Source organism: Rhea pennata, chromosome 31 (genome assembly GCF_028389875.1).
Source record: "Rhea pennata isolate bPtePen1 chromosome 31, bPtePen1.pri, whole genome shotgun sequence".
Classification (NCBI taxonomy): Eukaryota; Metazoa; Chordata; class Aves; order Rheiformes; family Rheidae; genus Rhea; species Rhea pennata.
This window is the reverse complement of record NC_084693.1, coordinates 1,199,029-1,257,602: the sequence shown is the minus strand read 5'-3', so window position 1 is coordinate 1,257,602 and position 58,574 is coordinate 1,199,029. Positions and strand designations below refer to the sequence as shown.

Sequence of the window (58,574 nt, the reverse complement as noted above, 5' to 3'; positions counted from 1 at the left end):
CGGTGTCTGCAGGCGCCCGGCCGCGTGCAGGAAGGAGCCGCGAGCGGGCGCTGGGGGCTGCCCGGTGCTTTGCTGCACCCCCGAGCCCCCCGCGCCTCTGCCCGCCGTACCTTTGAGCCCCTGCCCCATGCCCAGGGCCAGCCCGTCTTTGGTCCATTGCACGATCCCCGAATAATTTAGCACCACGCAGGAGAGGACGATCCGCTGGCCGGCCACGACGGTCTGGTCCTCCGGCTCCTCCACGAAGCGGGTCTGGGCGACTGGGCGCAGAGGGAGGGCGTGAGCGAGGGCGCGGGGCGCCGCGCACGCCGGTGCCCGGTGCTCCGTCATGCCGGCGGCGCGGCCGGCTGCAGCCGAGCGGGCGCCGCGGCCGGCCGAGCGGGGCTGCCCCCCGCCAGCGCGGCCCCGGCCCCGGCCCCGGCCCCGCGCGCGCTGCAGGCGGCATCGATCGCGGCGTCACGCGGCGGCCGTATCGACCCTGGGCGGTGGAGGGGGGGGCGCGGGGTGAGCCCACGTGTGCACACGCGTGTGCAGAGCCTGCAAACCGGGCCAGGACTCCTGGGCCCCCTGCGCGGCGCGGGGGGGGGGGGGCCCCGGGCGCGGTCGTCCTTTCCCCCCTTGGCAGCCTTTTCCCGAAGCACCACGGCGATTTCCGCCGCGGCGGGGGCCCGGGGGCCGGGGGAGGCGAAATCCCTTCTGGGGAGCGTGAGCTCCACCAGCCGCGGCTCGGGGCCCCGCCGCCGCCGCCGCCTTTGATCCTCCCAGCACAGCCGCCGGCGGCTCCCGCGGTCCCCGGCCCCGGGCTGCCGCCTGCCTTCCCGGGAGCCCCCGCCGGAGCGCTCCTGTCCCCCCGGCGCGGGGCTGAGCTGCCGGCGCTGCCCCCCGCCGCTCCCCGGCACGGCGACGGGGACGGAAACTCGCGGGGACCCGGGACGGGAGGCGGCAGCCGCGCAGGCAGGGCTGCGCCGACGCTCCCTGCGGCACGGGCGCCTGCGGAGCCCTGATCGGACACCCCGGGAGCCTGGGATCGGTACCGCAGGAACCCCGGGATCAGGTACCCCGGGAGCCTGGGATTGGATACCTCGGGAACCCCAGGATCAGTACCCTGGGAGCCCCGGGATCAGGTATCCCAGGAGCCCTGGGATCGGTACCCTGGGAGCCCCGGGATCGGATACCTCGGGAACCCTGGAATTGGTGCCCCGGGAGCCCTGGGATTGGTACCCTGGGAGCCCCGAGATCAGTACCCTGGGAGCCCCGGGATCGGATACCCCGGGAGCCCTGGGATCAGTACCCTGGGAGCCCCGAGATCGGTACCCTGGGAGCCCCGGGATCAGATACCCCGGGAGCCCTGGGATTGGTACCCTGGGAGCCCCGAGATCGCTACCCTGGGAGCCCCGGGATCAGATACCCCAGGAGCCCTGAGATCGGTACCCTGGGAGCCCCGGGATCGGTACCCTGGGAGCCCCGGGATCGGATACCCCGGGAGCCCTGGGATCAGGTATCCCAGGAGCCCCGAGATCGGTACCCTGGGAGCCCCGGGATCGGTACCCTGGGAGCCCCGGGATTGGATACCCCGGGAACCCTGGGATCGGTACCCTGGGAGCCCCGGGATCGGATACCCCGGGAGCCCTGGGATCAGGTATCCCAGGAGCCCCGGGATCGGATACCCTGGGAGCCCCAGGATCGGTACCCTGGGAGCCCCGGGATCGGATACCCTGGGGGCCCAAATCGGTAGCCCGGGATGGGGATGCCGGAGCCCCAGCGCAGGCCCCGAGCGGCGGGGGCGGCCGGGCCGCTTTGACGTGCGGGCGCCCGCGCAGCCCCTCGCAGACCTGCAGCGGAGGAGGGCGAAGGAGCGGGGAGGGCGGCGAGAGGGAAAGGGAAGGAGAGAGAGAGGGAAGGGGGGAGGAGGGGCCGCACGGAGAAGGAGCTGGCGGGGGCGAGGGGGGGGACGCGGAGACACGGGGAGATCAAAGAGGAAGGTGCCTGGAGAGAGGTGGGCGTGCGGCAAGATCAGAGCCGGGGAAGGGAAGGGGGGAGCGGGACGGGCAGGAGGAGGAGCGCGGGCACGGCGGGCGCCGCGGCGCGCCGAAAGCCGGGCGCTGCCCAGCGCCGAGCGCGTGCAGCCGCGGCATGCACGTGTGCGCCCGCGGGTGCCTGCACAGGTGCGCGTGTGCGAGCGGGTGCCCGCGGGGGCGCGTGCGCACACGCGCGTGCAAGGCCCTGCGCCGTGCGCGCGCCGGAGCGGCACGAGCGCGCGCCGGGGCCGTTCTCGGCACACGGCAGCGCCAAAGCCCGTGGCGGCGGCGGGCGGCGGGCGGGTGGCTTAGGGCGGCGGCGGCGGCTCCGTGCGGGTCCCCCCGAGCAGGCGCACGCGCGTCGAGCGCCTCCGCTCGCTCCGGCCCGGGCGACCCCGCCACGGGGCCCGCAGCCGGCGGGCAGCGGCGGGCACCTGCAAGGCACAAAGCTCTGCGCCCGCCCGCGTGTCCGTCCGTCCGTCCGTCCGCACCGTGCTGGCGGCTCTGCCCTGGGCAGCTGCTGCCCGCCCCGCTCCCGGGCGGCTCCGACCCGGCTGCTCCCGGCGCCGGGGCGCGATGCGCCCGGGATGTTTAGTCTGCAGGAGGGCGATAGGGACCCGGCCGGCGGCCGGGGCGGGGGGAGGCGGCGTTCCCGCGGCGTTCCCGTGGCGTTCCCGCAGCATTCCCGCGGCGTTCCCGCAGCCCGGCCGGGCGGCCGCACGCGCAGCAGGGACCCGGCGGGAGCCGCGCTCCCGGCCCTGTCTCCCTCTATTTATCCAGCGCCGGTCTGATTAAGCCCTGGGGCTGGTGCTCCAATCTCCCTCTCTCTCCTCTCGCTATTAAACTCAGGGTTCAAAGAAAAGCTTTTTATTCGCGCTGACAGCTTTCAGATGGAGCTAAATCTCTCCGCGCTAGACTTTTTTTTATATATATTATTTTATCTCCCTCCCTCCTCCCCTTCCTCTTCTCACTGCTTTTAAATTTAAGCCTTTCCCTCTTCCACTTCCCGAGTTGTTCGCTTCTAATATTGGAAAAAAAAAAAAAGGCACGGGGAGGGGGAAAATATATATATAAAAAGCCCTCCACTAGTTTTATTCCGTGGAGGAGAAAAGAGGATTTGGGCTCGGTGCGGCCGTGCCGGGCAGAGCCGGCAGGGGAGGGCGGCCGCGTGGGGCCGCGGAGGCGCCGGGGCTGCGGGAGCCTCCGCCGGAGCCGGCCGCACCGCGCTGACCTCGGCCCTGGCGCCCCCCCCTCCCGGCTGAGGCTATTTTCAACTCCGGCAATTTGGGTTTCCGGAGGGAGCAAAGCCGTTTCTGCAGGCGGGGGCGGCCGGGCTCTCGGGATGCCCCTCGGAGGCGGGAGCAATTCCCTGCCAGGGACTTAACGGAGATTTGCTCCAGAGGGTCCCTGTTGCCGTCGGCAATTCCGGAGGCTGCTGCGCGGCGATGAGCCGGGCCGGGAGCCGGCAGAGCCGGGCGCTCCGAAGGCATCCCGTTAAATCCCGGCTAACCGGCGCGCGCCCGGGAGGCTCCCGGCGCTCCCGGGCGGCTCCGGCGCCGCGTGCTCCCCCCCCGCCTCCACGGCCGCTCTTTCCGCTCGGGAAGCCGGCGGTAGCCGAGCTCCCCGGGGAAAGGACGCTCCAGTTACTTTCATTTTTTAAAAGGCAAAATTATAAAAACAAATGAGGAGGAGATGGGTTCCCACGTGCCCGGCGCCACTCCGGCCACCGGGCAGCCCCGGCGCGGAAACGCAGCTGCGGCGCCCGCTGCTCCGCTGCCGGGGGCTGCTGCTGCCGGGCCGGCTGCCCGCTCCCCTCCTCCTCCTCCTCCTCCTCCTCCTCCTCCTCCTCCTCCTCCTCCTCCTCCTTCTCCTCCTCCTCCCCGGCTGCCCCGCTCCCGCCGGCCTCCGCCGCCGCCGCCGGAAGAGCCGTTCCTCGATTGCTTGTGACACCAATCTCCCAACAAATTTAGCAGCTCATTTCCCGGCCGATCAACTATTCCACCTCGATTAGCGCCCGGCCGCGGAGACGCCGCCGGCGCGCAGCCGTGCTCCTCGGCGCCGGGCTAGGGCGCGGAAGCGGCCGTCGGGGCGCCCCGCTCGGCCGCCTCCCCCCGGCCGGCGCGCGGGAGGCCGCGAGTCGCAATTAGGCGCAGGGCGAAAATATGCAACGCGGGCAACATGCAAAGCAATTTCCAATTAAAACCTCGCCGGGAAGAGGCATAAATAGCGGGGGAGATGACACCGTGGAATTGGGTTCTATTTTTCCTTCCTGAGCAGCCTTAAATATTCCCCACCTAATAATAATAATACAAAAAAAATGAACTCCCGACTTGCAAAACAACATATAAATTCCCCTCGTAATTACATTACTTTCAACGCTGCAAAGATGCCAATAAAACACGAACCAGCGTCGGGGAGAGAGCAAGGAGAGAGCAGAGCAGGGGAGCTGCTTCCCCGGGCGAGGGCGCGCGGGGCGGCCGGCCGGGCCGGCGAGGGGACCCGGCCTCGCCAGGGGAAGGACGCGGGGCCGGCGCGAGGCAGACGGCGGCCGCCGCGCACAGGGAGCAGGAGGACAAGCGCGGCGTCCGGACGAGAAGGATGCAAACGAAAAGGCCCCGAACAGGGAGGGGAGAGGGAGGAAAAAGGGCGCCCCGTGGGCAGCGGCTCTTCGCGCAGAGCGCCGAGGCTGCCGGGAGGCGCCTGGGGACGAGCAGAGGTTGCTCCGCTCTCGCCGCCGGCATCGCCCGGAGCCGGAGGCTGCGGCACCCTGCGGGACCCCCCGCGCCAAGGAGAGCGCGCGGCGCGGCGCGGCCTCGCCGGAGGGGCCCGGCCGGGCGCCGGGGCTCTTTGTCTCCCTCCCAGCTGCCCCTTGCCGGCTCCGGGGGAAGCTCCGGCGCAGGCCCAAGTTTGCGAGGAGCCGGGCGCCGTCCTGCTGCCGCTGATCCCTGTGAAAGGGGGCAGCGAGGCAGAAAGACAAAGGGGCCGGGCCGGAGCGGGGGCCGCCGGGGCGGCACGGGCACCGCCGCGCCGGCACGGGGCGCGGGGGCACCAGCTGTGAGCGCGCACGGGGCTGTGTGTGCGTGTGCACCAGCTGTGCGTGCGCACGGGAATGTGTGTGTGCACCAGCTGCATGCACGCACAGGAATGCGTGTGTGCACCAGCTGTGTGCACATGCAGGAATGTGTGTGTGCACCAGCTGTGTGCACGCATGGGAATGTGTGTGTGTGTGTTTGCACCAGCTGCGTGCACGCGCAGGAATGCCTGGAGGAGCACGGAGGGTGCACAGGAGCACAGGCTGCACGTGTGCACAGCTGCACGGGCACCGGGCAAGGTGATCCAAGGGGCTCCGTGCCGGCGGCCCCGCGGGCTGCCCGGCTCCGGGTGCCGCGCGGGGCGGAGGGCGGCAGGGCCGGGGGCACCCGCGGGGTCCCTGGGCCTTTGTTGCCTGCACAATCTCGCCGCTGAGCGAGGGGATTAGCTGGGCCTTTGATGCGCTGCAGCAGGGGAAAGGGCCAGAGAGCGGAGCTGCCTTCACACCCCGGCCCTCCTCCTCCTCCCGCCGCTGCCAGACAAAGGCCAGGGCTGCAGCTGTGCAGGACAGCGCAGAGGTGCAGGGAGCTGCAGCTGTGCGGGGCAGTGCAGCTGTGCAGGGAGCTGCAGCTGTGCGGGACAGCACAGAGGTGCAGGGAGCTGCAGCTGTGCGGGGCAGTGCAGCTGTGCAGGGAGCTGCAGCTGTGCGGGACAGCACAGAGGTGCAGGGAGCTGCAGTTGTGTGGGGCAATGCAGATGTGCAGGGAGCTGCAGCTGTGCGGGACAGCGCAGATGTGCAGGGAGCTGCAGCTGTGCGGGGCAGTGCAGATGTGCAGGGAGCTGCAGCTGTGCAGGACAGCGCAGATGTGCAGGGAGCTGCAGTTGTGTGGGGCAATGCAGATGTGCAGGGAGCTGCAGCTGTGCAGGACAGCGCAGATGTGCAGGGAGCTGCAGCTGTGCGGGGCAGTGCAGTTGTGCAGGGTGCTATGCTGCTGTGCAGGGTGCTGCAGCTGTGCGAGGCGCTGCAGATGTGCAGGGTGCTGCAGCTGTGCGGGGCAATGCAGAGGTGCAGGGTGCTATGCAGCTGTGCAGGGCAGTGCAGATGTGCAGGGTGCTGCAGCTGTGCGGGGCAATGCAGATGTTCAGGGTGCTATGCTGCTGTGCGAGGCGCTGCAGATGTGCAGGGTGCTGCCGCTGTGCGGGGCAGTGCAGATGTGCAGGGTGCTATGCTGCTATGCAGGGTGCTGCAGCTGGGCTCCCCCCGCTCCGGGACACCGCCGGAGCCGGGAGCACCGCCGCCGATCCCCTCCCCGGGGCCGATCCCCCCACCCCGGCGCCGAGCGGGGGCAAAGCCGGGCTCCGGCCCGCGGAAGCGCCAGGCTCGGTTAAACCGGGAGCGCGAGCAGAGAGGAGCCGGCCCGGGGCCACGCGAGGCTCTGCCCTTGCTCGTGCCCGCGGCGGAGGGGCCCAGGAGTCCTGGGCGCCGCGCGGGCGCCGGCCCCTGCAGCCCCCGCTCCTCGCGGGAAGGGGCCGCAGCGGCAGCAGCTGGCGGCGCCTCCATCCTCGTTATTTCCCTTCATTTCTGGGGCCGTCGGAATCGTGGAGCAGTGCTGTTTATTGGCTTGAGTTTAATTAATTTGTGTAATATCCCTGTTAGGAACAATGTCTAATTAAGACTTTTGTTTGTGTGTGTGCAGGGGAGGGGAGGGGTGTTCTTCTTTGGGAAAGGGGGAAAAAAACCCTCTAATCATTAACGGAGGGGGAAAAAATATTTAAACAGCGCTGGCATCCTTCCACGGAGCTGCTGGTGAGCGCTCTCGTTACAGATGTCTTAATGAGACATCTCCTAATAATGGGATTATCATTCACATTGAATCGGGACAAGCAGCTGTGAGCGCCAGGCTCCGATCCGCGGCTCAACGCGCGCGCAGGCCCCGCGCCGCCGAAGCCCGGCCTCGTTAGCGCCCGGGCGCAGCGCCGCGAGGCCGCCGTGCCTCAGTTTCCCCCGTGCATCCCCGCGGGGCGCGGGAACGCCGCCGGCTCCGCGCTCCCTGCCCCCTCCGCCGCCGCCGGGAGAATATGGGCAGGAATTTCGGCGCATTCCTGCCTAACCATGGCCGGCTGCGTGCAGAGGCATCGCCCGCGGGCCCCCCCCCCCCCGGCCCCTTCCCGCGCCCGGCGCGGGAAAGCCGCCGCCGCCACGCTGCCACCGGCCTCCGCTCCCCGCCGCCGCCCCGCTCGGGCTCGCGGGGGGCCGCGGCGGGAGCCGGCGGCGGGGCCGGGCGCTTTCCCGCGCGGAGCGGCGCTCCCTGCCCCCCGGCTCGGGCGGCCCGGCGGCGGGAAGGAGGGAGCCAGCAGCCCTGGCTCCCGCTCCCGCCGCTCCTGCGGTCAGAGCCCAGCGATGATCCTAGGAGCCTGGAATTTGAGGAATTTCCTGCCAAGGCTCTCTGGAAGACGAGGGAGAGAAAGGAAACCCGGCGCTTAACCCTCGGCGTCCCGCGCCCCTCCGCCGGCGCCGGCGGGCAGCCCGGGGCTCGGCTTTCTGCCGCTCCGGAGGCGTCGGGGGCAGCCCCGCGGCGCGGAGCCCGGCGCGCCCCGATTCCCCGCGGGAGCGCGCGACCCCCCCGCCCCGCGCAGAGGCTCAAAGCACCGATTGCAAGAAACCCCCCCAGTTTTAAAGGGGCTCCGGGGAGAGGCAGCCGGGGGAGGCCGCGGCCCTCCTCGCCGCCGGGAGCCGCCGCGCTCGCGCGGAGGCGCCGCTGGAAGCCCGAGCGGGATTTTCCCGTGCCCGGGAGCGGCGCCCGCGGGTGCTGCCTTGCACGCCCGCCCGCCGGCTTGCACGCTCGCCGGCGCACACTTTGCCCGGCTCCTTTTCTCCGCCGTTCCTATGGCAACCCCTGCGAGGCACACAACCGCTCTCTAATTTGAAATAAAAGTTGTTTTTTCCTCCCCTCCTCCTTTGCTCCACTCTCGCGCTTTTCCCCCCTCGTATTTTGATTTCCATTTGGATCATAATCCGCCCGTTGCCATGGCAGCGCTGGCAACCCGCTCCGTTGCAGCCCTGCGAGGAAAGGGCGCTCTCCCCCTTCCCCTTCCCCGCGCCTCCTCGCAGCGCCTCTCGCCCTAAACCCGCCCCGGCCCGCGGCCGCAGCGCCCGTGCCCCCGGCCCCAAACCGGGGCACCCGGCGCCTCCGGCCCGGCTCGGGACGCGGGAAGGATTCTCCGCTTCTCCACCCAAGGGCGCCTGCCGGGGCCCCCGGTGGCATCGCCTGCTCCGTGTCCCCTTAACTCTGCCCCCGCGGCTCCCGGGCGGCACCGGGCGCCCCGCGCCCCTCCGCGCCCCGCTCCCGGCGCGGCCGCGGTGGAGGGCGCTGCTGCCGGCGCTCTGCCCCCCGGATCGGCGCCGCATCCGCGCCCGGCGCTCTCGCCTCGCCCCGGCGCCCGCCTCCCTCGCCGGCTGCGCCCGGAGCGGGAGGTTATGGAGAGGAGCCGCCGGCCCAGGAGACTGTAATTATCTGCTAAGTGCGAAAGCTGGAGTGATTAATTAAGAGATAATAAAAAGAAAAGGAGGCTAGAGAGGGAATAACGGATGCTTTGATGATAAAACCCGAGGTAAGGCGAGCAATTAGGGGAATCTTTATGGAGAGTTAGCTGTAATCCCCGTGTTGCCAGCGGAGCAGAGCCCCCAGAAGCCAGGACGCCTGGGCCCCTCCGCGGCCCCGGCACCGGGCAGCGCCTCGGCCACGCGTGGGAAGAGCGGAGCGGCTCGAGGGCGCCCGGGCCGGAAAGGAGCCGGGGGGGGGCAGCATGGATGCAGCGTTCCCGTGCCCCCCGCCACGGGAGCCACGATTAGGCTCGAGGCTCTTTCCCGGCCTCGGGAGCGGATCCCGTCCCGGCTCGCTCGGGAGCGGGTGATTCAGCCCTGGCGCCCGCCGCCGGGGCAAGTCGCGGCACGGGGGCCCCGAGACGCCGCGCGCGCTGGCTCCGGCCCGGCCAACAGAGCCGGACCCCGCGGCCTCCTCCAGCCCTGCCTCTCCCGCGAGCCGGAGGAGAAGCCCCCGGCCACGGCGCGCCGGGGCCCCGCAGCGGCGCTGCCCCCTCCCTCGGCGCCTGAGCCCCTTCCTCGCCGGCGGGTACCGGGGCGCGCGGGACGCCGGACACCCGCTGCGATCGCCTTCCTCCCGCCGCCGGCGCCTCGCGGGGGCTTTCCTCGCCCTGCGGCAGACGACGGTCGTCGCGCGAGTCACCGCGCCAGCGCGGCTCCGGCGGCAGCCAAACTGCTGGGGGGGCAGCGGGGCGCATCCGCGGCCGGGACGAGGGAGACCCGCGCACGCGGCGCGCCGGGGCGTCCTCCGCGCGGGCTCCCGCCGCCGTCCCTCCCGCCCTCCGGAGCCGGCGCTGCTCCGGGATGCTCCGGGCACCGTCTCCAGCCCGGCAGCCCATAGCGCTTCTCCAGCATCTCCCCGCAAGCGAGGGCAGCTTGAGACCCACTCGCGCTCGCTCCACGTGTGGCTCGTGCCTGCCCTGTGCCCGTCTGTCCATCCATCCGTCCAGGCTGGCGAAAGGAGGTGCCTGGAAAAGCCACCAGCGCCGGGCAGAGGGCCCAGGCGTCCTGGCGCTGACGGGCGACCCCTCGCACGCGGCGCGGAGAGGGACGGCTGCAGACCAGGCCTCGTCTTCGAGGCTCTCCCGCGAGCCGGGACGGAGGCGCCGGAGGACGCCGGAGCCCGGGAGCCCCTCGGCCCTCTCTTCCCACCGCGTCCGTCCCGCTCCTCTAAGACGCCCGTGCCCGGCGGCGACGCCTTCGGCTGACGGGAGCAGGGAGCAGCGGGGCCCACGGCGGCGCGTGCAGCGAGCGCGCCGGGTCTCGGAGCGGCCGGGCGAGCGGCCCGCCGCCGCGCGCTGCCTTTCCGCCGGCACCGAACCCCCTTTTCCTCCCACCCGCCGTCCCCGCTGGCGCCCGGCTGCCGCCGCCGCATCCCCTTCCCACCAGCCGCAGTCGCCACCGCTCCAGTTTGGCTGCTCTTCCTTGAGAGGGAAGAGGGGAGGGGGGAAGGAAGTCACAGGGAGAAAGAGAAAAAGAATCGCCCAGAAAATGAATAAATATTTCAATTTGAGGCACAATCACAGCGAGTGATTGAAACGGGGGGAAGAATAATGGGTTTCATTTAGATAAGATACAGAAAATTATTTAGTGAGAAATGAAGAGTGATGAAACCCATTCAACATCTTTGTGCGAGCGGGAGCGTGCGCCCGTGTGCAACTGCATGAACGGCCCTGGCCGCCTCCCCCACCGCGGCAGGCCGGCGTGCACACGCGTGCACACGCGTGCACACGCAGTCCAGCACGCGTTTCCGCACAGCCCCCGTTGCAAAGCTGGGGGGGGCGGCAGCAGCAGCAGGCAGGACCCCCCCCTCCCCCCCGCCTCCGTCTGGGAAGGGCAGCGAAATTGCTGCTCTCCGACGACCCGGAGAAACTTAGCAGGCCGGCGGCGGGGAGCGCGCGGGGAGCGCGGGCCGGCTCCGAGGCGGGAAGTCGCATCCCCGCCTGGCGCAGGAGCGCGACCCGGGAGCGCCGTCCCGGCAGGCCGCTCAGCCCGGGCCCGGCCGGCTCTTGGCGCTGCTGCTGTTTTCTTCCTCCTGTTCCCCCCTCCCCCCCCCACTCCACCAAGAGTTATTAAATTGGGGAAAAAAAAAAAAAAAAAAAAAAGGCCAAAGCAAGGCAGAAAGCGGAGGCAGGCGACGGCGGAGCTGCGCGCGCCTCGCCGCGAGCCCCGCACGGCCCCGCGCGGGAGAGCAGCGCTTTTGTCCCCGGGAGGGCGGCGGGGGCCCCGGGAGGGCGGCGGGGGCCCCGGGATCTGCCCCCCCCCGGGCGGGCCCGGCCCCCCAGGAGCCTCCGCCGGCTCCTTTTAAACCCCCAGCTCGACTCTTCCTTCTCGCTCGGCATCTTAGCAACGCCGCCCCCTTGATTAAAAACTCGACTGGCTCCTGCAGCAGGGAGGGAGCCGGGGGTGGGGTGGGGGGGCTCCCCGTGCCTCAGTTTCCCCCTCCGCCCGGCAGAGAGGGGCCGGCGCCTTGGGCGGGGGGCGGGGGACCCGGGGATGGGGTCGCGGGCAGCCACCAGCACCTTCCCTTCGCGGACGGACGGACAGGCGGACGGATGGACGGGCGGACGGAGAGCAGCCCCCCCTCTCCCGCACCCCCCCGCCGCGCGTCCCCCCGAGGCGGCGCTGCCGGGACGCGCCGGGGCCGGGGCCGGGGCCGGGGCCGGGGCCGGGGCCGGGACGTACCTTGGCCGCGGGCGCCGGCGAGAGTCAGCAGGCAGAGGAGGAGGATCCGCATGCTCCCGCCGCGGCCGCGCTGCGGGCACCGGGCGGCGGGGGGGGGCCGCCGCTCCGCGCCGCCGCCGCCGCCGCCCCGCTCGCCCCGCTGCCCCGCGCCGCCGCCGCCGCCGCCGCTACACCATGGCCCGGCCGCGACGCCACGGGGACGGGCCCGGGCCGCGGCTCCGCTCGCTGCGCGCCGCTCCGCGCCCCGCCGCGCCGCCGAGTGCGCGCTGCCGCCGGGGGGGCGGGGGGGGGGCGGGCCGGGGCGGGGCGGCCGCGCGGAGCGGGGGGGGGAGGCGGGGAGCGAGTGTCCTGCGCGTCCGTGCGCGTCCGTGCGCGCTGCCGTGTGCGCGGGCGCGCGCGGGCGCGCGTTCGTGTGTGCATGTGCGCGGGTTCGCGTGTGCATGTACGCGGGTTCGCGTGTGCTTGTGCATGTCTGCGCGTGCCCGTGCGCGCTGCTGTGTGCGCGGGCGCGTATGCACGTTCGTGTGTGCTTGTGCACGTTCGTGTGCGCACGTTCGAGTGTGCGTGTTCGTGCGTGTCTGTGTGTGCTGCTGTGTGCGCGGGCACGTGTTTGTGTGTGCATGCTTGCACGTTCGTGTGTGCATATGTGCATGTTCCTGCGTGTTTGTGCATGCTGGTGTGTGCATGTGTGTGTTTGTATGGTGGGGGTGCATGTGTGCATGTTTGTGTGTACATATGTGCATGTTTGAGTGTGTGCATGCTGCTGTGTGTGTTCTTGGTGTGTGCGTGCTAGTGTGTGTTCAATGCATGGTGGGGGTGTGCATGCATATTGGTCTGTGTGAGTGTGCACGTAGGGTGTGTTTGTGTGTTCATGTATGTTGGTGGTTTGCGCATGTGTGTGCATGTTGGTGTATATATTGTGCGTGCTGGTGTGTGTGCACACACGCTGGGGTGCTCTCATGGGTGTGCACGCAGGCCTCCTTGTGCGCATGCGTGTTGGGGTGCTTGTTGGTGTGTGTGCACGTGTGCAAGCATCTCAGGGTGCTCGTGCCTGGGCAAATGTGGGTGCACATGCGAGCGTGCCGGCATGCATATGTGTGTGTGGGTGCGCTGCGTGGTGTGCGTGTGCACGGACGGCTGCGTGTGTGCGTGCGTGTGCGTGCGCTGGGGGTTGTTCGCCGGGTCGTTAGCGCGGGGCGCTGACGGGGGATCCCGGCCGCGGGAAGCGCCGGGCAGGGGCAGCCCCGGCTGCCGCCCGGGGCCCCGGGCCGGAGCGGGGCCGGGGCCGCTCCGCTCGCCTCCGCGCCGCCGGGCAGCTCCTCCTTTCCCCAGCACACAGATACTTTTATCTTTTCCTCCTTCTATTTCTCTTTTGAAAACTTTATAAGCTCTAACTAAAGGCCCTAGATATTAGCGGCTTGGAAAATCCTCTTGCCTGCAGGCTCCGGGGAAGGGAAGCTTTCCAAGTGGAGTGGAGCGGGCTAAGCCCTTGGTGGAAGCAGAAGCTTCAGCTTTCATGGCTTTTTTTTTTTTTTTTTTTTTTTTCTGTTGTTGGGTTTTTTTTTAAATAGAATTTCTAGCCCTGAGGGTTTTAGAGAAAACACTGCGAATGGGAACGCGGGCTCGGCTGCCTGCCTGAGTCAGCAGCAGCTTCCGCACTCGGGAGGCTGCTCCGAGCGCTGCCAAGGGCGTAGGGGAGCCGGAGCCCCCGGCCCGGGGCCGATCTGGAAGGGCTTAAAGCCCCGGTGCCGGCACCTGGGCTGTGGGGAAAGGCCGGTATCGTGGGGCAGCAGCGCTGAGCGGGTCGGGCGCGGGGGACCCGCAGCTCCCGGGGGCCCGCCGGGGCCTTCGCTGCCTCCTCCCTCCTCTTCCTCTCGGCCTTTGCTGCTCCCAGCCAGCGCCGGGGCCGTTCCCATTCCCGGGGCGTGGGGGGTTCGGGGCGGTTTGGGGGCGCGGAGGCCCCGAGGGGGCTGCAGCCGGGCTCGGGCGCCTGTTCGGCGGCTCCGTGCTGCCCTCTGCCGAAGCCGCCTCGGCTCTGCCGCGGACCCCGCGGCTGCTTCCCCGGACCTGCTGCCGCTCGCCCTCCTCATCCTCATCCTCGGCCCGCGCCCCCGCGCCGGGGCCGCCCGCCCCGAGACCGAGGCGGCAATAAAAAGAGCTGCAAAGAAGGGATGTTTTATTAAAAGCAGTAACGCCGCCGCACACGGGGGGCCGGCCGCGTCCGTGCGGAGTTGTCTCCCAGGTGGATGGCAGGGAACCGGGGGAAACTCCCCACTGGGAGCTGGGGGGGGGGACCAAGCTTTCCGCAAACGGGGGCAAAAAGCAACGCGGGGAGCGGGGGAGCGGGTCGGCGAGGAGCTGGGGCTGAGATCGCTGCCAGGGGCACAGCAAAACCTGCTCTGCGCCGCACGGAGGCAGCGTCCGAGCAAGGGCCCATCAACCGCGGCGTCAGGGCAGCGGGAGCAAACGCTGCAGCACGGGCCGGGGCGCGCCGAGCTGGAGCTGGCATCAGCGATTCGTTTTCTCCGCGAAAGCCCAGCTGCACCAGGAATAAGAACGATCGTAACGATATTTATATGGAGCCTGAAGTCTCCGAGCAGCTTCCAGAGCCGGAGCAGGATGGCTAACGAGCCCGCGCGTCAGCCAGCCCCGGCGAGGGTCCCGCCGGCGGCCGCGGGGCCCCTCTGCCGCCGCGAGGAGCCCGGCCGTGGCGGAAGGGATTTCACTTTCTGCTTGCCCAGGGCGGGGGGAAAACAGGGAGCAGAAAAATAATCTGCGAGCTTATGAGAAGCAGCTCGGCGGGGAGAAGCAGGTGAATTTCCTTCGCCAGTTCAATAACCGGGCTGGCTGGAGAACTCCAGCGCAGTGCCCCCGACCCCCGTTAGGGCGCTTTATTATTTTTTTTTCATTTGAAGCAATTATGAGGAAGGCCCCTCGCGCGCTCCTGCTGCAGCGACCTCTGCTCGGCGGTAATTAGCTGCCTTCCGGGGGGGAGGATGCAGCGGGCGCCGCTTGCCCAGATCCCCCCTGCTCGGCGGATGCCGATTTGCACTGAACGGCAGGAAATTTGCTTTCCCAAGGAAACGCGGCTGGTGCGATGCTCGCGCTCGTGTCAGACCCCTTCGCCACGCCGGACTCTTCGGCAGGTTTCAAACGCAAGCGGGTCAAAGCCGCAGGGATAAAGGTGCTGCCGCAGGTGCAGCAGAGCCGGGAGAGCCGGCCTGTGCTCAGCCGCGTATTAGCCATCGGCGACTCCCCACCAGGCGCTGCAGGATGCCGGGTGCCACAGCCTCTTCTCCTCACTGATGCTGCTTTTGTCTAAATCCCCTTTTTGCCCCCGGCGCACACTAATTTCCCCCCGTTTCTGGCGCGTGGTTGCGTCTTCTGCCGAGGGCTCATGCGGGGCGGGCGCCCGCCGCGGCCGAGCCGACCGCAGTCGCGTTCACGTGCTCCTTCCTCTAAACGCACTCTCGTCCCCCAAAACGGCAGTCAGTGACGGAAGCGGCGGCGGCCCCGCGGCCCCGGACCCCCGAGGCGAAGCCCTCGGCGCTCCCGCCGGGGCTCCGCTTCCCGATCGGCCTTATTTGCCCGGGGCTAATTCATAAATCAGCGGGAGCGAGTGATTTCCCCGGGAGAGCGTTTAGATGGGAGATTGAATGAGTAATTTACTGGGAACATTAAGACGGCACCGGATAACTTATTTATGAGAACTTTTTGACGGATCTGCCGCTCAATAATTTATGCCGCGCAGCATTTAGTCGGGGGTCACCAGTAAATAATTCACTTATTATAAACTACGGGATTTTTTTTATGAGACGCTGAAGTATTATCTCGCGCCGGGTCCGGGACCGTAACTCCGCAGGCGGTGCCGTCCCGGAGCGGCTCCGGCGGGGAACGGGGCTCCGGCCGCCCCGGGGGGCCGCGGAGGACGCGCTGCACGAGAACGTCCCCGTGGCCCCTGCAGCGGGGAGCGCCGGGAGCCGCGCTGCTCCTGCCTCCGCCTCCCTCCCGGCCGCCGGGGAACACCGACTCCCAGGCGCGCCCGGGCTGAGTTATTTTCTCCCACGGTATTTCTGTTATCGGGGGCTGATACGAGGAGAATTACATTTTCCAGCGGCAGAAAGGAAACTCTGCGCTGGACCTTGCGCCGAGAGCCAGTTACGGCGTTATGAACAATATTTTTTTTCCAAGCTGCCTGTGCAGCCTTCTCCTGAACGTATATAATACATATCCTCCTCAAAATAACTCCTCCTTAACGGCCTAATTTAAGCGGTAACTCCGGCAGCGAAGCTTTCCGGCCTTCGGCAGGCACGGTTCGCTTTGGGCTTTGGCTGGCTGGGGTTTTTCTTCTCGCGACGAGGCTTTTCCTGGCCCCGCAGCCTGCTGCACGCGCTGGCTCGCACAGGATGCGGTGCCGAGCCAAGTCGAGCCGCACTGCACCGAGCCAAGCCACGCTGAGCCAAGCCATGTCGAGCTGAGCCGACCCGTGCTGAGCCGAGCTGAGCTGAGCTGAGCCGAGTCGCGCGGTGCTGAGTGGAGCGGTGCCAAGCTGCGCCGTGCCGAGCCGAGCTGTGCCGAGCCGAGCTGAGCCGAGCCGAGCTGTGCCGAGCCGCCGCGGCCCCTTTTCTCCGAACCCGGCAGGAAAGGGAACAAGGCGGCACGGAGGCGTGCGCTGCGGTGGGCCGGCCCCTCCGGCCTGCGGCCCGGCCGGGGAGCCCCGGGCCCCAGCTCCCCAATCCCGGTGCCGCGGCGCGGGCAGGGACGCGAGGAGCGCCGGGCGCAGGGAGCTCGGGGCTGCGAGGCGCCGCGTCGCCCCGAGCCTCGCGCCGGGGGCCGCAGGGTTGCTGCCGCAGCTCTTTGCTCCGTTTGCAGGGAGACGCCGCGGCCCCGCCGGCTCGGGAGCCGCTTCCACGTCGGGGCTCTTCGGGAGGCCGCCAAACGCGATGGCGCCGGGGGGCTCCCCTCGGCCCTGAGAGCCGGCTGCAGCCCCGAGAGCCTCGCGCCTCTCCGGAGCTGGAGCCGGAGCCTCCTCCGGAGCCGCGCTGCAAAGGGAAAGCAACCGCCCCCCAGGGCGCGAGCCCCCCCCGGGCGCCCGCTCCGCTGCGCGGAGGATGTTGCGCGCGGGCGAGGGGTGCGCAGAAACCGCAGGAGGCAGCGGAAGCTGCTGACGGACAAGTCGCCGTCTCGGGGGAGCTTCTCCCCTCGCCGCGGGACGCCCGGGCGCTCGCGCACCATGGCCCCGGCGGGCGCCCGGCGGCCGCCGCTGCTGTGCCTGGCGCTGCTCGCCGCCGCCGCCGCAGGTGAGGAAGAGGAGGAGGAGGAGGATGGGGGGCGATGCACGGGGAGGGGGTCGGTCTGCAAAACGGGGGCGGTCTGCAAAACGGGGCTGGCTGCGGCGACCCGAGCTGCCCGGCCCGGCCCGGCGGCCGGCGGGGCTGCGGAGCGGGGCAGCGTGCGGACCGGCGCCGGCGCCGGCGGGGCTCTCGGCCCGGCCCGAAGCAGGTAACGGCGGCCCAGCCCGTCCCCGGTGCCGGTTCCCCTTTGCAGGCAGCTGCCTGCAGGGCGCAGGGCCCCGGGCTCACTCAAAGCAAGTTTCCTTCCTCCTGGAGCAGCGCCCGGGACCGCGGTCCGTCCAGACCTTCCCAGACGCACAGCTTTTCGAGGCCAGTTTTCTCCGCAGCCCCTTTTGCCTGCGATTTCAGCTCAAAGCTGGAGCGACCGAGCCTGCAGCAGCAGCTGCGGAAGCCGCCCGCCGGTGCGGCTGACCCGCGCCGGGCCGGCCCTGGTGCTCGTGCCGGCTGCAGGCAGCGAGCGCTGATCGCACCTTCGGACCACGCGGCAGATGTTGAGTCATTTCTTCCCCGAACCTGCATGCCCACACGCCAGCACCTGCCTCCCCCCTCGCCGCCGGGCTGGCCGGCACCGCCGGCCCAGGTCGCGCTGCAGTTCGCCGCCGCGCTTGGCCCTTTGCAGGGTGCGAGCTCCTACCCGGCGAGCAGCCCCGGGCAGCGCGCGACCGCCTCCGTGCAACGCACCCGGGCCGCTGCCAGGGCGGAGCGGGCGGCCGAGTGCCGCGCAAGGACCGGGGCGCAGCGCGGGGCAAAACGCTGCTCTTTTAACATCTCTGCTATGTCTTTGCTTCCAAATTTCCCTTTGGGTCCTTTTCTTGCAAAGACAGGAAGCAGAGATGAGCAACCCCTGGGGAAGCGAGGATTTGCAAGGGGAAGAAGGAGCAACTAAACAAGTGAGGCTCAACTGGTGCCATCAAGGTGCCTCAATATCATCTCACAGCGCTGAGCAGCCCCGAAGCAGCATTTAGAGTCCCTCTCGCCCCAGGGCGCTTTGGGGCTGGGAGCGATGGGAAGGAGCCGCCTGGGATGGGAATCAGCCCCAGATGCGACCTGCCAGGGCCGGGAGCCGACAGCAGCTCCCGGGGCAGGGCCAGCTCCTTGTTTTCCAGGCCCTGCTCTTCCCCGTGCACAGCTCCAGCTCGCTGCAGGAACCCGGGGCCCAGCAGTGCGCCCGGGGGCTGCGGCTTTCCCGGGGAGGCGGTGCGAGCCGGGGCGGCTGTGCCGGCACTTGCTCAGAGGGGAAAAGCCGCCTGCACCCGGCCCCGGCTGCACCCATCGCCGGTGGCCGCTTGTGTTTGCTTGTTTTAGGGGCTTTTTATCGCGGCTCCGCCAGGGCCCTTGACACCCGGGGCTGGCGTGGAAAGCAGGACAGGGCGGGTGGGGGGCATCAACGCAGCTTCTCGGCCGTGCGGAGGTCCGGCAGGCGAAGGCCCCCCTGCTCCCCGGCAGGGAGGGAGCAGGGCCCAAAGGAGCCGCCCGACGGGGCTATTGCAGGGTCTGCAGGGCGGCAGGGACGGTGCAACGTGGGCAGGCCACGGCCGACCGGCCAGGGCTCCCGGGGGCTCCCGGGTCCCTCCGGAGCGGCGGGTGGCCGGGCGCCCTCCCCGGGTCGCTGCTGCCCCTGCTCAGCTCTCGCTCCTGCGCTTTGCAAACGCCCAGGGTGCGAGGACGTGGCGGTGGCTGTCGGAGCAGCGCTGCGCTTGGTGCCCCAAAACTGGCCACAGCACTGGGAAAGCATCGACTGGCGAGTGAGGCTGGATGCGGGAGAGCAGCTCCGAATCCTGACGGCCCGGAGAGGCAGTGGTGTCGTTGAGCGGCCCCCCGTGAGCCCCTTCAGCCAGCGAACCGATTTCGAGTGGGAGACGCACTCCCTGCGCGTGGACCCCGTCAGCAAGGCCGACGGCGGCGTCTACTCGGTGCATTTCATGGATTCAAAAAGCTCCGAGATTTCCCAGCGCTCCTTCTGCGTGTCGGTGCAGGGTGAGCAGCCGGGCGGCGGCGGCGGCGGCGGCGCAGCCCCGGCCCCGCTCACCGCCCCCGTCCTTCCAGCGCCCGTGTGCCGGCCGGCGCTGGAGGCGCGCGTGGTGCAGCGCGAGCACGGCTGGTGCAACGTCTCGCTGGCCTGCGCCGTCCCCTGCGCCGGCAACGTCACCTACAGCTGGCGGTGGGCCGGAGCGGCCCCCGAAGCCCTGGGCCAGCGGCTCTCCCTGCAGCTGCGGCTCCGCGCGGACGCCAACGGCACCGTCTACCTCTGCAACGCCAGCAACGCCGTGAGCTGGGCCGCGGCCAGCACCGACGTCTCGGCGCTCTGCAGCCCCGCAGGTGACTCGCCGCGGCGCCGGGCGGCCCGGCCCGGGGGCTCGTCCCGCCTGCTGCGCGGCTCGGGCGGGCGCGTGCGCGCGGCGGCTGCGGGACGCGCTTGAGCGCGGGCTCTGCCCCGTGTCCACGGCCGCCCCGTTCCGTCCGCCCTCCATTCTCCCCAGGGTTTTTCCCCCCAGAGCTGTGGTGGACGCTGGCCGTGGCCCTGGGGCTGCTGCTGGCCATCTCCGTGGCCCTCGCGCTCGCCTGGAGGTGCCGGAGGAGGCGAGGTGAGGCGCTGCTGGCGGCGCGGCCCCGCTCGGCGCCGGCCCCGCGGCACCTTGTCCCCCCCGGACCGGCGCGGAGCGTCCCCACGGCGCGGCGAGATCCCTCTTTCCGTCCCGTTCGCTTTGCTCGCGCGCTTCCCGCGGGGGTCTGGATCTCCTAAAATGCCGATCCTCTCGCTCCCGTCGCCTAAGGCCCCGTGGGAAACACCGAGGAGCCGCTGACGGTCTACGAGGAGGTGGGCAGTGCCCGGCACAGCCGCGACCGCGTGAGTGCCCCCACCGCCCCGTAAAGCGTCCCCCCCCCCCCCCCCCCCCCGAGCCGGATCCCCCGGCCGAGCTCGGCGCCCGTTTCTCTCCCCGCCGCAGAACGGCAGCAGCGAGGTCGCCCTGGTGGGAAACACCATCTACACCACGGTCTGCTCCAAGACGCCGGTAAGGTCGGCGCGAGCTGCCGGGCGCCGGGGCCGCGGGACGGGCTCGCGGCGTTAACCGTGCCCACGCTCCCCGCGCCAGGGGCCCGGCTGCCCGCAGAAGCCCGAGAACCACACCATCTACGCCACCGTGCAGCCCAGGAAGGGGGTGAGCGTCTCCCAGCGCCCGTCGCTTCGCCAGGGCTCGGAAACCTCGGTCCCCCCCGTGCCGCGGGGCGCGGGCGCTCAGCGGGCTCCGGGTCTTGCGTCGCGGCCGAGCCGCGGAGACCTCCGCGGCGGCGGCGAGCTGCGGCCTCCCTAAAGGCTTGTCCCGCTCCGCTTTGCAGCCCCCTTCCATCAAGACGAAGAGGATCGAGCCGTCTCTCACCTCCACCGCCTACGCCGAGGTAGCGGACCCCCCCCCCCGGGGCCTCGCTCCGCTCCCCCGCGGCGGCCCCGGCTCCGCTCGCCCCGCGAGCTCGCGCCTCTCGCCCTCGGTCCCGCGCGCAGCTCGGCCGCGTCGGAGCGCCTTGCTCTCCTGGTTTCATCCCCCCCACCCTCCTGGCTCCCCGTCCCCGCTCCGGGCGCGTTTGTCTTAAATTTCTCCTAAGAAAAGCCCCGCGGGCCCACGGAAACGCCGAAAGCCTCGGGGGGCCCCGGAGCGCCACGAGCCCCTCGCGGGCACCCGCTCAGCCTCGCCGGTTCCCTTGCAGCCCGTGGAGGCCTGCAGCCGCTGGCGCGTCCCGCTGCGGCCCCCGCCGCCGGCTCCCGCGGGCCCCCGCCTCGCCTAGCCGCCCCGGCACGCCGCTCCGCGGGCTGCCTCTCCCGGAGCAAGCGCCGCGGGCGCCCCTCCGCCGGGGACGGAGCCGGGGACGGGCACCGGGACAGAGACGGAGACGTCGCCGGCCGGGTCCTTCCGACGGCTGCAAAGCCCGGCTGCACCTTGCCGGAGCCCCGGCGCCCGGCAGCTCCCGCGGGAGGAGCCGGCTTTGGAGCGCGATGGGCGGTGGGCGCGCGCCGGGGCGATCTGCTCCTTTTGTTTCTCTTTTCCTCCAGGTCTCGACAGGCTCAACACGCCTTGGGGCTTTAGTTAGGTGCAAATAAAAGCTCGAGCGCAACGAGGCAGCTGTGGCGCGTGTTTAATCGACCCCGGGAGGGAGCCCGGACCGGTGCCGCCGGGACGCCCGGAGCCGAGGGGACCCCGCGTATCTCTAGCGGGAGCGAGCCTGGGCGGGGGGGAGCGGGAAGAGCTCCGAAGGCCGCTCCGGTTGGGATTGTCAACGGCACGGCAGGGATCGCCGCCGAGGCCGCCGTCTCCGAACGGGCACCGGGAGCGGGGGGCAAGTCCCGGCCCGCAGAGTCGGCACATCTGTCGGCGCGCGCGGCTCCGTGCTGGGACGGTAGTTTGTGCTGCCGGGGGGGGGCTGCTTTGGAGACGATTTGCCGCTAGCGCCGAGGCTGCAGTTCGCTTCCCAGTTTGCGTTCCCGTCTCCGCTGGGCTGACGCCGCCGGCGCTCAGCACCGTTCGCACGACGGCACGAGCCTGGACACGCCTCCGCCGCCGGCTCCTCGCCGGGACGGAGGTGACGCTGGGGTCTCGCCGCGGCCGTGCATGCGCCAAACCGCTGCTCGGGGCAGGGGCCGCGTTTGGCGCGGCCGTAGCAGAGCCGAAACCCGTCGGCTCGGCCGAGCCCTTGCAAGCGAGGGCTAGCGGTGCACGGGTGGGCGCCCGACGGATCCTTCCCGCCCCCTTCCCGTCCCCTTCCCCCCCGCACCCGGGCCGCGTCCGGAGGGTCCCCAAGGGGGGGACCCTAAGGGGGGACCTTTCCCCTGCGCCCCGGGAAAGGTCGGCACGTGGGTGCCCGCGGCAGCGGTGGGAGAGCCTCAACGCTGGGGTGCAGGGAGCCCCGGCACAGCCGCGCGGTGACGCCCCGAGATCCGGCCCAACACCGCGCTCTGCTTCCGGAGGCTAATGAGGAACTGCCGCCGTGCTGCGCCATGCTGTGCCGTGGGGCGCGCCGGGCGGTGGGGGGCTGCCAAGAAAGCCCCACCGCCCTCGGGGCAGGGGGCTCGCCGCCCCGGCGCTGCCGGGTGGAGACGGTGGCGGGGGTAGCAATGGCGCTTCTCGTCCTCCTGCCGCAAGGTAGGGCGGCCGGGGCGCCGCAGCCGGCGACGGGGGCGCTTTCCTGGTGGGGCGAGGACGGAGAGCGGCGGCAGAGCCGTGCCGGGGGGCTGCGCGGGGAGCCGGGCCACGGCTCGGGGAGCTGTGCCGGGGGGCTGCGCGGGGAGCCGGGCCGCGGCTCGGGGAGCTGTGCCGGGGGGCCGTGCGGGGAGCCGGGCTGCGGCTCGGGGAGCTGTGCCGGGGGGCTGCGCGGGGAGCCGGGCTGCGGCTCGGGGAGCTGTGCCGGGGGGCTGCGCGGGGAGCCGGGCTGCGGCTCGGGGAGCTGTGCCGGGGGGGCTGCGCGGGGAGCCGGGCTGCGGCTCGGGGAGCTGTGCCGGGGGGCCGTGCGGGGAGCCGGGCCGCGGCTCGGGGAGCTGTGCCGGGGGGCTGCGCAGGGAGCTGGGCTGGAGGGCTGTGCGAGGAGCTGGGCCAGGGGGCTGCGTGGGGAGCTGTGCTGGGGGGGGCTGCATGGGGAGCTGGGCCGTGGCATGGGGAGCTGTGCCGGGGGGCTGCGTGGGGAGCTGTGCTGGGGGGGGCTGCATTGGGAGCTGGGCCGCAGTGCAGGGACCTGTGCCGGGGGCTGCGTGGGGAGCCAGGCTGGGGCACGGGGAGCTGGGCCGGGGGGGCTGTGCGGGGAGCTGTGCCGGGGTACGAGGAGCCGGGCCGGGGGGGCTGCATGGGGAGCCAGGCTGGGGCACAGGGAACTGTGCCGGGGGGCTGTGTGGGGAGCCGGGCTGGGGGGGCTGCACGAGGAGCCAGGCTGGGGCACAGGGAGATGCGCTGGGGGGGCTGCGCAAGGGGCCGTGCCGGGGTGGGGGGCTGCGCAGGGGGCCGTGCCGCGGCGCGGGGCCGCCACGCTGCGCTCTCCCGGCAGCGGCGGCGCAGGCCGGGCAGCCGGCGGTGCACGGCGCCGTTGCCGGCGAGGCGTACCTGAGCGCCGGGCGGCAGAACCGCCCCGCCTACCAAGTGCACTGGCGCTACGGGAACACCCAGAAAATCGCCATCCGGAAGGGCAGCGAGACCCCCAGCTACCCCGACCCCCTCTTCCACCGGCGCCTGGAGCTCTTCCCCAACAACACGCTGCGCGTCCGCTGCCTGCGGAAAAGCGACAGCGGCACGTACTGGCTCTACCTGGAGGACGGGGCCGGCAGGGAGCACACGGAGAGCGTCCGCCTGACGGTGCACGGTGAGCGAGGTCGGGCGGGCGGACGGACGGACGGACGGGCGCGGGGTGGGGGCCGTGACGCCGCGCCGCCCCTTGCAGAGCCGGTGCCGAAGCCCACGGTGCGAGCTGAGATGGAGGGGGACGCCGAGCACTGCGAGGTCAACTTGACCTGCTCCGTGGCCCTCGAGGACGTGACGTACGAGTGGATCCTGCCCCGGCAGCGGCTGGCGGAGAGCCCCGGCGCCCAGCTCCACCTCTCCTTCAGCCCCGTGGTGGAGACGTACACGTGCCGAGCCAGCAACCCCGTCTCCTCCAGCAACGCCTCGCTGACCTACCGGCACCCCTGCTCCTGGGAAGGTACCGGCCCCCTCGGCGCTCGCTGCACGGGAAAACCCGCCGGCGAGGGGCTGCACGGTGGCCCCGGCCCCGCGGCCAGGACCCCCCCCCCCGGGCCGGGGGGCGGCGGGTCCCTGCGGGCCGGCGGCATCCCCGCTCGCGGCAGCGGTCGGCCCCGTTCCGGAGCGGGCGCAGCGGGGCCGCAAAACGCCCCTGCCCGCGCTCACGGGCGCTCGGGTCTCCCTCCAGCTGAGCCCTCCGTGGCCCAGAAGACTGAGGTGCCTTCGGCTCTGGCCTTCCTCCTCCTCCTCCTCCTGGTTTAACGATGCACCCTGCCGCCAGCTCGCTGCTTCCCGTCCCCGGATGAGGCCTCCGAGCCTGCAGAGAGCTGTGGTTTCCCGGCGCTGCGGATGCCGCCTGGGGCCGTCGGAGGTAACCGAGGTCCTGCCGGGGCCTGGGGCTCCCGTTTCTGCAGCCTTTGCGGGGAAAAGGCATCCGCAGGAGTCGTGCTGAAGAGCATCTCATCCACGGGCAGCTGCTCCCCGCGGGCCTGGGCGAGCGCTGCCCGCTCCCAGCCCCGCCGGCCGCTCTCGGCAAAGGTTTCCTCTTTCTTCCTTGCCTCGGTTTCCCCTCCCGGCCCCGTGAGGCTGTGTTGTAATCGGAGATCGGCTTCCGCGGGTCAGAGGAAAAGAAAAAACCAAACGTGCAGCATTTCTCTCATTTCTCACCACGGTGCTTTGAAAGCTCCAGCAAGGCGGAGCACCGCGTGCGGCGCCCAGCTCCGCGGCGAAGGATGCTCCGAAACGCCTCGCGCCCCGAGAAGCTGGAAAGACGCCGTGCCGGGGTCCCCGAGAGCGCCGGGGGCACGAGGCACTGCGTGGCGCCCGGGCCCGGAGCTCCGGAGCATCTCTGGGGTGGGGGGCAGAGCTGAGGCTTGGCAGCGCGGGAGGGCGAGTCCGATTCCTGCCTTTGGCAATGTGCATCTCTGCGCATTAATTTTTTTTCCCCTTGTCACCTTAAATGCCGTGTTTTGAGGTGTCTGTTGCAAACCCTTCCGACTCTGCACAGCAGCCGGCTGCTCGGGGGGCAGCGGGGGGCGATGCGGGAGCTCAGACCCAGCCGGGGGGAGCCGCGCATCCCGCGCTGCGGCCGCTCCCACGGCCGTTCCCGGCTCCCGGAGCGCAGCCTGGCGCCACGGGCCTGTTTCATCCCCTCCATCGGGGCAGGAGGATGTGTCTCACGGGCGATGGAGATGGTCCCCAGCTCTGCGAGGACGGACGGGGATGCGGGGCGACCGGCTGCCGCGGGACGCGGCGGTCCACTGCCCCAGTCCCTTGGGCTTCGGCACGGCACCCGCTAACCACGGGAAAACCGGCCCGCGAAAGGAGAGACTCGGGCTCTCGCCTCTAAATCCAAGAGGCGTCGCTTCCCGGAGCCACCATTAGGCAAAGACTCCCAAGGCCAGATTCACCGAAGGGTCAGCAGGGACCTCGCTGGCTCCTCTGAACATCCCTAATGAGCGCGAGTCATCCCAGCTCCTGGTTTTAGTGAGCGGCTCGGGGTAATTCCTGGCATGCCACAGCTCACGCGTGGCTCTGGCACCCTGCTGGGCGGGTGTTGGTTTTTGCACTGATGTATGGTTTTTGCAGAAATTCCCCCAGAAATATCTGCATTGCTCCGGGTCCTTTCCCAGGTGGGCAAAGCCCCGGGGAACCCTCCCGCGAGGAAGAGCCAGGCTCCCCACGGGGCGAAGGCTCCCCGGGCCCCCCGTTACCTTCCTCAGCCTGGAGACTTCGGTCTGAGCCGGCTTGGGGTCTAATGGGGCAAATGATGACGTTTGAGATCATCATTTTTAGGAAAAAGGTGTTTTTCCGTGAGTGCCCATCACAGTATTTTTCCCTCCCCTTCAGGCTCCCAGATGCTTCCAGGAAGGTTTTTCTTGCTGCTTTTACTTGTCGAATACTTTGCCTCCAGGCAGCCGGCAAGGCGAGATCCCGGCGTCCCCACGGGCGCGTAGACCTTTCCGGGAGCGGGGCACGCGTGCCTGCGCGGTGCCCGGCCTTTGGGACCGGATTTTCCGCCCGGGGCGGCTCGCCGCTTTGCAGGATGCCCCGCGGCGGGCGTTTCGGGCGGGCTGTGCCCGCAGCCCCTCGCTGCCCGCCTGAGCGCCCGCCCCGAGCGTCCCGGGCCGGCGCCAACCTCGGGCCCCTTTCGGCCGGACCGAAGCTGCCGCGTGACGGGGAGGCAGCAGCATCCCGCTCATCTGCATCTTACTCATCCTGGCTTGCTTAGGCCTCTTACCAGCTCTTTCCCCTCGGTGCACAGAGAGCGCGGCTTAGTCACCGGGAAATATCCTGTTTTCTTAACTAGATACTTTCTAAGTGGCAAGAAATAGTCTGTCGGGGTGCGACGGGGCGCCGAATGCTCCAGCAGGGCTTTAGGCAAAAGCTTTTTTTTCCCTTTTTTCCTCATTAGAGATAATTTATTGCCCACCAAACCTGCTTTTATGGAACTGTTGGGAACCAGCTCCATTAAACACTGTGGACATTTGAGTTCGTCTTTTATTTGGTTACGGCACTGAGGTTGGTTTGGCCTGCTTTAAAATAGCAGGAGAGTTCCTGCTTCACGCTATCGCCTCTGTTTTCCTCTGGAAACCAGTGCAGAAGAAAGCACCAAAAACCTGAAGCGAGCAATAGGGAAAAAAATTTATATATATATTCCTCCTGTTTTTTGAAACGCCTGGGCGCAGGTGAGTAATTCCCTCTGCTAAAAACGCAGCGGGAGCCCCGCTCCCCGCGGCCCTTAGCGGCGAGCGGGTGGTGCTTTCCCCGCGCTCGGCTGCTCGCTGCCCTGCCGGCCCCCGGCCCCGGCTGCTTCGCGGGGGCGGACGCCCCTCCGCCTGCCCTCACCGGAGCAGCGGCGCCGGGGGAGGCCCCGCTCCGCGGTGCCGCCCGGCACGGGGAGGCCGTTACCGTACACGAAATTGTTTCCCTGCCGGTCGCTTCCCGTATTTGAGCGCCTGGTTAGGGACCCGTGGCAGGATGACGGCAGCCCGGTGCCAAGCCGCCGCCGGTCCCCGAGCGCTCTCCGGCGAAGCGTTCAGCATCATCTCTGCTTTGAATACTTTCCACTCAAGAAAACAGAAAAAAAAAAAAAAAAAAAAAGAATCGCTCAGCCAAAAAAACAGGAAACACATGGCCCACGCCGCGCCTCTGCGCTGGGTACACCTGGGCTTATAGGGGGGGGCGGCGGGCGCTGCCGGCAGTGCCGCGCCGCGGGCGCCCCGACCGCGCCATGGGCTGCGGCGCCTGCCTCTGGCTGCTGAGCTCCTTCTGCTGCGCCTGGGGTACGTGGGGCGCCGGGCGGGGGCGGGGGGCTGCGGGCGGCTCGGCTGCGGCGACGGGGGGGGCAGCAGCGGCGGCGGTGGCGGTGGTGGTGGTGGTGGGGAGACGCCGACTTGCCGTAACGGAGCGTCTCACCGGCGCGTCCCGCCGGCGCCGCTTCCCGGGCGCCCGGAGCTCGGAGACGCTGCCGAAGCTCTGCAAGAACGGTGGGAAACCCGTCCCCAGGGCGCCGCTCGTGCTCCCCCTTCCAAAACTCTCCCTTCGGTCGGGACCGGCCGCGGCGGCGGGGCGGCGAGGTGGCGGCAATCTCTGCCCGGCCGGGATTTCTCCCGCAGCTTTGCTGCTCGCTATTACTCGAATGCCTCCTCTTAAAATCCCCCTCGGGGTTTTCTCTCCACCTCGCACGGCGAAAGTCCCGCTCGAGTGCCGCCCCGGCCGCCGCGGGCTCGGCGTCGTGCCGGCGCTGCCGGCGTCCGCTCTCCTCCGCCGCCCTCGCCCGCCTTCCGGGCCGGGCGGCCGCCCTGCCTGCCGCGCTCCCGCCGAGCCGGTGCCGGCGAGCAGCCTTCCGCCGCCTCTCCGGGAACCGCTTCGGGCTGCGGCGGAGGGTTGTTCTACCGTGATGCAGAAAGGGCTTTTCCAGCCGTAATCGTCGGCGCTTAACCGCCGCGCGCCAGAAACGCTGCGCGCTGCAGCAGAGCGGAAACACGGCGGAAAGCAGCATCCCGCGCGGCGCTGGGCTCTGCGGGACGCCGGGCAGCGGGAAGGGGCCGCCGGCGGGCCGGGACCCTGCCGGCTCTCGCGCCGCCGTGGGAACGGCCGAGAAGAGCGAGGCCCGCGGGACGGCGGGCGAGGAAAGCTGGTTTTGTGGCTTTTACCGGAACGAGGGCAGGCGAGGCAGATGCTGGGTTTATCTAGGCCTCTCCAGGCCTGTTTTCCGCCCCCCTCCCCCTGCCCTGTTTTGGTGCAAGCCCTTGCTCCAGTGGAGAGAAAATTCGTAGGAAAGCGGCGCTGAGCTGGCATCCCTCGGCGCCCTGTTTCCTACGCAAACAGGCGCTAGGTAACCTGGAGCCCGGGGAAACGTGAGTCACGGGCTCACGGGCAGAGAGGGCGAAGCATCGCGGGGGCCCCCTCGGCCCCGCGGAGCCTGGACGTAGCCCGGCGCCTGCCCCCGCGAGGCTGCGCCTCTGTCGCAGCGTCCAGAAGGAAAGTCCTCCAGAAGGTTTCTGCAGCCGCAGCTGAAGAACCTTCGCTCATGCAAATGACGGCCGCTGCCTTCGGCGCCGCGGGCAGAGGAAGAGCGGAGGAGGGCAGCGTCTCCCACCCGCCCCCCGGCCTCGGCCGCGGATCCCCGCGCGCGTCCCGCCGTCCGCAAGCCGTGCCCCCGCGGAGGACCGCGGCCGTCGCGCCCGGCTCCGGGGACGGGGCGGGCGGAGGAAGAGGCGTCGGGCTGCCCGCGTGTCCTCCAGCCCTTCTCTCGGCTCTCCTCCCAGGCGCGAGCCGCGGGACGAGGGAGACGGTGCTGGGGACCCTGGGGAAGGCGACGTTCCTGCGGATCCCCCTGGAATTACAGGAGCTGACGGTGCGCTCCGGCACGGCCGTCTGGAAGCGGGACACCGAGGACCCGCAGAGCAAGCTGGTGCTGCTCAAGTACTCGGGTGGCAACTACACCAACTACATGCAGGAGCAGACCCGCTTCCACCAGGCCAACTTCTCCCTGGAAATCCTCAACACCAGCAGGCAGGACAGGCAGCTCTACGAGTACATCATCACCGAGGGAGCGATGGAGAGGGTCTGGCAGATAGAGCTGGAAGTGTACGGTGAGAAATGGTGATGGGGGGGGACCATGCTGCCCTTGCCGCTTGCACCCTCTTGCAGCCCATGAGCTGGATGTCTCCTGGTGCTTCGAGCATCCGGTGCTTCTGGGTGTCTCCTGGTGCTTCTGGGTACATGTAGACCCCATCCTTCTCCATGCTCCCAATGTCATTCGGGGGTGCTGTGGCAGGAGAGGGACTGGGGCTAGACCAGCTCTGTTTCTTGAGGAGCTGCAAGAGGGCGGTGGGATTTGCGGGGCAGGGGACAAGGCAGCGTCCCTCCCCAGAAACGAGCCCCGGCGCCCTCCATCCCTCCCTGCAGAGCCGGTGTCGGAGCCCCGTATCCAAGTGCTCAACAGGACGCTGGCCAACGACAGCTGCACCGTGATCCTCAACTGCACGGCGGAGCGGGGCGACCAGGTCTCCTACAGCTGGGCCGGCGCCTCGCACCTCTGCGCCCGCAACGGCAGCCTCCTGCACCTCTCCTACAGCCTGCGCAACGGCAGCCTGGCCTGCGCCTGCGCCGCCGCCAACCCCGTCAGCCGCCGAGCCGCGGCCTTCAACACCTCCGAGTGCGGCCCCGAGCAGCAGGGTGAGCCCCCGGGAACGGCGAGGGGGCCGGGCCCGCGGCACAGCCCAGCTCGCAGCTCGCCCCCTCGGTGCCGCCTTAGGCTGTGGGGCTTTGGGGTGTGTGTGTATATATACACGTATATATATATATATTTTTTTTTTTGCATTGCATTGCATTGCTGGAAGGAGGGTTTAGCAGGAAAAGCATCGTCCGCCGCGCCGCCCACCCCGAGCCCCTCGTGCCCCCACCACTCGTCTCCCACGCAGGAGACTCGCCCGGCGCGACGTCTCCAGAGGATTGGGGAAAAAAAAAAAAACAACAAAAAACAAAAAACCAAAACCCCTCGGCGGCAACTTCCCCGTCAGGGGCAGAAATCACGCTCTGCCGCGCTGGGGCTTTCTGACGCCTCCCGCGTGACGCAGGGGCTTTCACCGGTGCTGGGCAGAGGAGCGGCCGCCCCTTCCCGGGGGAGCGGTGCGCTTCCCGCCAGCCCCCCGCCGCACGGGCCACGCCGGGGCTCTGCCGAGCAGCCGGCGTTTCGGGCCCCCCCCGGCAGCTTTATTCGCTGCCGGCGGTGGCTCGGTGGCAGCCGGGGCAAGCGTTCGGCTGCAGAAAAGCGTTTCCTACCGGGTGCTTCCTGCTGTGCCGCTCAGCCGGCTCCTCGCTCTGCCCCTTCCCCAGGCAGCGCCGGGCTGCGGACGGGGCACCTGGTGCTGGCGGCGGCGGTGCCGATCGCGGCGGTGACGATGGCGGCGGGGGCGCTGGCGGCCAGGCGCGCAGGTGAGTGCCCGGACGCCCCGGCTCGCGGTGCCCTCGCCCTCCGGCGGCCTCCCCAAGCCTCCCCGCAGGGCTTTCCTGCGAGGCAGCAGGGCTGTGGGTGCCCCCGCCGGCTGTCCTGTCCCCCCATGCCCCGGCGCAAACGGCTCCACCGTGTCCCGCCGCACTCGGGAAAGGCTCCGCCGCTGATCCCGTCGCCTCCTCCGTGCCCGCAGCAGGCGCCAAGCAGGAGCGCGCGGCGCTCGCCGAGGACGGCGCGGTGCACACCATCTACTCCCAGGTGCAGCGGGCGGAGGTAAGCGCAGCCCGGCGGTCCCGGCCGGTCCTGCTCCGGCACGGCAAGGATGCCGCGGGAATCGGCCTGTTCATTTGGGACGGGCTGGGAGCAGCGTCGGCTGCTGCACGGTCGCCGGCGGGCCGGAGGGAGGGCGGTTTGGAGGCGCGACGGGTGTTCTGCGCTGCGTCCTGCCGGCTCATCCTTCGCTCCCCGCACAGAAGCCGAGGGGCCCCCGCGGGCCGCCCGCCGCCGCCGAGCACCCCGCTTGCACCACCATCTACGCCGCCGCCACCGGCCTGCCGCCGGACACGGCGCCGGCTCCCGCGCCGGCGCGGCAGCAGTGTCCCGCGCGCGGCCCCCACACAGAGCCACCCGCCCGGCCGGGACCCCCTCTGCGCTCGCAGGTAAGGGCCGCCGCTGGGCCTGTTCCCACCGCTTGCTTTTCCCCTTTGCAAAATCCCTCCAGGCGTAAGTGGCTCCTGCAGGAAACCTGCAGGTTTCCGGAGCGGCTTCCCAGGCGCGTGCGCAGCCCGGGCGGACGCTCGCCCCGGGGAAGCCCCCACGGCCGCCGTTTGCTCCCGCCGCAGAGCCCCGACCAGGGGCCGACGACGGTCTACGCCAGCGTGACGCTGCCCAAGATCTGAGCCTGGCCGCGGCCGGTGCCGGCGACCCCGCCGGAGACGACCCCGCCGGCTCCGGGGAACCGGGCTGCAGCGCCGCGCCGAGCCCCGACGGCTGCAGGCGGCGGCCCCGCGGCCAAGGAGCGGCAAAGCGCGGGGCAGAGCCGCGGCCAGAGGAGAAGCGCCGCCGGGCCGCTGCGCTGCCCCCCCCTTCCCCCGGCGCTTCGCGGCCCCCGGCTTCGCTAGAGGGAGCCCGTGGCCCGCAGCAGCCGGCGCCGGGGGGCTTCGAAGGCGGGAGGAAGCGAGAGCCGAGCGCCGGAGCCCCGCTCCGCGGCCGGCCGCCCTCCCACGGCCGCCCCGCGCCGGGCTCCCGGCGGGTCCGGCCCGGCGGCGCGGGAGCAGCCCCGGCATCCGCGCACCCCGATAACCCCCCGCGCGCCCCGTCACACGCAGCAGGTCTGCTGTCGCGGGCGGCAGCTACGGGAAAGGAAAATAAATCTGTAGTAAAAAAAAAGAAAAAAAAAAAATCTCTCTGAGAGGTCGGTGCGAGAGCTGTGACGAACGGGGACGAGCCCTTCGCCTGCCGCCCCGGCCGGTGCTTCTGCTCCTCCGTCCGTGCCCTCCGGGGCCCGAAGCAGGATGGGGCCGGGGCCGCGGGGGTCCTGGGCAGCCCCCAGCTGGCAAGTTTGGAGTGAGAGCCTCCCAGGGCTGCATGAGTGGGGCGGAAGGGGAATCGGGGCTTTTGTTTGTCCTTCAGTTCATTACTAATGAAAATCAGCTGAGCTGCTTGCCTGGAAAAGGCATCAGCTGTCGCACCGAGGCTGGGCAGGGCTGCGCTTGCCCCCGTGCTCAGGAAACAGTGCAAAGCTCCCATCCCTGCGGCCAAGCGACCCCGCGCCGCGGCGCCTGCGCAGCTCCCGGGGCCCCAGCGCAGAAACGCAGCAGAGTTGCAAGAGGTCGCGGGCTGGCACCTCCGAGGGCTCCCACCCGGGACTGGGGCTTTCCAGGGGCGGCCGCAGCCCGGTGCTCTGCAGGGGTGGATGAGCTCTCGTGACGCCTTGTGTCAGCCTGGCAGGGCACCCGCGTCTCGGCCGCTCCAGGGTATCGCCATAGTAAAATTAAAAAAAAAATAAATAAAACTGTCCCTGTTTCTCCACGCCCCCGAGGGTGCTCTGGAAAGTAGCAGAAAACTTCCGCTCCTGGCCACAGAGCTCAGGGCAGCCAGCAGGAAGCAGCCGCCGGCACGAGCTGCGCTCACATGGCAGCGCTGCGGTACCTGCTCTTTGCAGTCCTGCTTCACTGGGCAAGTAAGTGCCAGGCGTCCGGCTTTCCCGGGCGAGGGGCCGGCGGTGGCCTCGGACCCCCCCCCACCCCCCCAGCACGGGCCACCGCTGCACCGGGCAGCAGCGAACGTGCCAGGCTGCAGCGCTCGTGGTCCCAGCCCCAGCGCCCGCTCCCTGCTCCCGGCTCGGCGGCTCTTCCCCCCCCCGCCTCCGCCTCGGCCACTGCTCACAGAGGTTCCAGCAGCTCTGGACCCAGGGATGTTACTGGGGACAACTGGTTGTGAGCCCAGAGAAAGCAGTCGGGAGCAAACTCCCTCATGCTGCCTTCCCCCCCCTCCTCCTCCTCCTCCTTCTCCGGGCTGCCCTTGACTCCGCTCTACCATGAGCCCTGCTGCTGCTGCTGTAAAATCTGCTGCGAGCAGCAGCGCTTCCGCCTCCGAAGCCATCTGCCCGAGGAGCTTATCTCCCCGGCGAGCTTTTCCTCTCCCCTCGGCCGCAGCCGGCGGCAGGGGCTTGCGCTCGACGAGTCCTGCGGCCGGGCAGGAGGCCCCCCCGCGCCGCTGCCGGCGCCTCGAGCCCCACGCAGCCGCTCGCTCGGCTGATGCAACGGAAGCGCTCTGCCCTGTGGAGCTGTTGCAAACTCCCCCTCGCACCTTCGCTCTCGCCTCGGGGCTCTGCGCGGTTGGGGACGTGCGGGTTCGCTGCCGGGGGAGGGGGGGGCGGAAAGAGAAACGGCTTCTCCCGAGGCCGCGGCCAGGGGCTGGGGATCAGGCGCGGACCAGGACGGGGGCGAGCGGCGCCGCGCCGGGGCCCAACGTCCCACGCTCGCTTCCGTGCCCAGTGCAGCCCGGGCACGGCGCAGCCACGGAGGTGACCGGCGTCGTGGGCAAGTCCGTCACCTTTCGCCTCGTGAGCCCGGCGGGAAGACACGTGGCCTGGAGCGTCAGGAGCGAACTGATAGCGACCGTCACGCTGGGAAACCCTCCTGAAGTCATCTTTTTTGACCAAAACTACGTGAGCCGCCTGTCCTTCCCGGACAACGGCACCGCGGTCACCATCTCGCGGCTGGTGATGGAAGACGCCGGCAGCTACACGGCTCAGCTCCCCGAGAAGGCAAAGCTCGTCTTCGACCTGCGCGTGTACCGTGAGCGCTCTGCCCCCTTCCCGTTTTGGTTTCATCCCGTCAAACGCCGAGGCGGCGGGGCGGATTCCCTGTTCCCGTTTTCACGCTTCCTCCCGCTTCCCGCAGCGGAGCTGCCGCAGCCGGCGGTGACCTGTGTCTGGCGCAACTGCTCCGACACCGGCTGCGACTACAAACTGCGCTGCGCCGTGCCGGCCCCGGCGGCCAACGTCTCCTACGGCTGGAGCGCCCCGGGCGCGCCGCTGGGCAATGCCTCCGTGCTGCTCCTGGAGCTGCTGCCGGCCGAGGAGCTGCCCGTCACCTGCACGGCGCGAAACCCCGTCAGCAGCAGCAACGTCACGGTGCAGCCCGTGGGCACCTGCGCAGGTAGCGCCCGCCGCGTGCCGGCCTGTCCGGAGAGAGGAACCGAGCCGCCCCCGCCGGGCAAGGGTGCTGCTCACCTTTCTGCCTTTCCCGTTTTCTCCCCACGCTTTTCCCCTGCCGGCAGACAGCGTGACCCACATGGGCGTCCCCGGCTCCCCCCCCACGGCTCCCCCCGGCCGCTCGCAGCCCCGCTGGCGGGGCAGAGCCGGCGCCGCGGGGTGCCGGGCGCTTGCAAAGCCGCTCGCCCTCGCGCAGCGCGGCGCCTCCTTCCCGAGCCGGGCGCGTCGGAGCGGAGCTGCGGCGCGGTCCCGGGATGCGAAGACCCGCCCGTCCCCGCTGCTCCGACGCCAAGAGGCACCTAGGCGCTTCGGCCCGCCGGGATCGCCTCCCCGTTGTCTCCAGGCCTCTTTATCCTTTATTATTCCTCTTTCAAGAAATGCCCTCCCGCGGCCGAACTGCCATCACTGCAATGCTGGCGGTGGGCACCGTGGTGGTTGTCGTGCTGCTCGTCGCCGGGATCAGCTACTGCCGCGCCAAAGGTGAGCGCCTCGGCCCGGCGAGGGGGACGGGGGGGCCGCGGCGCGGCTGCCGGTGCCTCGTGGGGCCGCCCGCCTTCACCCCACTTCTCGCCTGCGCCGCTTCCCAGGGGCTCCGGGTGCGGAGGGGGCAGCCGGAGCCGCGGACGCGGCGCCCGCCGGTGACGGCGCTCCTCACCCTTCCTCCGCAGGCCGACGCGTCTCCTCTTTGCTCAACGGCAGCGCAGGCAAAGCAGGTAGGATTTCGGGGCTCTCCCAGGCATCCTCCTCCCTGCCGCTTCTGCAGGAGCCGGAGGACACCCCGGCCTCCCGCCGAAAACAGCCGGGCGCCGGCGAGCCAACCGCGCCGCGGGTTTGCGGCTAGCGCCCGCGCTCACCCGCCGCCCCTCGCCCCTCGCAGAGGCCGGCGCCGCGGACCTGACGCTGTACGCCCAGGTGGGCCCCCCCTCTCGCCCGGTGAGCCCCGTCCCCCCCGCCCAATGCAGCCCCGCAGCCGCGGCTCCCGGAGCCGGGGCGGGTCGGCAGCCCCCGCCGAGCGCCGGTCTCTCCCAGCGCCCTTCGGATCGCTCCGCGCAGCACCCCGCGCGGAGTTCCCCCAGCGCGGAGAGAGCCGCTGCCGAGGAAACCTGCAAAACCGTCTATTCCACGGTGCAGGCTGCAGCCCGGGTGAGTGGCCGCGCTCGGCCGCGGCGCGGCACGGCGCGGCGCGGCGGCCCGGGGGGGCCCCGCGCGGCCGGGGAGCGCCCCGACGCCCGCCCAGCCCGGCTCCCTCTCTCCGCAGCTGCAGACGGACGACGAGAAGATCCGCGCCAGGGTCCCGGCGTGGCCGGAGCACGGCGAGAAGAGCCTCCCCGCGCCGGCCCTGCACCGGCCCTGATCGCCCCGGCCCCACGGCCGCTCTCCTGCCTTTTGGGGGGGGGGGGGGACGCAGCCCCTCGGCGTCCGCCTGGCGCCGGCTCCTTCCTCGTCCCCTCGGGGTGGAGCGAGGGATGTGCCGGGGAACGGCGGCGGCGGCAGTGGCGAGATGCAGCCGTCCCCGGGCGGAGAAAGCAGCGTTTTGAGCCCCGACTCCGAGAGGCCGCAGCAGCGAGGCGGCCGGGGGGGGTCGGGGGGACGCTGCGCGGCGCAGGACAGCACCTGCGAGGCCGCGGGGACCGGCCGCCCCGGCACCGCTCGTGTCGGTGCGGGAAGGAGCGAAGCAGCGCAGCGCCGGACCCGGGCGGCTCTCGGCCCCTTCCGCGGCGCTGCCGCCGGACGCGCGGACACACGGACGCACCTTCGCCTTGTGTGCAGAGTCGGCGAACTACGCAGGGGTGAACCTGGAGGCGCTTTGAAGTGCGGGACATGGCAGAGACCTCCAGGAGTACTGTAATAAAAACACGCGACGTGGCTGAGCTCCGTCCTCGTTGGCCGTTTTTTTTTTTTTTCTGCCGAAACAGCCCAGTATTGGCAAACCCGGGCAGCTTGCTGCGTCTCCGCGGCGCGGCTCCCTGCAAGGGCGAGCGCGGGAGCCGAAACTGCCCCCGGGACCCTCCGCGGCCGTGAACCAGCGGCGTTGCGGGGCCGCCACCTCCGAGCGCGGAGGAAGCCGCCGGCCGGGCAGAAAGGGGAAGGAAGGCGCTGCGAGCGCAGCTGCAGCCGTGCCGCGGCGGCGGGCGCAGCGGGGCGGCGCCGAGCATGGACCCCCGCCGCGCTGCCCGCGCCTGGATCTGCCTGGCGGCGCTGTGCTCCGGAGCCGGTGAGGGGCGGCGCGGGAGGGACGGGGTCCCGGCAAAGCCCTGCGGCGGCGGCCGCCTGGCCGGGGGCGGCCTCGGGCCTCCGGTGCCCTCGCTGCGGTCGAGCCGGGCCGGCGGCGCGGGGAGGAGCCGGCGCGGCCGAGCTCCCGCATTGCAGTGGCGAGATGCTGCAAAGCGGCGCCGCGGGCTCCGGCGTCGCTCCCGCTGCACGTGCCGGGCTCCTGGCGGGACCGGCGCCAGGGATGCTCGTGCCGGGCGGGAGCCTCTGGGGCCCGCGAGCCCTGGGGGGGGCCGTTTTGCCATCGCTGCGTGGCCGCTCGAGCCGGCCCCGCCGGCGGTTGCCCCATCTCCGGCTCCGCGCGGGAGGGGGAAGCTGCGGCCCCGGGGCAGCAGCACGAGCCCGTCCCTCGCCAGGGCTCCTCCGCGTGCAGCCGGGCGCTCCTGCGGCATCGCCACCTCCTCGGCGCCGGCTTCGGCGCCGGCTTCAGCGCCGGCGGCCTCGGCGTGGCTGCCCGGCCCCTCGCCGCGCACCTTCGCCGCTCTGCAAAGCCTTAGCGCCTCTCCGCGCGTGGTTTTTTGGTGGAGAAGCGCAGGAAGCGGGTGCGAGTCAGCCCGGCCGGGAGCCGGAAAGCAAAGGGCAAGAGGAGTCGGCCAAGCTGCTCCCGTGCCCGAGCCGCGAGGCTGAAGCGGGTCTTGGGCTGGACTGCCGGGGCTCGCCAGGCGGCACCGGTGACGCCGCCGGCAATTAACTGGCTTCGCCCCCAGCTCTCGTGCTCGCTGGAGAGGACGAGGGAGACCAAAGCCTCAAGCAGCCCGACCACATCCCGGTGCCGGAGGGGGCCCCCAACTCCACCGCCGGGGAGGGGGGCGAGCTGGCGGCACGGACCTCGGGGCCCCCATGGACCCCGGGGCCGCCGCGGACCTCGGGGCCCCCATGGACCTCGGGGCTGCCGCAGGTCGGGGCCGCCGGCCCCTCCGCCCCGCCAACAAGAGCCGGCGCCGCGGGGAACAGCAGCCGTGAGTACCCCAAAGCTGCCGTCCGCGGGGTCTTGCACCCCAAACGCCCACCCTGCCTCCCCCCACACACCCCAGGGCTTGGGGGCTTTGGCAGAGCACGACCGGTGCAACCAGCCGCCGGCCCACCAAAACCTCTCGTCTCTTCCAGAAAACAGATCGGCCGTTCCCGTCCGGTACTGGTCCCCGGTCATTTTTGTGGCCGTGGCCTTGCTCGTGCTCTTCCTGACCTACAGGAGGACCAAGGGGGACGGTGAGCTCCGGGGCCCGGGGCGGCTCCTCCGGCTTGCCGGCCGCGCAGGAAAGGGTGGCGGCGCGCGCGGAGCCCACATCCTCCGAGAGCCGCCAGCGCTGCCGAGCCCCGGGCGCCGCGGCAGCCCTCCTCTTGCCACGGTTTAGCCTCGCGGCGAGGATTTTCCCCCTTGCTCAGCTCTGAGTTTAAAGTCCAGGAGTTCATCACGTAAATCCTACCCTTGGAGGTTTGCTTTCCCCCTCTCTTTTCGCACCTTTAGGCCACCCAGTTCCAGATTTGGTCTGTGGCGCAGGACTTCTTCTTTTCTGTTTTACTACAACCTGAAACTCTGGCCCAGTTTTAGGCCTGCCCTTAAGGCATCACCGGTTTCTGCAAACCGAACCTGAAGCCTTTCCTGCACGCAGGGCCCCTGGTGCAACCGGCTTCCCAGAAGGAACTTGCTGGGGATTTTGCAAAGCACATCCAACCCCGAATTTATTTTAATGCAACCTGTGTGTTTGCCTTGCTTTGCAGAAAGCAGCAACCAAGCGGCCTCAGTCAGCGACTCCTCGGGTAAGACGCGGCCCGGCCCTGCCACGACGTGCTTGGCGCCGGTTTGGGTGGCGATGCCTGCTTGGGTGCAGGGGAGCAGCTCCCTGTAACATCTTCCACCCGGCTTTTGTGCCTTTATTCACATCCAAAGTCATTGCATTGCAGACCTGGGAGAACCAGCCAACACCCCCATCCTCGACACGGCCCCGATAATCCCTGCTGCCGAGGTGAGTCCGCCTGACGCGGGGGCTGCAGCCGAAATCCTGCCTCGTCCGCCCCTTGCCCGGGCTTCGAGCCGAGCCTGCCCCGGCGGGCGACGCAGAGGCAGCGGGGACACGAGCTCGGGACGGGGCCGCTCAGGGCTGCTCAGCATCTCCTAAAGCCGCTGCTGTCTCTGCTGCAGGAGGAGCAAAAGGGGCCGGAAAATCCCCCAAAGCAGGACCCGAATGAAACCACCTTCTGCGAGCCGGGCACCCCCCCGCCGCAGCCGCTGCCGGGGCAGGTGCTCTGACCCTCCCCGGACGTGTCAGCCCCCGGCACAGGGTGCAGTTTGGGGCAATACTCGGGCCCAAAGGGCTGCACAGGCGGCGCTCAGGCCGGCCCAGCTCGCGCTGTGCCCCGCGCCGGGCATCGCCAGCGCTTCCAGCCCGTGCCGGTCCCCGGAGGAGGTCGATGCGTCCCAGGGGACGCCTGCACGCGGGGCAGCCTGCTCCCCATCCCAGGGGCAGGGCCTGATCCTGCTTCTCCCCCATCCGAGCAGCCCGTCGCACCTGCGGCCGCCCGCAGCCCCCGCAGCCCCGGGGCGCCCGGCGCCGACTGAGGGCTCCCAGCACGGCTGAAGCCCGCGGAGGAACGGGCAGCTCTGAAACGCGCCGAGGACGCAGCGAGGCCGCGCCACGGGGCGACGGGCAGCGGGGCTGGGCACGCACCCGCGGCGAGGCTGCTCCCGGCCGGGGACGCAGCCCTGCCGCAGCCACCCGGGCTGCGGGGTCCCCGCGCGCCTCGCGGCCTCCTCGGCCCTCCCTGGCCCGCAGGCACCAGAGCACGTGCTGGCGCCCGGCAGGATGGGACCCTGCACGTGACACGGCCACGCACGACGTGGCCACGCGTGGCACGGCCATGTGTGTGCGTTTACTAATGTGCAATGCAAGGACCGGGGCTTGGGGTGCGTGTGGCGTGCACGGTCCAGCCAATAAAGCAGGATTTCACCCCAGCAACCCTGGATTTTCTCTCTGGGCTGAGCCAGACCTGGGAGAAAGAAGGGGAGGTTGCAGCGGGCCTGCGGGCTGCAGACAACCCGCTGCAAGGAGCCTGCCGAGCAGGAGGAAGTGGAGAATAAGAAACAAAATTGCCCTCGTGAACAGCCGCTTCCTCCGCCAGCTGCGTCGGCGCGGAGGCTTTTCCACCTGCCCAGCGCCCGGGGCTGCTACTGCACTCGCCTCCCAGCCCAATTCCTGCCCGGGCGTCTCCTGGGGGGCAGCTGGGTCCCCGCTTCCCGCAGGCGGCTGAGCAAGGGAGGCGCTGCGGGCACGAGCGGGGCGGGGGCGGAGGGGCCGGGCCGCGGCCGGGGGCGCGTTTCGCAGCCCTCCCCGCGCAGGAAGCTGCGGCTCGGCCCGAGAAGTCAGTTTTTCCCCGCTGTGCCCCGTCCTCGGGGAAGGGGAAGAGGCGGCTCTGCCCACTCAACGGGTAAAGCGCTGCTGTGGGGGCCGAGAGTGGGAAGTTTCTTTTGCCGCTCGATTACTCACGAGGGAAAAATCCCGGAGGACCGAAATGACCTGATGGGGCTGCTCAGATGACTGATGAACTCAGCACAGGTCAAAGAGGGGATGAGGGTCCAGGGGAAGTGCCAAGAGCTGGAAACCAGCATTGCAGCAGGCTCAAAACGCCGAGGGCCGCTGCAGTTCGGCTCACGCAGCCGGACACGCCGGAGAAGCGGGACGGGGCCCCGGGGAAGCGAGCCAGCTGCGCCCGGTCCAGCCCTGCGCCCTGCTCCCCTTGCACCCGGCTGGTGCAAGGGCCGGGGCACGGCACGGGGACACGGCACGGGGACACGGGTGCAGGGGACATGGGTGCAGGGGACACGGCACAGGGACACGGTGCAGGGGACACGGCATGGGGACACGGCACGGGGGACACGGGTGCAGGGGGCACGGCATGGGGACACGGCACGGGGGACACGGCGCAGGGGACACGGGTGCAGGGGACACGGCACGGGGACACGGCACGGGGACACGGGTGCAGGGGACACGGCGCAGGGGACATGGCACAGGGGACACGGCACGGGGACACGGCACGGGGTGCCTCCGAGGCCGCTCGCCCGCACCGGCCCCGGCAGCTTTCCGCGCTCGGAGGGTGGAGCTGCAAGCCGAGCGCGCGAGGTGCGACTCACGCGTCCGCCGGGAGGGCTTCGGCACGGCCTCCGGCTCCTTCCCAAGCGCTCGGCAGCCCGGCGAGCCCTCGCCTCGTCCGGAGGATGCGTCCCGCGTGCGTCCGACCTGGCGCTGCTGCTCCGGTTCCTCCTTCCCCGAGCCTGGCAGCAGAGAGAAACGGCCGGCAGCAGCAGGGCAGCTCGGGGGCAGGCGCCCCCCGGCCTTCCCCGCGCTGCGCCTTTGGGGGCAGGAGCAGCACCCCCTTTACCTCGAGCCGCCGGCCACGGCCGGGCTGGTCCGAGCCCCTCGCGCCGAGGCGGCGCTGGTTTCCCTCCGAGTGCTCTCTTGAGGCCACATCCTGCCACTGCAGCAGGCAGGGAGAGCCGAAGCACCGCGCGGGGCTCAGCACCGGCTCCAGCACCGCACAGAGCCAGGCAGGGCAGATTTTAGGAGTTTAAGCAGCTAAAAGTGCTGCCAAACCACGGCTAGAAGGCGCGAGCCAGCTTCTACCATCTCACTGCAGAGCACCAGGTGTGAGAAGACAAAGAAAAATGTCAAATGTGTTTATTTTATATATAAAAAAAATTTGTACAATTTTAGTTCCTCTATGAAAAAAAAAAATCAAAACTTCCTAACACTGCCGTAATGCTTCGATCCACTGCAAACTGTAAAAACAAGCTTTTTATATATTAAAAAACAATTTTACATTTTACAACTTTCTACACGCATGCACAAGGTCTCGGCTCTGCAAAGAAAACAAAACAAAACGAACAACAAAAAAAAAAAGCTTTATTCTTCTCAAACTCCAGGTGGGAACCCCCTCCCCTCGCCCCGGTCTACGCGTCCCGTGCCTCCCTCGCTGAAGTCTCTTTGCAACGAAACCCCCGACGCCGTCCCCGTCGCGGCGGGCGCCCGGGGGCCGGGGAGGAGCCCGGACCCTCCGCGAGCCGCGCTCGGCCCGACCGGACCCGGCTCCTCGAGCTTTGGCAGAGGCTGGAAGACGGGAAGAGGCACCAGAGACGCTCAGCGGCGGGGACCGGGCGCACCGGGGTGCGGAGCAGCCCCCGAAGCGCTGGGGAACCGGGCCGGGTTTGCACCGGGAGGGGCGTCAAGCGGAGTCACTCCGGCACCGCAGTGCTGGTGTAAACGAGACTGGAAGCTGGCTCGGAGCAGGACGCAGCCCGGCGCCCGCCGGCGGCCTTGGCCCGGCTCGGGGGAGCGGGAGGCCGGGGGTCCCGGTTGGAGACGAGCCCGGCGGCAGCCTGGCGAGGTAACGCAAGGGCGCGGCGAGGGGGCCGGCGACGGAGGGATCGTAAAGCCCCAGAAACCTGGAAACGGAGGCTCCTGGAAAAGGGAGGTTTGCTGGGAACCAGGAAAGGCAGCCGAGGGCAAGCGGAGCGCAGGTACCGACGGGGACGGACCTACGCGCGTAACTTCGGGCACGAGACACGGGGGGAAAGAAAGGGCGGGCAAAAGGGAAAGGATATTGTGCAAACGCAAAGAGAAGCGGAGCCGAGGGGCGACGGGGCGCGCGTAGGGGAGCCGAGGGGCGACGGCGGCAGGTCCCGAGGTCTCTGTCTGCAGGATTTCAGCCTGGGAAGAAAAGCATTCGGTGTCCAACAGCTTGTTAGAAGCATCACTCCGAACTGTCCAGAAAGAGGGTGAAGGAGGTGGTGGGCGGGGGGGGGGGGGGGGGGGGCGGTTAAAGACCCAGCCGGGCCGCGTCGAGCCGAACAGGAGCAATCGCACGAGCCCGGAGACACGACCGCGGCCGCGACGCCCCGGGCAAGGCGGCGTCGGTCTCCCCCCTCAGCCCGAAGTCACAACCCTTAATCAGTTCAGTGCTTAGAGTAAAAGGAAGTTTCCGAAACGCGAGTCGCAGTGACAAGACCTGGCCCTGCTCCTACGGCCGCGGCCCGGGAACCCGCAGAGCGGCAGCCCCGGGGCGGCAGCGCGGGCGCCGCCGGACAACGGCGCCGGCGCCGGGAGGGAACGACCCCGTGAGGTATTTGTGACCTTAACAAAAAAGCAAGGAAAGGCAAAAGCTTTTGCATTCACCCGGCTGAAAGCCGACACGAAGCAGACGCGCCGCGACCCCGCTCCGCCCCGCGAGCCCGGACCACGCGGGCCCCGCGGGGAGGCAGGTCCCGCCGGGACGAAACCGGCCGCACGAGGAAAGCGCCGCGGGAGCCGCTCTCTCGCCGGGGGTTTCAGTCCACGGCACGCGCGGGGACTCGGCGGGGAGGGAGGGGGTCTCGGCGGCCGCCGGGACGAGTCGCGGGATCGCTCCTGCTCGCCGCGGGCTGAGCCGAGGGGGGCAGGGGCGCGGGGTCCCGGCCGGGCGCAGCCCGCTCCTCCGCTGCCCCGTGCCCTCGGGTGCCGCTTCGGGCAGCGCCTGGTCCCGCCGGCCTGCCGCGTGCGCTTTCAGGAGCGGTCCGGCTCTGGCACGGAGGAGGCTGCTAAAGGAGGGCCCCGAATTCGGCTGCCGGAGGTCGAGGGGACTCCGAGGTCTCTCCCTTATCTGCGCTTGTGCCAGCACCCTGCAAACAGCTACTTTCCCCCCGCCCGCCCGCCCGCCCGCCCCAGGAATAAGGTGCTCAGCGCCGGCCCGCTTCGCCTCTCCGCACCTCCGTTCCCCCTTCCCCAGCTCTCGTGGGAAGCGTTAGCGCGGGCCGGGAGCGCTGCGGCCGCGCCAGCGCCCGCGCCCGCGAGCGTTCCCCGAGCCGCCGGCGGCAGTCCCGCCGGGGGAAGAAACCGCTGTTCCGCCCTGCTGACTCCGGGCACCGCTCCGGGCTCCCAGAGACATTTCGCGCGGCGAACCGCGGCTCCGGGCATACCTCACGCCGCGCCTCCGAACCTCCCGCAGCCACGGCGCCGAGAAGCCCCTGCGCCCGGGCGCGGCAGAAGTCGCCTCTTGCGAATCCTGCAACTCATCGCTTTCGCCAGCCCTTTCGGCGTTACGAGCGAGGCAGGAAAAGCAGGCTTTTGCTTCTACTCAGAGATGATTTTTTACGCCATTCTGGCAGCCGGCACGTGTCTGACATCCGCTTTAAGGCCCCTCTGCGCTGCGGGAATGGTGCAAAGAACCTCGTGCAAAGAGACCCTGGGAGCCGGGGTGGGAGTGGAGGACCTGGCTCGGGGCGGGCTGCTATTTACAGAAACACAGATCTCCTTAGAGAGCACACGCACAGCAGGCAAAACCATCACTTTAAAACAACTTCTTTTGCAAAAACCAGTCCTTCTCCTGCTTCTGTTAAAAGCCGAGCGTGGAGGCGCGAGGAGGACGCGTGTACAGCCAGGCTGTCGCTGGGAGCATCGCCAGTTCAGTTTCTTCCCCACCCGTGGGTCGGTCGGGGAGGTTTTCATAGCAGCCACAGACTGGAGAGGTGTTTGCAAAATACTCCAAAAGTCTCTATTATTAAAAACCAACCCTAGACACGGGGTGGTGCTTTAAGGCCAGAGACAGGACAGTTGCCAAGTAGAAAACAGGGAAGTGTAAAAGGTCCTTCAGACCCAACTGCACTTGAGGACGCTGGTGAAGAAAATCTAATGGAGAGTTAGCCCTTGAGTTATGGCACCAAAACATGCGGTCTCCTTTCTGGCCGTGACACTGTCCTTTGCTGGATGCACCTTCTGGGGGATTGCTACAAGGACCTGGGTTTTGGCGAGCACAGGGATGAGGAAGGAGGGACTCAGCCCACCGAAAGGCGGGTCAAGCCAAGACAGAGGGCTGGAGGGCGAGTGGTCACAGGCAGGTGACGGGGCCAAACACAGGCACTGCTTCCAGGTGGCTGCCACAGTTCTGCCCTCAAGCGGTGGCCTCCCCAGGCCCCAGCAGAGACAGGGAGGACAAGACGGAGAGATCTGGCTGCAGCAAGCCCAGCCTCGGCGAAGGGTGTCACCCCCAGCCCCTCTCCATCCCTCTTCAGTTCACACGGAGGTCTCAGACTGCAGCCTCATGACGAACTTGTGCGACTTGGGGTCCACAAACTCCTCCGAGAGCTTGAAGAAAGGGATCTTCTTAGTGCTCACCACGAGGCTGAAGTCCTGGCGCTTCAGCACAAAGACCACCCCATCCTTCAGGCCATTCGTCACCGGCTCCTCGCTGACCAGCGTCCACTGCTTGGCCAGCCAGCGGTCCTTGTGATACTGGATGGTTGGCCCGGCACTCAAGTACCTCTCCAGGAACGCCTGAAGGAAGGCAAGGATACGGAAATGTCACCTCAGCACGGCTCAGCCTTTTCCCCACCTTCTCAAGCTGCTAAGCAGGCCCCACTGGTAGAAGCATCCCTATGTGCCAGGTCCAGCAGCTGGGAACCAGGTTCCCATCACTGCACGTCACTCCCTTGGGGTTATACTCGTTTTTCCAGCTGTATACCGCAAACAAAGAGCCCCCACCCTTGTCCTCCATCTCTCTAACATGGCACTGTGGGACAAAAACCATCTAAAACCCCTGTTCTCCAGACCAGCTTGGCAGGCACCCAGACAAAGTTGGCGGCAGGGGATCAGTAAAGGAGAAGAGACCTGTTCTGCCTGCCTCCAGCTCCACTTGCCCCCGCGCACCTTGGGCGTCATGTCGTGGGTGATGCAGAACTCGAGGTGCTGCAGGATGCTCTCCATGGTGTGGTAGGGCTGCTGCTTGGTGGTGCGCAGGTACTTCTGCATGGCCCGGGCCATGGAGGCAAAAATCGCCTGGGCCGCCTCCCGCGGGTCCATGATCTCCCGCGGGTTCTTCTGGTCCTCCTCCTGCAACCGCTTGATGTGGGTGAAGGCCTCTTCCACGGCCACCACGAGCCTAGCAGGAGAAAGGCCGTGGCCTGCAGCTGCAGCAGGGCAGAGCCAGGCCACAGGCAGCAGATCCCCCCCATCCCCGGGGCCTCCAGCAGCCGGGGGGCAGGGGGGAGCTGCTCGTCGGCGTCCTGCCCCACAGCTAAGATGGCAGAGCCTCACGCCCCTACAGACTGCAAGAACCCGGTTTCAGCCCCCAGCGATTCTGCAGGGAGATCTGAACTGCCTGCAGCAAGCAGGCTCAGCAAGAACCGCCGCCGAGCGCGGGTCTCGGCGCCCCACCGCCCCAGGGCACCCCGCCTCCCGCCGGCGCTGTACCTGGCGCGCCGTTTCCGCACCCTGCGCTCGTGCTCTGCCTCCTCGTAGTAATACTCGTTGTGGCTGTTGTCGCGCCTCCGGGCGGCTGCGGCGATGACGGCCCGGGACTGGCCCGTGGAGTTGTTCATCGTGTTTTCTGGAGGCAGGCGGAGAGGTCAGAGAGCGGAGCCCGGAGCCCGCGGGATGCCCGACGCTCCTCCCGGCCCGGGGCCGGCCCCGCTCCGCGTCCGCGGCCACGACCGCGCGCTGCAGACGGGCCCGGAGCCGCGGGGGAGCCCGGCCCGAAGGCGGCGAAACACCGGGACGGGGGAGAGACAGAACGAGAGGAGAAGCCAAGGGAACAGGAGCTCACCCTCGCCGAGGGAATACACCTTAAACCCAGACATTTTCTTGGACAGGACGGATTTTGGCAGGTTGAGGAGGGCAGGGTTGTAGACTGGGAAATCGTGGTAATAGTTCTCCAGGATCCACACGGCTGCTCGCTGGATGCTGCGGGGAGACACGGCCGGGCGCGGGGAGGACACGGAGAGCAGGTTAGCACCGCGCCCGCAGCCGGGCCAGGACGAGAGGGAGGGAGGGACGGACGGACGGAGGGACGCTCCCGACGCAGAGCGGGCACAGACCCGCGCACCCACCCGCTGGGGATGCTCGCGTCCGCGCCGGGCCGCGCAGTGGAGGGCAGCAGCGCACGCGCGTGTGAACGCGCGCCCGGACGCGTGCACGGACGCCCGGACGCGCGCGCCCGGCGCCCCGCCGCCTCCCCGGAGCCCGCACCTGAGGTGGCCGACGTTGTAGAAGCGGCTGGCGCCGTCGGTGGAGCGCACGGCCTTGAGCGTGAACTGGGGCTGGAGCTGCCGCAGCTCCAGCAGCACCACGGCCAGGTAGTGCACGAAGAGCAGCGCGTCCACCAGCGACACGGCGTACTGCACGATGCCCTGGTAGTTGCGGTCCCGCGAGTCCAGGATGCGCACGCCGTAGAAGAGCCAGTAGGAGACGACGAGGAGGAAGACGAGCACCATGAGCAGCGCCCGGAAGACGAAGACGCGGGGGAAGAAGGCCTTGGGGCGCCGGAAGAAGAGAGCCCAGCTGCCCAGCAGGAGGATGAGGAGTTTGAAGGCCACCGAGATGAAGAGCCCCTCGCAGGGCGTCCCGCAGGGCTCCAGGTCCTCCCGCCACAGCAGCTGGGGCAGGAGCATGAAGGCGAGCGGGGTGAGGAAGGAGAGGAGCGCCAGGGCCCCGGCCAGCGAGACGCCCAGGTGCCGGGAGCAGTCCAGGTGCGCGCTGTCCTCCATGTCCTTGGTGATGCGCGTGATGTCATCGTGCGAGATGCTGTGCTCCGACGTGCCCGTCACCACCGTGGTGGTCTCGCCCCAGTTGTCGTCCTGGGGAGGCGGGGAGGGAAGGACGGGTTGGGCACGCCGAGGCCGCCCGACGGGACCGGCCGCGCCGCGAGCCGCCGGCCGCGCCGCGCCGGAGCCTCGCCCGCCCCGGCGCGAGCCACCGCCACCGCCGGCACCTCCCCTCGTCCAAACCTCTAAGCCCGGCGTGCTGCCTGGCGCCATCACCCCCATTCAGACGGCGGAAACCGCGGCCCAGAAGCAGACGGCGACTTGGCCGAGACCGTCTAGGAACTGCTCGGCAGAGCACGGGGCTCCCCGCCGCTCTCCGCCTCCCCGCTCCGCCGCGAATGCCACGCCGGCAGCGGCGGCGAGCGAAGCTTTGCAAGTGGAAAGCATCCTGTTTCCAGGCAAATCCTCTCATTAGCGGGGCCAGAGCGAACATGCCCGGCCGCAGCCCCAACACACCCTCGCCGCCGCCGCCGCCTCCGCACGGGCTGGCGCAGCCTCCTCCGGCGCGGCGTGGCGCGGCGCGGAGCAAAGCCGCGGACGGGCCCCGTTGCCCGGGCCCGCCGCGAGCTGCTCCCCGTGGGGGGCTCCTGGACGCCCCCTTCTATACCCTGCTTAAGTCCTCTCTTGTAAAACCTCTATTCCAAAGCGTTTCCACCTCGGGAGCCAACACCACAAGCCCAGGCTGGCGCGAGACCCCGGCAGCCCCGAGCCGAACGCGGCTCCCTTCCCGAAGGCGCTGGAGCGGCGGGAGGAGGGACGGGCCCCGGCCCCGGCCCCGCAGCATGGACGCCCGGACCCGCGGCAGGACGTGCCCGGCCCTCGGAGACCCCACGGGGGCCGGAGGCAGCGGAGCAGCTCCTCCGCCCCTGGAGACTGCCCGCGCCACCGAACGGCACGGCTTTCGGCAAGGAAGCCTCGCTCCGCTGCAACCGAGACGCTTCGCCAAACCCACCGGCTTGGGTTTTCACTAAAGCTAGAGAGGTGCCGAAATGAGCTATTTTGTTTCCTTCTGATGGAGGGAAAACGCAGAGTTTTGGCGGGGGGGACGACTGCTCTGCGGCCACCGGAAACGTCGCTACGACGCGGCCGCAAGTTCTGCCTTTGCTCCGTTTCATCCCGGCTTTTGCATTCGGTTTCGCAGCACTTTGGCGCTGCTGAAATGAAGCATTTCCATCTTAGGTGACTCACGGTTCCGAAAGTCGTTTCCCTCCCCCAGAATTTCTGCACGAAAGTTGGTATTTTCGCTCCAAATTGTAACAACAAAAATCAATCGGCAGCCTGGGGCTTTCCCGAGGGATGGGGGCGGACGAGGGGGTCCCGGCAAGGACACAAAGCGCAGGGAGGGAGCGGGGCCGAGCGTGCTGGGGAAGGGAAGACAGAAACCTTTTGTTTCTGTGGCTCGACTCGTCGCACGGAGGACGTGGCGTGGGAAAACCACAGGGTTTTTCCCACCACGGGGTCTGGCCCCGTGAGAATTTGCCCTCGGTGCGGCCGGAGACGGGCTGGGGGGACCGGGCAGCGGATCGCAGCGCCGCGGAGCCCGACGCAGTCTGGACCACGAAACCCGCCTGGGGTTGCAGCTCTAGCAGAGCCCGCGGAGGGAGGCGGCTCGGGAGCCTCTGCTCGACCAGCTGCACAAACCTGCTCGTCCGTCTGATCCTGCCGGGAGCCGGGCGGCTTGGCAGCGCCCAGCCCGCATCGCCCTGCAGGCATGGGGCGAGGAAGGGGAGCCCATCCCCGGCGAGCCCATCCCGAGGGCGTTCTCGGCCCCGGGCAGCCGGGCCGGGCCGGGCGGCGGGCAGGGAGCGGAGGGGCAGCCCGTGCCCACCCCGGCCCCGTCCAGCTGCGCCCCCGCCTCCCGCGCGCCCTGCCTCCGGGCGCCGAGGCAGCGCTCCGAGCCTGGCACCCGTCAGCCAGCCAAGGGCCAGTCCGACCGGCTCAACCGCTCCCGCGGGGCGAGCGGAGCGCGTCGGGAGCCCCCCCGCGCTCTGCCGACGGCTCCCGCCCTCGGCGGCATCCCCGGCGCCGGCCACGGCGGGGACCCGGCGCCCCGACGCAGCCTGGCTCCGTGCCGCCAAGCCGGCTCGTTTCACCCGCCCCCCTAAATCGGGCCAGAAAGCCTCGATCCTGCCGGGTAGCCAAAAGCTCAAAGCACAGGAGCCTCCGTGGCCGAGGCTGCGCGGGGCCCCGCGCTCCTGCCGGGGGGCCGGGAGCCGCCACCGGCGGGCGCTGGGTCGTGGGCGCGCTCCGGGTCGCGGCGCGCGGGAGCCTGGATTAAAGCAACCTGGGGGCTGCTCTAATTCACACCGCCGGCAGGGCCCGGCCCGGCGCCTTTCCCCAGCGTGAGGCAGAGGAGGAGCCGCTCCGTGCCGTGCCGTGCCGTGCCGTGCCACGCCGCTCCAGCCCCGCTCACCCGCTCGTCGCCCCGGGTCGACTCGTTGTCCAGCAAGGGCTCGCCCGGGGCTTGGATGGTCACCGACTTGTCCCCGCGGCTCCCGTCCCGGCTTTTCGAGCGGTGCCGATCCCGACGGTCCCTGGAAGGCGGAGGGAGAACAAGGATGAGCGCGGCAGGGAGGAGGGACCCCCGGGGCGAGGGGACCCCCGCCGCCGGGCGCCCCGCACCTCACCTGTGCTTGCGGGAGCTGCGGGAGTGCCCGGACTTGTAGGAATATCCCGAGTACTGCGACTCATTGTCCATGTTGTCGGAGCGCCGGCCCTTGTAGCGCTCCACGGTGACGGGCTGGGCTCTCCCCGGCCCGGGGACGGCGGCCGCGGCCTCCTTCAGCGCGGGCTTCTTCAGGCCGAGGGGCACCTTCAAGAAGTCGACCGTCACCTTGAGGGACTCTATTTTGACCGGCTGGCTGGGCTCGTCTCAGGAGAAAACGGTCCGCCCGGCTGCGGAGAGAGCCGGCAAGGGTCAGCGGCCCCGGGGGGGTCCGTCTCGCCCCCCGCGCGGAGCCGGGACCCCCGGGGCCGCGCCTGGCCCTTTTCCAGTTTAGCAGCAGCCCGGAGCTGGACCCAGGACTCCACCTCCCGCTTTTTCTCAGGATACTGTAAGATTAGGTTTTTACTGCATTATGCTAGGTGATTTATGCCTTAATTAATATCACGATCGTTACTTTAATTGCCAAGAGATTGCCTGCGGTGGGGGCCAAGTTAAAAAAAAAAAAATTACAGCTGAATAATTCAGCACAGGCAACATTTCAGGCCCGTTTAGGAGTCTCGGGGCTCTGTCAGGACAAGTTCCCCAGCGCGGAGATGGAATCTCGCCTCCCGCAGATCAGCGCGAGACTTTCGGCCGCTGCAAGGGAGCAGGATAAAAGGGCGCGAGCCAGACGGCGCCCGGGAGCGCAGCGCGGGATCCCCGCTCGGGCATCAGCCGGGGGAGGCCGCGGCGGCAGCGCCCGGGCTCCCAGCTGGCTCCGATGCAGCGCGGAGCAGGTCGGGGCTCGGCGGGGGCCCGTGGCCGCGTCTCCGCGCCGGAGGAGCCCCTCGTCCCGCCCTGCCCCGCCACCTCCGCCTCGGCTTTCCGGGCTCGCAGCCCTCCCGTGCAAGCGGCGCGCAGGACCCCCGGGGCGGGAGCTGGGAGCCCGAGTCCCAGCCCGGGGCCTCGGAGCCTGGGAAGCGGGAGGACGGACGGAGCTCGGCTCGTCCAGCTGCCCGGACGGAGAGGGGATGGGGCAGGGCCGTCGCGGGGGGGCTGCCCGGCCCCGACAGCTGCTGCAGCCCCTCTGCCCGTGCCCCAAGGGCGCCCCGAGGGGGTTTGGGGACCCAGAGCGCCCTGAACCCCACCGCTCAGGCAGCGCCAGCCCGGTGCACCGGGGGGGGGGGGGCTGAGCCAGCTGTGCTTGGGGGGGCCGGAGCCAAGTTACCAAGGAAATGCCATTTCGGCCAAATAAAACCAAACGTCTTTCGGCCTCTTTTCCGAGGTCTCCGGGGGGGGGGGGGGGGAAGGGGGGAGAATGGGGTCGAGGCGGGAAAAGGGAGGGGGGGACACGACGCTTTTGTCCCCGATGCTGGATTCTGGCACATTTATCGCTATGGAAACAAAAGCCCCCCCACGCCGGTCGCCTAGGAGATGGCAGCAGCGCCGGGAGCTCGCATCCCGGCGGCCCGCGCGGCCGGCGATGGGGGAAGGGGGCCGGAGCCCCCCCCCCCCCCACCGCCGCTCCCCAGACCCCTGCCCCTCCTGGCAGCCCCCCTCTTCCCCGCTTTGTTTGCGGGAAGGATCGGGTTTCTGCCGGGAACAATGCGGCGGCGGCGGCCGGGCCGCGCCGGGCGCTGCGCCCCCTCCCCATCCCCGCGCGGGGGGCCGCGGCCGGGCTCCTTCCCCGGCCCTATTCATTAGCGCCATTAGGAGATTTACACCCGGGTCGCGCTCCCGCTGCTCGCTTCCCAAGGGCCGCGCGCCTCGGAGACGCGCTGCCGGCCCGGGAGCCCGGCGCGGGGCCCGTTCCCACGGGCGCGGGGCTCACCGCGGCGCTGGCGGGCGCCGTCCCCCCCGCCCCGGCCGATCAGCCGCCGAGGCGCCGGGGGCATCCCGAGCGGGCGAGGGGGCCGGCGGGCGGGCGCGCTCCGGGGCTCCGCGGGGCGGCTAGGGGAAACCCAGAGAGAGAAGTGAAGCAGGGCGGGCGGTTCCCGCGCAGCGAGGCGGCTCTGCCCGAGCCCGAGCCCGGCACGGGACAACCCCGCGTGCCTCGGGTGCTCCCTTTGGGAGAAACGCTAAAAACGCGCAGTCCTGCCCCTTCCGAAGGGCACTCGGAGGTAGGCCCACGCAACCCCCCCACCCACCGGCTGCTTCTGGGCCCTCCCGGCGTGCGGAGGAGGATGCCGAGGGCTTCCGGAGCGGAGCCCAGGGCGAGGAGCGTTTCGGAGCGGCACGCGGCTCCTGCAAAGCGTTTTGCGCCCAGACCCGAGCCCCCAGCGGGGGCAGCCCGGAGGAGCCCTCGTGCACCGTGGAGCCAAGCCGCTGCCGCCCGCCCGCCCCATCCGAACCAGCGGCGCCTCGTGCCCGGGAGCCGATCCACGGGCCGAAATCAGCAGAGGGTTTTCCGAAGCATCCCCCTGATCTAAGGGACTGAACCCCTCCAGGAGCCCCAGGACCGCACGCTCCTCGGCCACCAACACCCGCACATCGAGCCCTTCCTTCCAGCGGCAGCCCAGGCTGGGGCTGCAAAGGCGCCGCGGCCGCGAGCCGCGTCCTGGGGCTGTTCAGCTCGCAGGCGAAGGCACAGCCAGGCTCCCAGCAGGAGCTGGGAGAGGAAGCCCGATCCCGCAGACGGCAAACGAAGCACGCGCTCCTAACGGGAGCGGGAGCCTAGCTATGGGAACAGCTTCCGTAAGGAGGCGGCAGCAGGTCCGGGCCCGTCAACCGCAACCTGACGCGTTTCTAGGACAGATTTTGGACCAAGCAGAGGTTACGGGCTCTCACCGCAGAGGTTTTAAAGACTTACTCAGGTCCTGGCAACCTGGCTGTGATCTACGGATAAGCCACGGGCGACCTCGGCACCAGGAGCCGGGATCGGCTCCAGGCCCGGCACCAGAAGAGGATCAGCCCCTTTGCCGGAGCCATCCCTTCGCCCAGCTCAGCCCTGCACAAAAGCAGCTCAACTTTCTCGGGCAAGTGGACCAAAGGCAGCCACTCGGGCGGGGGGAGGAATACCCAAACCATCAGCTTTGCGAGGTCCGTTTGTAAACAAAGCTGCCAGCTGGCACGTTCCTGGGGGTGGGAACTCTTCCTTCTCCTGCATCTAACGCAGCCCCGGCTGCTTTCCCATCGCAAGCCCCCGGCTCCAGCAGCGCACCAGCTTTCACGGGGGCGCAGCGCCGAGCCGAGCGCCGCCCGGCAGAGCAGCGCCGGGGCTGGCGAGACGACGGGCCGGGCCCCCGCCCAGGAGGCTCTCCCAGCTCCTTTGGGCAATTTGCAAATTCCCCCAAAGAAGGTGAGGGCACCTGCTGGATTCCTTCAGTTTGCTCCAAGTACAAAGTACAGCATTTCTCACGGCTGCCGGAGGAGCAACAGGCTTGGCAGCACTGTCAGGGAAGAAAAGGATTTTTTTTTTTAATATATAAGTTTGCCTAGGAGAATGAGGAAAGCCAGCTGAGCAGCACAAGGGCTCAGGTGGAGGATCTAGCAATGGATGCTTCATTTCCAGGAGAACAGACTTCGCGTTATCCAGCATCTTCAAGCCAGCAGAGGAAAAGGAGCAACTGCCAATGGCTGCGAGCAAGAGCCAGACACATGCAAATGAGGAAGAAAACTCACATTTTTAATGGCAAGGTGATTAACCATTAGAACAAGCTCCCCAGGGGAGGAGAGGATTTGCCATCTCAAGTCCAGACTGGATGGCTTTTTGGGATGACGCTACTGCACATTACAGGGTTCAAAGCAGAGGGAACCAGACTGGGGCTCCTGGGCCCACATCACGCAGGCGGTCATAAAAAAAGATGCCATTTTCTCTCCCAGCCTTTGAATCTCTGAGTCTCAAACATTAACTACTGTTTGTATTAAGATGCTCAAGAAGGATCCAAGTGTTTCTACACAAGAAAGCTTCCTCATTTCAAACAGCTCCAGGGAAAATCGCAAGAAGGAAATCGACTCCTCCGCTCGCCCGGCGGGACCCTGCCGCGCACTCCTCGGACGGGACCGCGCAAAGCCGAATCGTATCACACTGGCTGTTCCCACCTCGCTTTGGCGATGAAATTATTTACGTGCTTGCAAGAGCCAGACAGGACGTTCGCTGCAGGAGCGGGCAGACCTCACCGAGCTCGGCAGCCAAGCGAGACCTCCTTCCCGTCCTGCTGACGACGATCTGAACCAAACGCGCGCTCTTTGCACCGGAGCAGATCGGAGAGTCTCCCCTTGCTCCCGCGCAAGGGCTCGCCCGGAGGGGCTACGGCCCTGGCCCGAGGCTACCACGCGGCTCCAGCTGTTTCCTGAACGGCTGTACGGCTGCGCCTCCGCATTAGCAGGAAAAGGAGCGTAACCAGCTCTGGAAGCTGCCCGGCACCCTGCGCACCGCCACGCAGGTGCTTCCCTGGAAAGGAAGGAGGCCGGTTTAATCGGCCGCCTTACAGGCGGCGCACGCGAGCGCGTCGCGCCCCGGCGCTGAGGCGTGCCCGTGATTTACGCCACTGCTGCTCTTCTTAGAGCATCTGTAAATCTAACTCAATTAAACAGATATCAGAGTTAAAAATCTCGATGCTCTACCGTGGTTATAAAAGGGGTGCGAGCGCGAGGCCGCGGTGCACACCTGCGAGCCTCGGGAAGGAGCGCGGGCAACGCCGCGGCGGCGTCCTCGGGGAGACGGGGCGGCCGGCGGCCCCCCGGCCGCGGCGCTGCCGGCAGCTCCTCGCGGGCCCCCCGCGGAGGACGGCGGCCGCAGGAGCCGCCCAGCCCGTCCGCCGGCCCTCTCCGGGTGAGGGAGCTGCCTGCAAAGCCGCTTCCCCCTCGCACCGAGACGCGGCACGCTTTACCCGAGGTTCAGGGGAAACAGATCCAGCACCGGCACCGCAATGCTCCGGCGTTGCCGCAGCTGCAATCCCCGGGAGGAAGACGCGAGCTGCCACGCTGGAGATCTCCGGTCCATTAACCCAGGGGCTGGCGGCGGCGGCCAGACCAGATGCTCCGGAGGGACGCGAAAAAGCCCCATGGGAAACCCGAGAGGGTTAATCCAGCTCCCCCATGAGGTCTCATTCTGATCTCAAATTGCTCAGCGTTAGCTCAGATGCAGACGGCTTAATATCCCTTCCAAACTGTCAGCTTTAATTACGGTCGCTCGGGAGTGTTACAATATCCACAGGAACGTCCAGTGCCTCTGCGGGTCCGGCTGAGCGCTCGGTCCCCACCGCTCTCCTCTGGCAAGTTCAACTGTGCAACTGTGTGAAAAAAACACCCTCTCACCCAGCACCTGAATCTCGCTTTGTGTCTGGCACTACAGGAGCCAAAGAAGTTGCAGCTGCCTTGGGCGGCAGGGATGCACTAGCTCCCTCTGCACAGGTAAAAATGATTGCGCCAGATCTGGAACCTGGAGTGGGGGGGAGAAAATGGACAAACCCCATGAATTTGCATGAGAACGGCTCAATGCAAAGAGAAAGCTATTTGCATTGCAAAACGTGACAGCGCCAAGGGATACTAACTGCGGAGCTACGCCCCGCCGGCCGCTTACCTGCTCCGTTTCGCCCTCCGCTTCCCGAATGCCAGAGCCCTGGGGGGAGCTCAGCTCACCAGCCCTTGGCAAAAGCACCGCCTCCAGGCAGGGGAGCAGGGCACTAAGTGACAAACCTGAGGTCACAGCGTGGGTGGCAGAGGAGCACCCACGCTCCCAAGCCCTGAGCCGCCTGCCTCGCGTTCGAGGTCCGTGGTGCTCAGCCACGAGCGTCCGAGCAGCACCGCAGGGCGCTTGGACAGAGCGACCAGAGGGAACACTCGTGGGTCTGCGTTGCCACGCGACCAACTTTTTGGGTCATTTCTTTCATTTTAATACATTCTCCAAGAGCATCATCAGAAGCTCCTCCCTGGAAGTGCTGCACAAACACCACAAAAGGCCAGTTCCTACCCTAAACTCACCCCTGCAGAGTAAACTTCTACCGCACCTTCAGATCTATTCTACTTCCCCTCAATCAGCTCCAGGTGCCTATTACTTAACACTACTAAATCCTGCAAGGCTCTGGTGGGCAGACAGAATTAGCCACATCTTCCAGCCTGGAAAGGCAGCGCCAAGATGGGATCTGTCTGGAGCCAAACAGCTGGGGAGCGACGGAGCAGGATGGACCCTCGGCATGGCAAACCCCGGGTGCTGCACAGGACGAGGTGACACCACGAGCCGGTGCCCCTCTCTCCCTCCAAACACAGCCAGAGCAGGCGCAGGCAGCAGCAGCTGGGATTTTGGGTTGGATTGGGACAAATTCAACTGCCCTGAGCTCACCCACCGAGCATCTTCCTAAGGCGAGGGGCACGAAGCTGTGCGCAGCCCAGCCCCTCTTGCAGGCGATAAAGCAAACGTCCTCCGAGGATGGGGGGCTCGAGAGGAAACCCCCGCTTGCAGCCTGCCCTGCAGGAAGCTGCGCTGCGGCCGGGCGCCTTCCACGACGCCGGCCTGGACGTCCACCAGGCCTGAGCGCTTGCTGCCTCCTCGATCCCAGCATTTGCACGGATGCAGAAGCATCCGGGCAAGGACAGCAAAGCCCTCATTTCGCACACAGACTGCACGGCTTCTCCGAGCATCCCCGCCGGACAACAAAGCCGTAGAGCATCTGCCAGCCATGCCAGCTCTTCAAAAACAGAACCAAAACCTAAAATTCAGCTCACACCGAAGAGCTGGGGCCTGGCTGAACGAACGCTGGGTCGGGGAGGTGGACTCGCTGCCTTCCCACGTCCCCTCCGGCCCTACTGTCTGCGATCTGATAAAAGCAAGAAACCACAGTTTATCATTCGAACGGCTGAAGCGCACCGAACAGCGGGCAAACATCACGCAAGCCGCACCAGAAACCCCCTCCCCGGGGCGCCCTCCTCTCTCCCCCTTCCACGCAGCAAAACCCCGGGATGAAGGAGCTTCCCTTGCAGGGGCTCCCGGGCCGGGACAGGCACCTGGCAGCCCACCACCGCCGGGGCCCGAAGCGCCGAGCAAGCCCCTGCCTCGAACCCGCGACGCGCGCTGCGACCAGACGCCGCTGCGAGCGGCCGAACCGCCTTCGCCCGGCCCAGCGCCCTATCTGGGCGTTTTGATCATCCTTGCAGCACACGACCAATATCCCAGGAAAGCTCCCTGGTCCCCGCTTGCACCAGAGCCCGCCTGGGGACAGGGGAGGCCCAGGGCTGCGCCGAGCCCATGGAGAAACACCAGGTAGTGGGGAGAAGGCAGCACACGGTGGAAGCGACCCGGCTGAGCACAGGAACACAGGACACGACGCGTTGCCCCGAGACAGTCCCAGTCCCATGGGGCAGGAGGCAGCAGCAGCGCGAAGGCACCGCGAGCCCCAGCAGGGACCGACTTGGGGTTCGATGTCGCCAAGGAAAGCGGGCTCGCCCCCAAACCGCAGGGTGGGGGCGAGGTTTATTCGGGAGAGCACTCGGCGCGGGACGCAAAGCAGCGCTCCAGCTGAAGCCTGGACCTTCTCAGCTGCCGGACCCCCGCCTTTCCCGTGCTCCGCGGAAAAGTAAAAGGCCCCAGGGCCATGGCAAGCCGCAGGCCAGCGACGAAGGCGAGAGGCACCCCATGGCCCAAGAGCTAGGCGAGGAGCCATCTCCGGCTCCAATAAAGTCATCTAATTAAATCAGCGGGTCCAGTCCTGAGCTCCCCCGAAAACAAAGCCAGCCTAAATACCCAGGAGAAGCAGGGGGTGCAGAGAGCTCGCCTGCCGCAGAGCCCCGCTCGCGCCCAGTGCAACTCTGAATATCTGTGATTAAGCAACGGCCATCCCCAGAGGCTCCGTGGAGACAATATTTAATTCTTTTCTCTCTCTTTTTTTTTAAGCCTCTGCCTCAGTTACTACAGCAAGGCCTGCAGGGGGAACAGGCTCAAAAAGGCTTCTCACCCCAGACAGGGCACCAGGGCCCGTGCTCGCGCTCCCGGTGCGGAGCCGTGCCATGACAGCGCCGAGATAAACCGGGTCGGAATCCGGCCCTGTATCTTGAAGGTGAAGGTGCCGGCAGCGAGAGGCGCGGCAGGCAGATCCTGCCGCACAGGTACCGCGGACCTGGCGGTGGCACCGGCCGCTTCCACCTCCCCATCCCTGTCCTGGGGCAGGGCAGAGACCCCGCGGGCAGCCTAAGCCAGGACGGGAGCCCCGCGAGCGCCCGCGGCGCTCCGCCGCCCCGAGCCGGGCAGCGGGCACGGGAGGAGGCAGGAAGCTCGGTGTTTCGCCGTGGGAATTCTCCCTTGCTCCGAGCAGCTCCCTTTGCCCGGGCCGGGCACAAAGGGCTGGCGCCCAGGGCGGGCCGGGGGACGCGGGCTGCTGCGGGGCGGTCAGGTCAGCGCCAGCGGAAACACGCTCCCTGCGGAGCGGGAGGGCCGCGGGCCCCCGGGCCGGGCTGCAAGCAGCCGGGGGGCAGCGGCCGCTGCGCCTGGCTGCGGGGAGCCCCCCGGGGGCAGCAAGGCCGCGCCAGGGGGAGGAAGCACCGCGCCCGGAGCGGGGCCGTCTGCGGGCGCATCCCCCTGCGTAGGGCCGCCCCCCAGCCAGGGCCCCGGGCCGGGCGGGCACCGGGCAGGGAGCCCCGCACCCGCATCTCCCCCCCCCCCGCCGCGGAGCGGGGCCGCGGGGGAGCCCCGGCCCTGCCCGGGGGCGCCGAGCAGCGCCGCCGCCGCTCCCCGCCTGGCCGCCGTCCCAGGAAAGTCCCCGGCTTCCCAGGCCCTTTCCTGCCGCGCCGGGCCCGCTCCGCCCCGGCCCCGCCGCACTCACCATCGCCGCCGGTCTCCGCGCCGCCGCTCCGCGTTTGCACCTTTGTGCGCGTCCCCCCCTCCCCGCCCGCCCCGCAGCGCACCGAGCGGCACGAAATCCCGGGGGTGGCGAGGAGGAGGCGGAAACCGCGATCCCAGCGGAGCGGAGCGGAGCGGAGCGGCCGCCGCCGTGCGCCCGGCCCCGCCGCGCCCCGGGCCGCCCCGGCCGCGCAGCTCCCGCCCCGCCGGCGGCCCCGCGCCGCCGCCGCCGCCCCCCGCCCGCGCCGCCGCTGTTCCCGGCCGCCCCCCCCGCGCCCGCCCATTGTCTCCGCTCCGCGCTCGCGGCGCCCCTTAAAGGGGCGGGAGCCCCATTGTCCGCGGCCGCCGCCCCGGGCCGCCGCCACCGCGCAGCTCCCGCCGCTTCTCCCAGCTCCTCGCCCGCCCCGGGGCCTCGCTGCGGCCGCTGCAGGCCCTGCTGCCGGAGGGGGACACGGCGGCTCCCGGGGGGCTCCCGGGCAGGCCTAACCCCCCTCCCCACACCCCGGTCTCTCTGGGGGGCGCACGGCAAGGCTGGCACCCGCCCCACCGCTGGCACCCGGTGGTCGCTGGGCTGGAGCCTGAAACAGGGTCCCCCCCTCCCCAGGGACCCTCGGCTCCACCCGGAGCCCTTTGCGCCGGGGCTGGGCCCCACGGGGCAGGCGCGCTCTTCCCCCGCGCCGAAGCAGCGGCCGTCGCTGCGGATCCAGCACCGTGCAGCCCTTCCAAAGGGG

At 69.2% G+C, this 58,574-nt stretch overlaps 6 protein-coding genes across 11 annotated transcripts in view; 4 read left to right on the top strand and 2 right to left on the bottom strand.

The window, feature by feature from the left end:
• KIRREL1 (kirre like nephrin family adhesion molecule 1) overlaps nt 1-11,441 on the bottom strand; it is a 19,351-nt gene extending 7,910 nt beyond the window's left edge. The window contains exons 1-2 of the mRNA XM_062597929.1: nt 11,338-11,441; nt 111-260 (exon numbers count right to left, since the gene is read on the bottom strand). Of these exons, the coding sequence (XP_062453913.1) occupies nt 111-260; nt 11,338-11,389 (202 nt within the window). The 5' untranslated portion in view covers nt 11,390-11,441. The remainder of the gene's footprint in view (nt 1-110; nt 261-11,337) is intronic.
• Nucleotides 11,442-17,072: 5,631 nt separating this feature from the next.
• LOC134152519 (natural killer cell receptor 2B4-like) lies at nt 17,073-20,804 on the top strand. Of its 3 annotated transcripts, none has more exons than XM_062597959.1 (8): nt 17,073-18,668; nt 18,738-19,010; nt 19,187-19,276; nt 19,466-19,539; nt 19,640-19,705; nt 19,787-19,852; nt 20,031-20,090; nt 20,397-20,804. In XM_062597959.1, exons 1-8 carry the CDS (start codon nt 17,732-17,734, stop codon nt 20,472-20,474), a joined length of 1,644 nt encoding a protein of 547 aa, XP_062453943.1. In that variant the 5' UTR covers nt 17,073-17,731; the 3' UTR covers nt 20,475-20,804. The 3 variants fall into 3 exon arrangements, with proteins under 3 accessions (XP_062453943.1, XP_062453944.1, XP_062453942.1); XM_062597960.1 differs by having other exon boundaries at nt 19,172-19,276; nt 19,466-19,509; XM_062597958.1 differs by having other exon boundaries at nt 19,172-19,276.
• An 865-nt stretch (nt 20,805-21,669) lies between these two features.
• Nucleotides 21,670-25,849, top strand: CD84 (CD84 molecule). Its single transcript, XM_062597905.1, has 4 exons — nt 21,670-21,826; nt 22,719-23,030; nt 23,109-23,366; nt 23,595-25,849. The coding sequence occupies exons 1-4, from the start codon at nt 21,682-21,684 to the stop codon at nt 23,666-23,668; spliced, it is 789 nt and encodes a 262-aa protein (XP_062453889.1). The 5' UTR covers nt 21,670-21,681; the 3' UTR covers nt 23,669-25,849.
• Nucleotides 25,850-26,633: 784 nt separating this feature from the next.
• Nucleotides 26,634-31,097, top strand: SLAMF1 (signaling lymphocytic activation molecule family member 1). The gene is made up of 5 exons (XM_062597606.1): nt 26,634-26,691; nt 28,180-28,506; nt 28,823-29,092; nt 29,857-30,143; nt 30,344-31,097. The coding sequence occupies exons 1-5, from the start codon at nt 26,640-26,642 to the stop codon at nt 30,767-30,769; spliced, it is 1,362 nt and encodes a 453-aa protein (XP_062453590.1). The 5' UTR covers nt 26,634-26,639; the 3' UTR covers nt 30,770-31,097.
• Nucleotides 31,098-31,967: 870 nt separating this feature from the next.
• On the top strand, nt 31,968-35,638 carry LOC134152540 (SLAM family member 5-like). The gene is made up of 7 exons (XM_062597987.1): nt 31,968-32,052; nt 32,870-33,172; nt 33,278-33,535; nt 33,967-34,071; nt 34,260-34,304; nt 34,469-34,734; nt 34,850-35,638. The coding sequence occupies exons 1-7, from the start codon at nt 32,004-32,006 to the stop codon at nt 34,943-34,945; spliced, it is 1,122 nt and encodes a 373-aa protein (XP_062453971.1). The 5' UTR covers nt 31,968-32,003; the 3' UTR covers nt 34,946-35,638.
• Nucleotides 35,639-40,375: 4,737 nt separating this feature from the next.
• VANGL2 (VANGL planar cell polarity protein 2) lies at nt 40,376-58,014 on the bottom strand. Of its 4 annotated transcripts, none has more exons than XR_009961026.1 (9): nt 57,827-58,014; nt 49,054-49,321; nt 48,840-48,960; nt 45,852-46,459; nt 45,430-45,566; nt 45,078-45,213; nt 44,535-44,766; nt 42,809-44,162; nt 40,376-40,488 (listed from the first exon to the last, which is right to left on the bottom strand). XR_009961026.1 is itself a non-coding variant. In XM_062597921.1 (8 exons), exons 2-8 carry the CDS (start codon nt 49,122-49,124, stop codon nt 43,902-43,904), a joined length of 1,566 nt encoding a protein of 521 aa, XP_062453905.1. In that variant the 5' UTR covers nt 49,125-49,321; nt 57,827-58,014; the 3' UTR covers nt 42,568-43,901. The 4 variants fall into 4 exon arrangements, 2 of the variants coding, with proteins under 2 accessions (XP_062453905.1, XP_062453906.1); XR_009961025.1 differs by lacking the exon at nt 40,376-40,488 and adding an exon at nt 40,521-41,564; XM_062597921.1 differs by lacking the exon at nt 40,376-40,488 and having other exon boundaries at nt 42,568-44,162.
• Nucleotides 58,015-58,574: the final 560 nt, after the last annotated feature.

Coding starts and splice junctions, on each gene's coding strand:
- LOC134152540 (XM_062597987.1), top strand. CDS start 32,004: ATGGCAGCGCTGCGGTACCTGCTCTTTGCAGTCCTGCTTCACTGGGCA. Junction 34,072..34,259: donor CAGCTACTGCCGCGCCAAAG/GTGAGCGCCTCG, acceptor CTTCCTCCGCAG/GCCGACGCGTCTCCTCTTTG. Junction 34,305..34,468: donor CGGCAGCGCAGGCAAAGCAG/GTAGGATTTCGG, acceptor CGCCCCTCGCAG/AGGCCGGCGCCGCGGACCTG.
- VANGL2 (XM_062597921.1), bottom strand. CDS start 49,124: ATGGACAATGAGTCGCAGTACTCGGGATATTCCTACAAGTCCGGGCAC. Junction 46,460..48,839: donor CGACCCGGGGCGACGAGCGG/GTGAGCGGGGCT, acceptor CCGCCTCCCCAG/GACGACAACTGGGGCGAGAC. Junction 45,214..45,429: donor GGTGTATTCCCTCGGCGAGG/GTGAGCTCCTGT, acceptor GCCTGCCTCCAG/AAAACACGATGAACAACTCC.
- SLAMF1 (XM_062597606.1), top strand. CDS start 26,640: ATGGGCTGCGGCGCCTGCCTCTGGCTGCTGAGCTCCTTCTGCTGCGCC. Junction 29,093..29,856: donor GTGCGGCCCCGAGCAGCAGG/GTGAGCCCCCGG, acceptor CGCGCAGGTGAG/TGCCCGGACGCCCCGGCTCG. Junction 30,144..30,343: donor CCCAGGTGCAGCGGGCGGAG/GTAAGCGCAGCC, acceptor CTCCCCGCACAG/AAGCCGAGGGGCCCCCGCGG.
- CD84 (XM_062597905.1), top strand. CDS start 21,682: ATGCTGTGCCGTGGGGCGCGCCGGGCGGTGGGGGGCTGCCAAGAAAGC. Junction 23,031..23,108: donor CGTCCGCCTGACGGTGCACG/GTGAGCGAGGTC, acceptor CGCCCCTTGCAG/AGCCGGTGCCGAAGCCCACG. Junction 23,367..23,594: donor GCACCCCTGCTCCTGGGAAG/GTACCGGCCCCC, acceptor GTCTCCCTCCAG/CTGAGCCCTCCGTGGCCCAG.
- LOC134152519 (XM_062597958.1), top strand. CDS start 17,732: ATGCGACCTGCCAGGGCCGGGAGCCGACAGCAGCTCCCGGGGCAGGGC. Junction 19,011..19,171: donor GGCGCTCTGCAGCCCCGCAG/GTGACTCGCCGC, acceptor CATTCTCCCCAG/GGTTTTTCCCCCCAGAGCTG. Junction 19,853..20,030: donor CCGTGCAGCCCAGGAAGGGG/GTGAGCGTCTCC, acceptor TCCGCTTTGCAG/CCCCCTTCCATCAAGACGAA.